Source organism: Hordeum vulgare, chromosome 5H (genome assembly GCF_904849725.1).
Source record: "Hordeum vulgare subsp. vulgare chromosome 5H, MorexV3_pseudomolecules_assembly, whole genome shotgun sequence".
In the NCBI taxonomy this organism is placed as follows: domain Eukaryota; kingdom Viridiplantae; phylum Streptophyta; class Magnoliopsida; order Poales; family Poaceae; genus Hordeum; species Hordeum vulgare.
Genome location: NC_058522.1, coordinates 157124767 through 157196855, shown reverse-complemented (window position 1 = coordinate 157196855; position 72089 = coordinate 157124767). Strand labels below are relative to the sequence as shown.

At 43.9% G+C, this 72089-nt stretch overlaps 1 protein-coding gene and 1 long non-coding RNA gene across 4 annotated transcripts; both read left to right on the top strand.

Moving 5' to 3' along the window:
* Positions 1 to 41796: 41796 nt before the first annotated feature.
* LOC123399021 (bZIP transcription factor 1-D) lies at positions 41797 to 55494 on the top strand. Its single transcript, XM_045093454.1, has 13 exons — positions 41797 to 42015; positions 43825 to 43951; positions 44042 to 44107; positions 44483 to 44569; positions 52515 to 52595; positions 52690 to 52749; positions 52821 to 53005; positions 53088 to 53142; positions 53333 to 53372; positions 53453 to 53685; positions 54632 to 54709; positions 54784 to 54909; positions 55011 to 55494. The coding sequence occupies exons 2-13, from the start codon at positions 43895 to 43897 to the stop codon at positions 55104 to 55106; spliced, it is 1164 nt and encodes a 387-aa protein (XP_044949389.1). The 5' UTR covers positions 41797 to 42015; positions 43825 to 43894; the 3' UTR covers positions 55107 to 55494.
* Positions 55495 to 59882: 4388 nt separating this feature from the next.
* Positions 59883 to 62107, top strand: LOC123399019. 3 transcript variants are annotated; one of them, XR_006610303.1, is made up of 7 exons: positions 59902 to 59943; positions 60036 to 60104; positions 61241 to 61369; positions 61495 to 61603; positions 61706 to 61776; positions 61877 to 61980; positions 62069 to 62107. It is a non-coding gene; the product is annotated as an uncharacterized LOC123399019 (long non-coding RNA). The 3 variants fall into 3 exon arrangements; XR_006610302.1 differs by having other exon boundaries at positions 59883 to 60104; XR_006610304.1 differs by lacking the exons at positions 59902 to 59943; positions 60036 to 60104 and adding an exon at positions 60730 to 60921.
* Positions 62108 to 72089: the final 9982 nt, after the last annotated feature.

The following is a 72089-nucleotide window of genomic DNA, read 5'->3' as shown; positions in this document are numbered from 1 at the left end:
AGTCACTTCGGTGGAACCAAAAGTGACAACTCGATCTCACCAAGTTCATTCTCAGAAACCCTAGATTCAAAATTGGTGGAACCAATTTTTCCATTTCGGTGTCACCGAGATGTATTTTGTGGACTGTTAACCCTAAAAGAAACTATGTTCGCTGATCTACGAGAACATCTGGTGGAAGGAGGGGTTTGCACATGGTGGCTTATAGAGAAAAGATTCCTAATGCGCATGATTCGGATCAAAGGTGTGCAAGAGGAGATCAGAACCATACCCTAGCTTGGTGGCGGTCCGACTATGACGGTGACAGCGGTGAAGAATCCGTCGACAGCGGTGAACCCCAACGGCGGAGGTGCCCGGGGAGGCAAAGGCGGCGACCAGGGGTCCTTCAGCGGCAGTTTAGGGTTTGGAACGAAACGTTTGAGGAGGTAGTTTCAAAATGTACGGTCCGCAGGGTTATATACCCATCGCTGTCGGTGTCACCGAGTTCCTTTGTTGTGAGCTGACAGGGAAACTCGGTGTAACCGAGTTGGTGATTTCGGTGGTACCGAGATTGAAAACCCAGATCAACTTTGAGAATTTGGTCGAACCGAGTTTGTGGGGTTGGTTTCACCGAGATTCACAAAGAGGTTTTGGAAGGCAGACTTTGATGATACGGAACTCCGAGTGCTCCTTCACACAGAGGGATCGACAAGTGCTTGTTCAAGTTTTGTGACGAAGCATGAATAGAACTTGAGATGATATAGCATAGATATCTTGAGGAGGGTCCTAGGCATTCTTGTCCATCCAATTGGCAAAAGATAAATCAAGAGCCAAATAACAACAATTGGATGTCCTCGAATGAGCAAAAATATGCACACCAACATGCTCACAATAAGATGATAGATCAAATATGGTGAACATGCACAAACATCCTAGCATCTATCAAGCACTTGGGCGATGACAAAGTCATCTATATATATGAGTATATTGACTTAGGAGCCAAGTAATAATACTTGATCATATGTCATACTCATCGTTAAGCACAAGTGGGGTTACACTTTTACATAAAGCATTAATGTGTTCATATCCTTAGGAGATGCTTATACTCAAGATTTAGAGTAAACCTCCCCCTTGATATGACACCCCCCTAAGAGGGATAAACTAACCTTGGTTTTTGTCATACAAGACTTCAAGTAGATGAAGTAGTCGTGGATGCTCAATGTGGATGAAGATCATCTTGAGTTGGGAGCAATACTTGTTGTTTCTTACTCTTCTCACCTACATGGGTTAGTCCCAAAGCACAAGGAACACATGCAAGAACATCTATGGACATGGAGTGAAATACATATGGGATGATGTCCAAAGATACATTAATTACCTTGTTCCTTGCTTACCTTTGAGGGAATGTGTGACTCCTTGAACTAATGCATATGGTTGAGGTTGATTGCATATAGTTCTTGCCAAAATGAATGAGAGTGAATTTCATTGGCAGAGTCACCCCTCAAGAATTTTCTAGTTCTTCCTCTTGGGGATCCACATCAACTTGATGAGAATCCTTGGAGTTGTGGTAACACTAGATGAGGTAGTGCTAGTAGTGTCCTTGGGAATCCACTTGACCTTGACTTGGGGTTCTTATTCAAATAAGTCAATATTCTCTTGAAGCTTTCCCTTGCCCTTGTGGTCTTGTGGTAGAAGGCCATCTTCTGAGCTTGTTCCTTTGGGAGGAGCACGATCATACTTATCCTCATAAGAGATAAACTTAGGAATGGGATATGGACCTTCTTCCCAATCATCTCCGTTGACGTTGAAGTAGACAAAACCTTGTTTCTTCCGATGTCCTCCTTGCTTGCGCACAATTTCCTCAAATTACTTACTTCCGGCAAGACTTTTGAAGACACCTCTCTCTATAATCCCTTTCAATAAATCGTTTTCTTGCTCAAGTGTAACTTGGCCAAGAGAATCAGTAGTGGACACATCATTAGATTTAGCTTTAGCATTGTTGTTACTAGATGAAGAAACATTCTTGCCTTTGTTACAAGTGTTCTTAGGTTTAACTTGTTGAACAAAAGTAGACAAGAGTAATCATTTGGCTAGATAAGAAGAACTCTTATTTTCAAGATCATAATTGATTGCTTTTAGGAACTCATGCTCTTGCTCCAAATTGAGCCTCTCGAAATGTAGGTTCTCATGAGTTCTTGCAAGCTCTCTATGATCTTCTAGAGTAGTTTCATGAGCTAACTTAAGAGTGTTTACTTCTCTAGTTAGTCATTCAATCTCTTTCTTATCATCATCACTCGATTTCTCTTGACTAGCATGATAATTAGCAAGTTCATTTTTAGTGCAATCACTAATTTTATCAAAGAGCAAGTCATGTTCTCCTAACAAGTCATCCTCATCACTATTAAAATCAAGATACTCGGGGTGTGATACCTTGGGGCCTTTAGCCATGAAGCAGCTTCCGAACCCCTCATTTGGTGAATTAAATAGGTCGTAGGAGTTGGAGGAAACAAATGCAATGCCAACAAGACTTTCATCTTGACTATAGTCGGAGTTGGAGTGGTAGCTTCTCTCAGATTGGTTGTCAAACTCGAAGCCAGAAACACATTCACCAACGCGAGCTTGATGTCTTCTTCTTGAACCTCTCTTGGTGTATTTGTCCTTCTTCTCTGATTCCTTGCCTCTCCGTGAGTGTCTTCATTCATAATGATCTTCTCTACTCCTCTCTCTACGAGGTGACTCATCTCTTGAGCTTCGTCTTCGAGGTGACTCTTCTCTTCTTTTGTAGGGAGCTGCTACTTCTCAAACAACAGTGCCAGAAATTGGCACGTTGACGGAGACTTGTTTGCGTTGGCTTTTCCCATGAAGAGGAAAGGGTGATGCAGCAGAGGAGCATTAAGTATTTCCCTCAGTTTGAGAACCAAGGTATCAATCCAGTAGGAGAATCTCGTCAAGTCCAGAGTACCTGCGCAAACACAAACGAGCTTGCACCCAATGCTATAAAGGGGTTGTCAATCCCTTCAAGATTGATTGCAAAGTGAGATCTGAAGGCGGAAAATGCAACGAAGTAAAAGAGTAAGGCTGAAAATATGGTGTGAAGTAGACCCGGGGGCCATAGTGTTCACTAGAGGCTTCTCTCAAAATAACAAATATTACGGTGGGTGAAAAATTACTATCGAGCAATTGATAGAACCGCGCAAAGTCATGACGATATCTAAGGCAATGATCATACATATAGGCATCACGTCCGAGACAAGTAGACCGATACTTTCTGCATCTACTACTATTACTCCACACATCGACCGCTATCCAGCATGCATCTAGTGTATTGAGTTCATGACGAACAAAGTAACGCCTTAAGCAAGATGGCATGATGTAGAGGGATAAACTCAAACCAATGATGAAAACCCCATATTTTTACCCTTGATGGCAACAACATGATGCGTGCCTCGCTACCCCTTCTGTCACTGGGTGAGGTCACGGCACGGTATGAACCCAAAACCAAGCACTGCTCCCATTGCAAGAATCATAGATCAAGCTGGCCAAACAAAACCCACAACTCGAAGAGAATTACAAGGATATGAAATCATGCATATAAGAGATCAGAAGAAACTCAAATAAGATTCATAGATAATCTGATCATAAATCCACAATTCATCGGATCTCAACAAACACACCGCAAAAGAAGATTACATCGGATAGATCTCCATGAAGATCATGGAGAACTTTGTATTGAAGATCCAAGAAAGAGAGAAAGCCATCTAGCTACTAGCTACAGACCCGTAGGTCTATGGTGAACTACTCACGCATCATCGAAGAGGTCATGGTGTTGATGAAGAAGCCCTCCGTATCTGAATCCCCCCTCCGGCAGGGCACCAGAACGTGCCCCAGATGGGATCTTGCGGAGACAGAAGATTGCGGCGGCGAAAAGTACTTTCGATGATCTCTTGATTTTTTCTGGAATTTTTGGGAATATATAGGCGAAAGACCTAGGGCAGAGGTGTCCCAGGGAGCCCACAAGCCTGTGAGGCGCGGCCCCCCTGGTCGCGGCTAGGGGGCTTGTGGGGTCCCTCGTGGCCCCCTGCCTTGGTTCTCAAGTCCCCCGATCGTCTTCTGTTTTGGAAAAAATCTTTTTGGAAGTTTTGTTCCGTTTGGACTCCGTTTAAAATCCTCCTCTAAAAAGGGTCAAAACACGGAAAAAGCAGGAACTGGCACTTGGCACTGAGTTGATAAGTTAGTCCCAAAAAAGATATAAAAGGCATACAGAACATCCAAAGTTTGATAAGATAATAGCATGAAACCATCAAAAATTATAGATACGTTGGAGACGTATCAAGCATCCCCAAGCTTAACTCTTGCTCGTCCTCGAGTAGGGAAGTGATAAAGAGTGAATTTTTGATGTGGAATGCTACCTAGCATAGTTGTCCTTTGTAACTTCTTTCATGTGACATTAATGTTCAGATCCGTAAGATTCAAAACAATAGTTTGCTATTGACATGAAAACAATAATACTTCAAGCAAACTAGCAAGGCAATCATGAACTTTCGGAATAACAAGGCCAAATGAGGTCATCCCTACAAAATCATATAGTGTGGCTATGCTCCATCATCCTCACACAACTAATTTAAATCATGCACAACCCCGGTATTGGCCAAGTAATTGTTTTCGCACTCTTACATTCTCAAACTTTTTATAACTATCATGCAATACATGAGCGTGAGCCATGGATATAGCACTATAGGTGGAATAGAGTGTGGTGGTGGTTGTGAGACAAAAAGGGAGGAGATGGTCACATTGACTCGGCGTATCAAAGGGCTATGGAGATGCCGATTAATAGATATCAATGTGAATGAGTACGGATTGCCATACAAAGGATGCACTAGAGCTATAAGTATGTGAAAGCTCAAAAGGAGAACTAGTGGGGTGCATCCAACTTGCTTGCTCACGAAGACTTAGGGCAATTTTGGGGAAGCCCATTGATACGTCTCCAACGTATCTATAATTTTTGATGGTTCCATGCTATTATCTTGTCAAACTTTGGATGTTTTGTATGCCTTTTATATCTTTTTTGGGACTAATTTATTAACTCAGTGCCAAGTGCCAGTTCCTGTTTTTCTCGTTTTTTTGAACCTTTTCACATGAGGATTTTAAACGGAGTCCAAACAGAACGAAACTTCCAAAAAGATTTTTTCCTAAATAGAAGAAGATAGGGAAGCTTGAGAACCAAGGCAGGGGGTCTCCAAGGACCCCACAAGCTCCCTAGCCGCGGCCAGGGGGCCCGCGCCTCCCAGGCTTGTGGGCTCCCTGGGCTTCTTCTGCCCTAGGTTTTCCGCCTATATATTCCCATAAATTCCAGAAAAAATCAAGAGATCATCGAAAGTACTTTTTCGCCGCCGCAAGCTTCTGTCTCCGCAAGATCCCATCCGGGGCACGTTCTGGTGCCCTGTCGGAGGGGGGATTCGGATACGGAGGGCTTCTTCATCAACACCATGACCTCTCTGATGATGCGTGAGTAGTTCACCATAGACCTACGGGTCCATAGCTAGTAGCTAGATGGCCTCTTCTCTCTCTTGGATCTTCAATACAAAGTTCTCCATGATCTTCATGGAGATCTATTCGATGTAATCTTCTTTTGCGGTGTGTTTGTCGAGATCCCATGAATTGTGGATTTATGATCAGATTATCTGTGAATCTTATTTGAGTTTCTTCTGATCTCTTATATGCATGATTTTATATCCTCGTAATTCTCTTCGAGTTGTGGGTTTTGTTTGGCCAGCTTGATCGATGATTCTTGCAATGGGAGAAGTGCTTGGTTTTGGGTTCATACCGTGTAGTGATCTCACCTAGTGACAGAAGGGGTAGCGAGGCATGTATCGTGTTGTTGCCATCAAGGGTAAAAAGATGGGGTTTTCATCATTGGTTTGAGTTTATCCCTTTACATGATGTCGTCTTTCTTAAGGTGTTACTATGTTCGTCATGAACTCAATACACTAGATGCATGCTGGATAGCGGTCGATGTGTGGAGTAATAGTAGTAGATGCAGAAAGTATCGGTCTACTTGTCTCGGACGTGATGCCTATATGTATGATCATTCCTTAGATATCGTCATGACTTTGCGCGGTTCTATCAATTTCTCGACACTAATTTGTTCACCCACCATAATATTTGCTATTTTGAGAGAAGCCTCTAGTGAACACTATGGCCCCGGGGTCTACTCCACACCATATTTTCAGCCTTACTCTTTTACTTCATTGCACTTTCCGCCTTCAGATCTCACTTTGCAATCAATCTTGAAGGGATTGACAACCCCTTTATAGCGTTGGGTGCAAGCTCATTTGTGTTTGCGCAGGTACTCTGAACTTGATGAGATTCTCCTACTGGATTGATACCTTGGTTCTCAAACTCGGGCAAATACTTACTGCTCCTGTGCTGCATCACCCTTTCCTCCTCAAGGGAAAAACCAACGCAAGAAGTCTCCGTCAACGTGTCAATTTTTGGCGCTGTTGTTTGAGAAGTAGCAAGAAGAATTTCTGGCGCCGTTGCCGGGGAGGATCAAGTCAAGAACTCATCCAAGTAAGTGTCGCAAACTCATCTCTTGCATTTACTTTTTTGCCTCTCGTTTTCCTCTCCCCCACTTGTGAAAAACAAAAGTTACAAAAAGATTTGCCCTTTTCTCCGTTTGCCTTTTTTGTTTGCCTTTTCGTTCGCCCTTTTATCTCCCTTGCTCTTTGTTCGCTTGTGTGCTTGCTTGCTTGCTGAAGTCACCATGACTGAAAACACCAAACTTTGTGACTTCTCGAATACTAATAATAATGATTTTATTAGTACTCCAATTGCTCCCGCCACTAGTGCGGAGTCATACGAAATCCTAGTGAAGATGTCGCATCCCATCTTAACACCTTCATTGAGCTTTGTGATATGCAAAAGAAGAAAGATGTGGATAATTATGTGATTAAATTGAAGCTTTTTCCTTTCTTGTTGCGAGATCGAGCAAAAACTTGGTTTTCGTCTTTGCCCAAAAATAGTATCGATCCTTGGGATAAGTGCAAAGATGCTTATATATCCAAGTATTTCTGCCGGCTAAGATTATCTCTCTCCGTAATGATATCATGAATTTTAAGCAACTTGATCATGAACATGTTGCACAATCTTGGGAGAGAATGAAATTGATGATTAGAAATTGTCCCGCTCATGGCTTGAGTCTTTGGATGATTATACAAATCTTCTACGCTGGCTTGAATTTCGCTTCTAGAAATATCTTCGACACTGCCTCAGGTGGAACGTTCATGGAAATCACGTTAGGGGAAGCCACAAAACTCCTAGACAATATCATGACGAACTACTCTCAGTGGCACACTGAAAGGTCACCAACTAGTAAGAAGGTACACGCTATAGAAGAAATTAACTCGTTGAGTGCTAAGATGTATGAGTTAATGAATTTGGTTGCTAGTAGAAGTGCTCCTTTAGATCCTAATGATATGCCCTTGTCTTCCTTGATTGATAGTAGCAATGCTAGCTTTGACGTTAATTTTGTTGGTAGGAATATTTTGGCAACAACAATGCTTTTAGAGGAAACTATGTTCCTAGGCCTTTTCCTAGTAACTCCTCTAATAACTTTGGCAACTCCTACAACAATACTCATGAAAATTACAATATATTACCCTGTGATCTAGAGAGTACTATCAAAGAGTTTATCAACTCGCAAAAGATTTTCAATGCGTCCATAGAGGAAAAACTACTCAAAATTGACGATTTGGCTAAGAGCGTTGATAGAATGTCTAGTGATATTGATGCTTTGAAAGTTAGATGTGCTCCTCCCAGGATCAATATGGACGAAACTTTGAAAGCTATGCGTGTTTCCATGATTAAGAGCAAAGAAAGAACCGCCCAAATTCGTGTTAGACATGAATGCCTTAAAAAAGGCGTGTTCTCATGATAAGAATCACGAAGATCTTCAAGTGCTTGGCGTGACTCCCATTGAATCTTTGTTTTCTTGTGTCAAACCCAATGATGATGGGGCTGGATATGAATCCACTTTGGTTGAAAAACGCCCCAATGATTCGGAGTCCATCTATCTTGATGCTAAAAACATTGAAAGTGGAGTAGAAGATATTAAAACTTTGAGTAGTAATGAAATTAATACTTTGGATTTCAAGGAATTCAATTATGATAGTTGCTCCTTGATTGAAAGCATTTCCTTGATGCAAGCCATGCTAAACTCTCCACACGCTTATAGCCAAAACAAGGCCTTTACCGATCATATCGTCGAAGCTATGATAAAATCTCTTGAAGAGAAACTTGAATTGGAAGTCTCTATCTCTAGAAAGCTTCATGATGAGTGGGAACCTACTATCAAAATCAAAATCAAAAACTATGAATCCAATGCTTTGTGTGATTTGGGTGCTAGTGTTTCCGCGATTCCAAAGTCTTTATGTGATGTTCTGGGTTTTAATGAGATTGAAGAGTGTTCTCTTAATTTGCATCTTGCGGATTCTACTGTCTAGAAACCCATGGGAAGTATCAGTGATGTTCTTATTATTGCAAATAGGAACTATGTACCCGTGGATTTCATTGTGCTTGACATTGATTGCAATCCTACATGCCCTATTATTCTTGGTAGACCTTTCCTAAGGACTATTGGTGCTATCATTGATATGAAGGAAGGGAATATTAGATTTCAATTTCCTTTAAAGAAGGGCATGGAGCACTTTCCTAGAAAGAAAATAAGATTGCCTTATGAATCCATGATGAGGTCCACTTATGGTTTGAGTACCAAAGACGACGATACGTGATTTTATCGTCTTATGCCTAGCTAAGGGCGTTAAACAATAGCGCTTGTTGGGAGGCAACTCAATGAATTTATCTTTTTCTTTCTGTTTTGTTGCGTCCACACTATCATAATTCTCTTATGATTGTGTCTTTTGTGTTTCTTTTTGTGTTTGAGCCCAGCAAAACCTTTATGACTAGTCTCGGTGATGGTTGTTTGATCCTGCTGGAAAAAGACAGAAACTCTTCGCTCACGAGATGATTTTTCATTTTTATTCAGAAAGAGCTTTTGAGTTGATTCTTTTTGCTGCTGGTTGATATGCCTTTTGCCCAGGCAGTCGCAATGTTTCAGAAGTTTTGAGGTACCAGAAGTATACGAAGTATACAGATTGCTACAGACTGGTCTGTTTTTGACAGATTATGTTTTTGTTGAGTTGGTTGCTTGTTTTGATGAAACTATGGATAGTATCGGGGGGTACTAGCCATGGAAAATGAGAATCTAGTATCCCAACACCAATATAAATAGAAATCAAGATTTCTACAGTACCTAAAGAGGTGGTAGTTTGTTTTCTTGTGCTAATGTTATCACGAGTTTGTGTTTAAGTTTTGTGTCGTGAAGTTTTCAAGTTTTGGGTGATGTTCTCATGGACAAAGAGATAAGGAGTGGAAAGATCTCAAGCTTGGGGATGCACAAGTCATCCCAAGCCAAATTCAAGGACACCAAAAAGCCTAAGCTTGGGAATGCCCCGGGAAGGCATCCCCTCTTTCGTCTTCAATCCATCGGTAACATTACTTGGAGCTATATTTTCATTCACCACATGATATGTGTTTTTCTTGGAGCATCTTGTATCGTAGGAGTCTTTTATTTTTGTTGTGTCACAATCATCCTTGTTGCACACCTTTTGAGAGAGACATGCACTCATCGTTATTTTGCTAGAATGCTCATCGTGCTTCACTTAGATCTTTTAGAGCACGGCGGTGCGTAACTTGGTAGTTGGCTTATGCTATGAAAGTTGTCCCAAACGTGATAGGTACCCAAAGAGGATACAATAACCTCCATCTTCATGTGCATTGAGTAGAAAGAGAAGTTTTGATTCCTCTCAATTAGTTTTGAGACGTGGATTTGGTAATATTAAGAGTTATGTTAGTAGGGTGTTGTGAATCTAGAAATACTTGTGTTGAAGTTAGTGATTCCCGTAGCATGCACGTATGGTGAACCGCTATGTTAGGAAGTTGGAGCATAATTGATCTATTGATTGTCATCCTTTGTGTTGAGGTCGGGATCGCGCGATGGTTAACACCTACCAACCCTTCCCCTAGGAGTATGCGTTTAGCACTTTGTTTCGATTACTAATAAAAACTTTCGCAACAAGTATGTGAGTTCTTCATGAATAATGTGAGTCCATGGTATAGATGCACTGTCACCTTCCACCATTGCTAGCCTCTCTAGTGCCGCGCAACTTTCGTGGGTGCACAAACCCACCACATGCCATCCTCAAAACAGCCACCATACCTACCTACTATGGCATTTTCATAGCCATTCCGAGATATATTGCCATGCAACTCCCACTGTTCCGTCTCATGACTTGTGCCGTCACTCTCATATTGCCATTGCATGATCGTAAGATAGCTAGCGAGATGTTTCAACGTCATACGCCAAGCTAGATCGTTGCACATCCCGGTACTCTACCGGAGGCATTTCCTATAGAGTCATCATCGTTCTAAGCTTTGAGCTATGAGTAAATAAAAGTGTTATTATCATCATTATTGGAGCATTGTCCCATGAGAGGAAATAAAAAAAAAGGCCAAAGAGCCCAAATAAAAAGAGAAAAAAAGAGAGGCCTAAGTGCCCAAATAAAAAAAAGAGAGAAAAAGAGAGAAGGGACAATGCTACTATCTTTTTCCACACTTGTGATTCATAATAGCACCATGTTCTTCATGATTGAGAGCCTCTTGCTTCGTCACCACCTTATGCTAGTGGGAATATTTACTGTATAACTTGGCTTGTATATTTACATGATGGGCTTCCTAAAATTGCCCTAGGTCTTCATGAGCAAGCAAGTTGGATGCACACCCACTAGTTCTCCTTTTGAGCTTTCACATACTTATAGCTCTAGTGCATCCTTTGTATGGCAATCCCTACTCGTCCACATTAATATCTATTAATGGGCATCTCCATAGCCCTTTGATACGCCGAGTCAGTGTGACCATCTCCTCCTTTTTGTCTCACAACCACCACCACACTCTATTCCACCTATAGTGCTATATCCATGGCTCACGCTCATGTATTGCGTGATAGTTATAAAAAGTTTGAGAAAGTAAGAGTGCGAAAACAATTACTTGGCCAATACCGGGGTTGTGCATTATTTACATTAGTTGTGTGAGGATGATGGAGCATATCCACACTATATGATTTTGTAGGGATAACTTTCCTTGGCCTTGTTATTTTGAAAGTTCATGATTACCTTGCTAGTTTGCTTGAAGTATTATTGTTTTCATGTCAATAGCAAACTATTGTTTCGAATCTTACGGATCTGAACATTCATGTCACACGAAAGAAGTTGCAAAGGACACTATGCTAGGTAGCATTCCACATCAAAAATTCAGTCTTTATCACTTCCCTACTCGAGGACGAGCAGGAGTTAAGCTTTGGGATGCTTGATACGTCTCCAACGTATCTATAATTTTTTATGGTTCCATGCTATTATCTTGTCAAACTTTGGATGTTCTGTATGCCATTTATATATTTTTGGGGACTAATTTATTAACTCAGTGCCAAGTGCCAGTTCCTTTTTTCCGTGTTTTTGACCCTTTTCAGAGGAGGATTTTAAATGGAGTCCAAACGGAACGAAACGTTCAAAAAGATTTTTTCCAAAACAGAAGAAGATTGGGAAGCTTGAGAACCAAGGCAGGGGGTCTCCAGGGACCCCACAAGCCCCCTAGCTGTGGCCAGGGGGTCGCGTCTCCCAGGCTTGTGGGCTCCCTGGGCCTCCTCTCCCTAGGTTTTCTGCCTATATATTCCCATAAATTCTTGAAAAAATCAAGAGATCATCGAAAGTACTTTTCCGCCGCCGCAAGCTTCTGTCTTCGCAAGATCCCATCTGGAGCACATTCTGGTGCCCTGCCGGAGGGGGGATTCGGATACGGAGGGCTTCTTCATCAACACCATGACCTCTCCGATGATGCGTGAGTAGTTCACCATAGACCTACGGGTCCATAGCTAGTAGCTAGATGGCTTCTTCTATCTCTTGGATCTTCAATACAAAGTTCTCCATGATCTTCATGGAGATCTATCCAATGTAATCTTCTTTTGCGGTGTGTTTGTCAAGATCCGATGAATTGTGGATTTATGATTAGATTATCTATGAATCTTATTTGAGTTTCTTCTGATCTCTTATATGCATGATTTCATATCCTTGTAATTCTCTTCGAGTTGTGGGTTTTGTTTGGCCAGCTTGATCTATGATTCTTGCAATGGGAGAAGTGCTTGGTTTTGGGTTCATACCGTGCGGTGACCTCACCCAGTGACAGAAGGGGTAGCGAGGCACGTATTGTGTTGTTGCCATCAAGGGTAAAAAGATGGGGGTTTCATCATTGGTTTGAGTTTATCCCTCTACATCATGTCATCTTGCTTAAGGTGTTACTCTGTTCATCATGAACTCAATACACTAGATGCATGCTGGATAGCGGTAGATGTGTGGAGTAATAGTAGTAGATGTAGAAAGTATTGGTCTACTTGTCTCGGACGTGATGCCTATAGGTATGATCATTGCCTTAGATATTGTCATGACTTTGTGCGGTTCTATCAATTCTCGACAGTAATTTGTTCACCCACCGTAATATTTGCTATTTTGATAGAAGCCTCTAGTGAACACTATGGCCCCTGGGTCTACTTCAAACCATATTTTCATCCTTACTCTTTTACTTCGTTGCACTTTCCGCCTTCAGATCTCACTTTGCAATCAATCTTGAAGGGATTGACAACCCCTTTATAGCGTTGGGTGCAAGCTCGTTTGTGTTTGCGCAGGTACTCTAGACTTGATGAGATTCTCCTCCTGGATTGATACCTTGGTTCTCAAACTGAGGGAAATACTTATTGCTCCTGTGTTGCATCGCCATTTCCTCTTCAAGGGAAAAACCGACGCAAGCAAGTCTCTGTCAACGTGTCAATTTTTTGCGTTGTTGTTTGAGAAGTAGCACCCAACATTGGAATATACAAGCCAAGTTATATAATAAAGATTCCCACTAGCATATGGTGGTGACAAAACGAGAGGCTCTCAATCATGAAGAACATGGTGCTATTATGAAGCACAAGTGTGGAAAAAGATAGTAGCATTGTCCCTTCTCTCTTTTTCTCTCTCTTTTTTTATTTGGGCTCTTGGGCCTCTTTTTCTACTCACATGGGACAATGCTCTAATAATGGAGATCGTCACACTTTTATTTACTCACAGCTCAAAGCTCAGAATGATGATGACTCTATAGGAAATGCCTCCGGCAGTGTACCGGGATGTGCAACGATCTAGCTTGGCGTATGACATTGAAACATCTCGTTAGCTATCTTACGATCATGCAATGGCAATATTAGAGTGACGGCACAAGTCATGAGACGGAACGGTGGGAGTTGCATGGCAATATATCTCGGAATGGCTATGAAAATGCCATAGTAGGTAGGTATGGTGGCTCTTTTGAGGAAGGCATATGGTGGGTTTGTGCACCGGCGAAAATTGGGCGGCACTAGAGAGGCTAGCAATGATGGAAGGTGATAGTGCATCTATCCCATGGACTCACATTAGTCATGAAGAACTCACATACTTGTTGCAAAAGTTTTTATTAGTAATCGAAACAAAGTGCTAAACGCATACTCCTAGGGGAAGGGTTGGTAGGTGTTAACCATCGCGCGATCCCGACCGCAACACAAAGGATGACAATCAATAGATCAATTATGCTCCGACTTCCTAACATAGCGGTTCACCATACGTGCATGCTACGGGAATCACTAACTTCAACACAAGTATTTCTAGATTCACAACACCCTACTAACATAACTCTTAATATTACCAAATCCACGTCTCAAAACTAATTGAGAGGAATCAAAACTTCTCTTTCTACTCAATGCACATGAAGATGGAGGTTTTTGTATCCTCTTTGGGTACCTATCACCTTTGGGACTACTTTCATAGCACAAGCCAACTACCAAGTCACGCACCGTCGTGCTCTAAAAGATCTAAGTGAAGCACCTAGAGCAAAATTATCTAGCTCAAAAGATATAAGTGAAGCACGATGAGAATTCTAGCAAAATCATGATGAGTGCATGTCTCTCTCAAAAGGTGTGCAGCAAGGATGATTGTGACACAACAAAAAGAAAAGACTCCTACGATACAAGACGCTCCAAGCAAAACACATATCATGTGGTGAATAAAAATATAGCTCCAAGTAATGTTACCGATGGATTGAAGACGAAAGAGGGGATGCCTTCTCGGGGCATCCCCAAGCTTAGGCTTTTTGGTATAATTGAATTTGGCTTGGGATGCCTTGGGCATCCCCAAGCTTGAGCTCTTTTCACTCCTTATCTCTTTGTCCTAAGAACCTCACCCAAAACTTGAAAACTTCACAACACAAAACTTAAACAGAAACTCGTGATATCATTAGCACAAGAAAACAAACTACCACCTCTTAGGTACTGCAGCAATCTTGATTTCTATTTATATTGGTGTTAGATTACTGTATTCTCACTTTTCCATGGCTAGTACCCCCCCCCCCCCCCCCCGCCGATACTATCCATAGTTTCATCAAAACAAGCAACCAACTCAACAAAAACATAATCTGTCAAAAACAGACTAGTCTGTAGCAGTATGTATACTTCGTATACTTTTGTTACCTCACAAATTCTGAACAATTATGACTGCCTGGGCAAAAGGCATATCAACCAGCAGCAAAAAGAATCAACTCAAAATCTCTTTCTGAATAAAAATGAAAAATAATCTCGTGAGCGAAAAGTTTCTATCTTTTTCCAGCAGGATCAAACAACCATCACCAAGACTAGTCATAAAGGTTTTGCTTGGCTCAAACACAAAAAGAAACACAAAAGATACTATCATAACAGAATTATGATGGTGTGGACGCAACAAAATAGAAAGAAAAATATAAATTCATTGGGTTGCCTCCCAACAAGCGCTATTGTTTAACGCCCTTAGCTAGGCATTGATAATTCAATGATGCTCACACAAAAGACAAGAATTGAAGCACAACGAGAGCATCATAAAGCATGTGAAAATCACATCTAAGTCTAACATACTTCCTATGCATAGGCATTTTATAGGAAAACAGATTGTCGAGACAACCAATAGTTACCATATGCAAGGAAGAAGAAAGAGACAATATCAATCTCAACATAACGAGAGGTGAATTGGTAACACGAAAGTTTCTACGACAATATTTTCCTCTCTCATAGCAATTACATGTGGGATCATAATCAAATTCAACAATATAGCTATCACAAAGGATATTCTTTTCATGATCCACATGCATGCAAAGTTGACGCTATTCAAAAATAGTGGGATTATCATCAACTAAAGTCATGACTTCTCAAACCCACTTTCAATATTATTGCAAATATCATAATCATCATGAGGCTTAAACAAAATTTCAAGATCATAAGAAAAATCATTACCCCAATCACGATCATTGCAACAAGTAGTGGACAAAGCAAAACTAGCATCCCCAAGCTTAGGGTTTTGCATATTTTAGCATGATTGGCACTAATAGAATTTATAGTGAAACCATTGCAATCATGCTTTTCATTCAAGGAGCCCTCGTGAATCACTTCATAAATTTCTTCATCACGATTTTCAGATTCACGCATCTCAAGAAAAACTCCATAGAGAAAGTCAAGTGCACTCAACTAACTAGCTTGGATCAACATAATTGGATCTCTTAAAGAGATTAGCAAGTGGATGAGGATCCATATCACTAGATTTTCTCTAGTGGAACATCAGGAAAAGGAGTATCTCTAGCAGTATCAAGCATAGCATCATCACGCAAAATAGCATCTCTAGCATCATCATGCAAAGCAGTATCAAGCATAGCATCTCTAGCAGTATCAGGCATAGTATCAAGCATAGTATCATTAGGCATAGTATCAAGCATAGCATCTCTAGCAGTATTAGGCATAGTATCAAGCATAGCATCTCTAGCAGTAGTATCACAAGCATCATCAAGCACAGGCAACATATCAAGATTTCTAGGAGGAGGTGATGTCGCAAACTTACTCATAACTGAAGGTGAATCAATTGCAAAGCTAGATGGAAATTCCTTACTTCCCCTGGTAGTTGAGGGCAAGACTTTGGTCTTTGGATCCTTCAGATTCTTCATAGTGATCAGCAGATATAAATCCCAAGTAACTCAGAGAATATAGAAATACCTCCCCGGCAACGGCGCCAGAAAAATGCTGATTGCAATCTCTCGCGATGGCTAGACGAATGCTGATGACAACAAACCTTCCCCGGCAACGGCACCAGAAGAATGCTGCTAGCACTCCCCGGCAACGGAACTAGAAGAATGTTGTTGATGGCCCACCGGCGCGTGGGTTCGTAGTAGTTTTCAAGGGTAGAGTATTCGACCCAAATTTGTTGGTACGCCAGGCAGGAGGTGAGAGAATACTCTCGAGTATTAGCAGCTGAATTTGTCAAATTCAACCACACCTGAAAGATTAGTATCTGCAAGCAAAATATGAGTAGCAAAGTAGTATGATAACAACGGTGTCAGAAACGGTCTGTTGACGGGAGACTATACTTAACGATTGTATCAATGGCGCCAATTTGCCTCGTTGACGGAAATTGTCAGTTCCCGTCAATGATCAGCGAATCAAGATTGTACCACGTAGCAGCAGTGTAATGAGCAATAGCAGCGGCAAGGAACAGCAGTAGTGACAGCAGTAGCAAATAACAATAGTAGCAAGCGACACTGATAGCAACAGTAGCAGCAGCAGCAGAGCAAAACAAGTAACAGTAGTAGCTGCAGCAGCAGAGCAAGACAAGTAACAGCAGTAGGACAAACTCGTAGGCAATGGGTCAGTGATTTGTTTGGATGATATTCATCATGCAACAGCTATGACACAGAGAGATATGTGGCTAGCTCCCGTTCGTCAATGTGATGTTGGCATGCATTCCGTGTGTCATCATACGTGCTTAGGGAAAAGAACGTGCATGACATCTATTGTCCATCCCTCCCGTGGCAGCGGGATCCAAAAGGAAACTACGTGATATTAAGGTTCTCATTTTAATAAAGAACCGGACCAACGCATTAGCACTTGGTGAACACATGAACTCCTCAAACTATGGTCATCACTGGGAGTTGTTCCGGTTATTGTCACTCCGGGGTTGCCGGATCATAACACATAGTAGGTAACTACAACTTGCAATATCGTATATAGAACACACATATATTGGTGACAACATAATAATTTCAGATTTGAAATCATGGCACTCAGGCCTAGTGACAAGCATTAAGCATGGCGAAGTAGTAGCAACATAAATCTCAGAACATAGTGGATACTAGGGATCAATCCCCATCAAAACTAACTCGATTACATGATAGATCTCATCCTACTCATCACCGCCCAGCGAGCCTACGAATAGATTACTCACGAACGACGAAGAGCTTCATGGAATTGGAGAGGGGAGAAGGTTGATGATGACGATGGCGACGATTTCCCCTCTCCGGAGCCCAAGGCGGACTCTAGCTCTGCCCTCCAGATGAAGAACAGGTGGTGCGGCACCTCCGTATCGAAAACGCGACGAAAAATTATCTTCTAATTTTTTCTGGGACGAAAGGGATCTTATAGAGCTGGAATTGGGGGCGCAGAGCCGTGTGGGCCCCACAAGCCTGCCCACCACCACCAGGGGGTGGAGGCGGAGCCAGGGCTTGTGTCCCACTAGCCCACCCCCTGAGGTGGAACTTGGCGCAGATATTTTTCTTATTTTCCAAAACTGCTCCTCGTAAATTTTCAGGATGTTTGGAGAACTTTGATTTCTGCACAAAAATAACACCAAGGCAATTCTGCTGAAAACAGCGTCAGTCCAAGTTAGTTCCATTCAAATCATGCAAATTAGAGTCCAAAACAAGGGCAAAAGAGTTTGGAAAAGTAGATACGATGGAGACGTATCAAAGCACAACGAGAGCATCATAAAGCATGTGAAAATCACATCTAAGTCTAACATACTTCCTATGCATAGGCATTTTATAGGAAAACAGATTGTCAAGACAACCAATAGTTGCCATATGCAAGGAAGAAGAAATAGACAATAGCAATCTCCACGTAACGAGAGTTGATTTGGTAACATGAAAGTTTCTACCACAATATTTTTCTCTCTCATAGCAAGTACATGTGGGATCATAATCAAATTCAACAATACAGATATCACAAAGGATATTCTTTTCATGATCCACATGCATGCAAAGTTGGCGCTCTTCAAAAATAGTGGGATTATCATCAACTAAAGTCATGACTTCTCCAAACCCAGTTTCAATCTTATTGCAAACATCATATTCATCATGAGGCTTAAACAAATTTTCAAGATCATAATAAAAATCATTACCCCAATCATGATCATTGCAACAAGTAGTGGACATAGCAAAACTAGCATCCCCAAGCTTAGGGTTTTGCATATTTTTAGCATGATTGTCACTAATAGGATTTATAGTGAAACCATTGCAATCATGCTTTTCATTCAAGGAGCCCTCGTGAATCACTTCATAAATTTCTTCATCATGATTTTCAGATTCACGCATCTCAAGCAAAACTCCATAAACATAGTCAAGTGCACTCAACTCACTAGCAATTGGATCAACATAATTGGATCTCTTAAAGAGATTAGCAAGTGGATGGGGATCCATATCATTAGATTTTCAGCAAGCGAAGATGCAAGCATATTGAAGGCACATAGCACACAAGCAAAGGGAAGGCAGACGAAAAAGGCAAACGAAGAAAAGGGCAAATATTTTTGTAAATTTTTGTTTTTCAGAAGTGGGGGAGAGGAAAACGAGAGGCAAAAAAGTTAGTTACTTTGATAGTTTGATATGTCATGGGAATTTCTGTCAAGCTAGTTTTCATCATGTTCATATGATTCGCGTTCGCTACTTTGATAGTTTGATATGTGGGTGGACCGGTGCTTGGGTGTTGTCCTTACTTGGACAAACATCCCACTTATGATTAACCCCTCTCGCAAGCATCCGCAACTACAAAAGAAGAATTAAGACAAAGTCTAACCATAACATTAAACTGGTGGATCGAAATCAGCCCCTTGCGAAGCAACGAATAAACTAGGGTTTAAGCTTCTGTCACTCTAGCAACCCATCATCTACTTATTACTTCCCAATGCCTTCCTCTAGGCCCAAATAACGGTGAAGTGTCATGTAGTCGACGTTCACATAACACAACTAGAGGAAAGACAACATACAACACATCAAAATATCGAACGAATACCAAAATTCACATGACTACTTATAGCAAGACTTAGCCCATGTCCTCGGGAACAAACGTCACTACTCACAAAGCATAATTGTGTTCATGATCAGAGAGGTATTGAATAGCATTAAGGATCTGAACATATGATCTTCCACCAATTAATCCAACTAGCATCAACTACAAGGAGTAATTAACACTACTCGCAACCTTACAAGTACCAATCGTAGTCGCGAGACGGAGATTGGGTACAAGAGATGAACTAGGGTTTGGAGATGAGATGGTGCTTATGAAGATGTTGATGGAGATGAGCCCCCTCCGATGAGAGGAGTGTTGGTGATGACGATGGCGATGATTTCCCCCTCTGGGAGGGAAGTTTCCCCGGCAGGACGGCCCTGCCGGAGCTCTAGATTGGTTCTGCTCAAGTTCCGCCTCGTGGCAGCGGCGTTTCTTCCCGAAAGCTCTCTCTTGATTTTTTTTTTCTGGGACGAAACCCTCCATATAGCAGAAGATGGGAGCTGGAGGGGTAAGAGGGGGCCCACGAGCCCCCAGACGCGCCCAGGGGGGTGGGGCACGCCTGGCAGGCTCGTGACCTCCTGGTGGCTCCCCTCGAGTATTTCTTCCGCCCAGTATTTTTCATATATTCCAAAATAATTCCTTGCTGATTTTCATGGCTTTTGGAGTTGTGCAGAATAGGTATCTCAAACTTGCTCCTTTTCCAGCCCAGAATTCCAGCTATCGGCATTCTCCCTCTTCATGTAAACCTTGTAAAATAAGAGAGAAAAGGCATAAGTATTGTACCATAGTGTGTAATAACAGCCCATAATGCAATAAATATCAATATAAAAGCATGATGCAAAATGGACGTATCAACTCCCCAAGCTTAGACCTCGCTTGTCCTCAAGCGGAAGCCGAGATCAATAAATATGCCCACATGTTTAGAGATAGAGGTGTCGATAAAATAAAATACAGACATGCAGGCATCATGATCATATTTAGAACAGCAATATCATCACATAATCTCTTATGCTAAAGTGACAATTCCTTCACAATGTAAAGTATGGATCAAGAACCTTATTAAGAATTAACAACCAATAGTCTTTAGTCATTGAAGCAATTGCAATTTATCATAACATCGGAAAGAGTCAACTAAGAGCTTGTAAAGAAAATCCACATACTCAATCATCTTTTAGTCCTCTACAATTGCTAAAACTCACGCGGTACTCATGAGATCAAAGTTTCATTTGGACACAGAGAAAGATAGGGGCTTATAGTTTCGCCTCCCAACTATTTACCTCAAGGGTAATGTCAACAATAATAATTCATATTACTTACTTCCAAGTTGATATATGAATATAGATCTTTCCCTATCACATGACGCTTGCCAAGATAATGGTGAAATAAGGACTTGATGTCGATCACCTTGACTCTTTTAAAGATAAAAAGTAAAGGTACAAGATAGGCCCTTCGTAGAGGGAAGCAGAGGTTGTCATTCGCTTTTGAGGTTTGGATGCGTGATCTCTTAGTGTGAAGGAACGTCACTTTATATTGCCTCCTGTGATAAAGAACTTTATCATGCAGTCTGTCGCTTTTATGTATTCCTCATCACAGGTTCGTACAAAGCTTATTTCCACACACTAATAGATCATACATATTTAGGGAGCAATTTTTATTGCTTGCATCGATGACAACTTACTTGAGGGATCTTATTCAATCCATAGGTAGGTATGGTGGACTCTCATGGCAAAACTAGGTTGAGGGTTTATGGATGCACAAGTAGTATCTCTACTTAGTGCGGAAGTTTTGGCTGATATGAGGTGGAAGCAATTGTCACATGCTAAGGGATCTCTAGTCATATAACATTATTCAGAACCAAGCAAACATAATTCATTATGTTGTCTTCCTTGTCCAACATCTACTTCTCAGCATGTAATAGTTTAATGAGTGTTCACAATAATAGACGGTGTCAAAGATGATATATTTATATGTGAACCTCTCTTTCTTTATTACTTCCTATTAATTGCAACAATGACCAAGGTCTACGTTTGTCCACCCACAACAAGTTTCAATCAACATTCTTTTTATATGTGAAGCCACCACTTCCCATAGGATCATCACATGATCTTTCATGCTTTTGTTCTATTATTATTATTTTCTTTAGATCATGGCATGAAGCAAAGCCCTTAACTAAAACACTCTTTATTATATAACTCACGAACTCGATTACATTGGGGGTAACACAAAGCAAAACTCAAAGCCTAGATCATACTAAGAACTTTATTCTACTAGATAAAGATATTACCAAAAAGGATCGAATTAAGATAAAGGTAAAGGCAAAAGATGTGATGGTGATACGATGTCGGGGCAACTCCCCCAAGCTTGGAACAAGCCAAGGGGAGTGCCCATACCCATGTGTTTAATTGTCTTCCTTCAGAGGTGATGGTGGTGGAGTTGGGGCAGAATGCTTAAGCTTGTTTACTTTCCTTTTTAGCACAAAATTCTGCGCTTTTAGATCGTTAACTTCCTCTTCAAGCCTCAACACCCTTTGACACAATTCTTGCTTACTCTCCTGCAAAAGACGAGAAGGGGTAAACAAAATCTTAGGCTTCTTCCTTGAGTTAGGGAGACTCGACTTCTTGAGCTCCACATGCATGTTCCCGGGTTGGGGTAGAGGAACTTCCTCTTCGTCGGAACTTTTTCCTTCCTTCCCCTTAGGATCATAATCTTCTTCCTCATATGTGGTCCAATCATAAGGATCTAAGTCTCCGTAGACATTGGGGTTAGCAAGGTAATTAGCCACATAGCTCTCCTCCTCTGAATCTTGAGAAGACATCTTTGCTCTAAATCTACTGCAGAAACAGGCTCGAAACAAAATCAGAGGATATTTGCGTGATACGAGGGTCAGGCCTTTCGGGAGATTATATAATGAATTTTTACCGACCATAAGGAGTATTCCACAAGAAAACGGAGTCCGGGAGACACACGAGGTGCTCACGAGCCCCCCATGCGCGCCCAGGGGGTGGGGCGCGCCTGGCAGGCTTGTCACCTCCTCGTGCGTTTTTCGGACTACTTTAAATTTGTCTATTTTTCTAAATATGCCAAATCGGAGAAAAAATGCTATTGGAAAAGTTTTGGAGTCAGTTTACTTACCGTATCACATACCTCTTCGTTTTTGGAGTCTCAAACAAGCTGGTAAATATCCCTTATGTACCCCTCGAGAGTTATGGTATTAATAATATTGCTTTCAATATTTATGGGAGTGCGTGAGATATAATGCTTGATTCTTTGCCCATTTACAACTCTCGGAAAATTACCTTCCGCATTGTTGATTTTTATGGCACCGGAACGATATACTTCCTCAACAATGTAAGGTCCTTCCCATTTAGAGAGAAGTTTGCCTGCAAAAACTCTTAAACGAGAATTGTATAGCAAGACATAATCACCTACATTGAACTCACATTTTTGTATCCTTTTATCATGCCACCTCTTAACTTTTGATTTAAACAACTTGGCATTTTCATATGCGTGAGTTCTCCATTCATCAAGTGAGCTAATATAAAATAACCTCTTCTCACCAGCAAGTTTGAAATCAAAGTTGAGCTCTTTGATTGCCCAATAAGCCTTATGCTCCAGCTCAAGAGGTAAATGACATGCTTTACCGTATACCATTTTATACGAAGACATGCCCATGGGATTCTTATAAGCAGTTCTATAAGCCCACAGTGCATCATCAAGTTTCTTAGACCAATTCTTTCTAGACCTATTAACAGTCTTTTGCAAAATTAATTTAATTTCTCTATTACTTAACTCTACTTGACCACTAGACTGAGGATGAAAAGGAGATGCAATTCTATGGTTGACATCATACTTAGCAAGCATTTTACGGAAAGCACCATGAATAAAATGTGAACCACCATCAGTCATTAAATATCTAGGGACTCCAAATCTAGGAAAAATAACTTCTTTAAGCATCTTAATAGAGGTGTTATGATCATCACTACTAGTTGGAATAGCTTCTACCCACTTAGTAACGTAATCAACAACAACTAGAATATGAGTATACCCGTTGGACTTTGGAAAAGGTCCCATATAATCAAAACCCCAAACATCAAATGGTTCAATAGCAAGTGAATAATTCATAGGCATTTCCTGACGTTTATTGATATTACCTATTCTTTGACATTCATCACAAGACAAGACAAACTTACGAGCATCCTTGAAGAGAGTAGGCCAATAAAAACGGATTGCAATACCTTGTGTGCAGTTCTATCTCCCGCATGGTGTCCTCCGTAAGCCTCGGAGTGACACTTCTGTAGGATTGGTCCGTGTTCATGCTCAGGTACACAACGTCTAATAACACCATCTACTCCTTCTTTATAAAGGTGAGGATCATCCCAAAAGTAATGTCTCAAATCATAAAAGAACTTTTTCTTTTGTTGGTATGTGAAACTAGGTGGTATATATTTAGCAACAATATAATTAGCATAATCAGCATACCATGGTGTACTGCGTGAAGCATTGATGACATTCAATTGTTCATCAAGAAAGCTATCATCAATAGGTTGTGTCATCAAGAACATTCTCTAACCTAGACAAGTTATCTGCTACGGGGTTCTCAGCACCCTTCCTATCAACAATATGCAAATCAAATTCTTATAGCAAGAGAACCATCTAATAAGTCTAGGTTTAGCATCTTTATTTTCCATGAGATATTTAATAGCAGCATGATCAGTGTGAATAGTAACTTTGGAATCAATAATATAAGATCTGAACTTATCACATGCAAACACAACTGCTAAAAATTCTTTTTCAGTAGTAGCATAGTTTCTTTGGGCACTATCTAGAGTTTTACTAGCATAATGAATAACATTTAATTTCTTATCAACTCTTTGTCCTAGAAAAGCACCAACATCATAATCACTAGCATCACACATAATTTCAAAAGTTAGGTTCTAATCAGGTGGTTGAATAATAGGTGTAGTTATCAAGGCCTTCTTGTGACAGCCCGATGCCGACGCCCAGAAGATTCCCCTTTATTTCCGTTTCCGTCGAGTGTTTAGTTTTATTCGTTGCATCGTCATGTAGTTGCATCATCGTATCATGCATGGCATCATGTCAGCTGTGTTATTTGTCGGTGTTGCTTGTTGCTCCGTGTTGTTAGGCGTTAGAGCTTTGTGAGTGTGACGTCGTTTGTTGGCGTGTTGAGAGTGTGTGCGTGAGGGCCACCGCTAAACCCTGTTGCACCGAGGACCTAAGACCTTTTCTCCCCTCCTCTCCTCTTTTATTTGTTTTTGCGGTTGCTAAGATTTCCCGTTTTAAACCTCTATTTCAAAAGGGTGCGTCTTCTTCTTTTCAAAAAAAAATCCTTTTATTAAATGTGGGGGCAACCCTTAGGTTTTTATTTTATTTCTCCGTTTGTTTTATTTTAAAAACCCTCCCATTTTATTTTTCTCTTTTAAAAGGCTTTTATTTATTCTTTAAATAAAGAGGTTTTATTTAATTCTTTTAAAAGGGGTTATTTTATCTTCTTGCTAAAAGAGTTTTATTTTAATTCTTCAAAAGGGTTGTGATTTTTAATTCTTTTAAAAAGGGTTTTGATTTTTTTAAATTCTTTTAAGAAGGGTTTTATTTTAATTCTTAAAAGGGGTTTCATTTTATTTGTTTAAAAATGCCCAAGCTATTTTAGAGTTGGGGTATAATTTTCAAAGGGGTGAAACATTTTTTTTTGTTAAAAGCCTTTCCTTATTTTTAAAATTTCTGTTTGAAGAAAAAAAAGGTTTTAAAAAAAGACTTAGAGGGAGGAGAGGCCTCTTGGGCCGCAGCCCAGCTGCCCCGTTACCCTAGCGAGCAGGGGGCCTCCCTCGCCTCGTCCCCGTGCATCTCCCTCCTCCCGCAGCGCCGCCTCCTTTCCCCTCGCGCAGCTTCTTCCCCGTCGGCCTCGCCCCTCCTCCCGCTATGCCCCGCGCCGCCTCGCCCCTCTCTCTCGCCGCTGCCTCGCCCCGACCGCCTCCACCTCGTCGAGCCGGCCCCGCCGACCTCGTCCGCCCTGCGCCCCGCGCCTCCCCGTCGCCGCATCGTGGCCTCGCTCGCCGTTCCCCGTGCGCCGGCACCGCCTCCATCTCTCGGCCGGCCCGAGGCACCGCCAGCGCCGCTGTGCCATGGCCTCTCCTGTGTTGTTGCTGCTGCAGGAGTTCTGCTTGAGGGGCCTAGCGCCGAGCCGCCCCGTGCCTCTCCCCTGCCACCCAAGGTCCTCCTCCCAACGCCTCTGCTTCCTCCCGCGCCAGCAACCGGTCGCCCCGCCGGCCTCCTCCTCCGCGTGGCCGTCTCCCGCGCCTCGCCGCGTGCCGAGCCGCCCTTCCAAGCCCGGTCCCCTACATGTGCTGCCTCGCTCGCCTCCTGTTGCTGTTGCTGCTGCAGGAACTGTGGCCGCCTTCCCTACAGAAGCCAAGCCCGGGCCGTCCTATGCCGAGCCGCCGCTGCGGTGTGTTGTGCTGCTAGATGTGCCTGCTTGCCGCTGTCGTTGTTGTTGCCGGTGTGCTGGCTAGCCGATGCGTATCGTTGACCTGCTGCTTGTGCTGCCGCAGCTAGCTAGCTTAGCTGCTGCTAGGAGTGCCTACCGCCGCTAGGTAGTTGCTGTGCTTGCGTTTGCTGTTGCCGTTCCTGTAGATGCTGCCGCTTTCTGTCGCTGTTGCTGCTATATGGCCGAAGCTGCTGTTGTTAGCAGTTGTTGTAGCTCGCTGCTGGTGCTTGCCGTTTTGCTACTAGTTGTTGCTGTTGCCGTGCTTGCTCAGCCGCTGTAGTTGCTAGGCTGCTTGCCTACCGGTGCGCGTTGATGTTGCTAGTTGCTAGGCTTGCTGTTAGATGCTAGCGATGTCGTAGCTGCTATAGTCGTGTCGCCGCTGTCGCTGGTTGCCGTCGCCGCGTGCACCATCCCCGCCGCCGTGGAATCGACAAGTTCGCGTGTTCCACGACTTCCTCAACGCCCTCGACGACCCCCGGAGACGAGTTTGACTTCCTCGACGTCGCCGAAGACCCGTGATCGACTACCGACGCCGAAGACCCTGTACCACGACGCCGAGTACGACTACCGTCGACGAGACCGAGTACCTCGACTTCCACGACGACCACGACGTCCGCTTCGACCGAACCCCTCCGGTTCGCACGCGTCGAAGGTATACCAATGGGACATGTCGTGTACCGTGAGCTAGTGATGTACGAATGTATGAGTTGTTTGAGTTGAATGCCTGTATGCACCGTATGTATGCACCGTTTGTTTGCCCGTGCATGTTGTCTTCCTTTTCGTCGTGCCCTCGACACATGGGAACCCGGTAGTCGGGATCACCCCATCTTTATTTAGCGTTCCCGCACGCGCTCCCTATTCGTTGTCACCGATACCCCGTTGAGTTATCGGGATAGGAACGTTGTCGTGGCATCGTTTCCGATTTGCCGCCATGGTTTCCTCTCGCTCGCCGTGGCGACACCTTGCTTCTTTCCCTCCTTGCCGTGGTGTGATGACTTGCATGCATGACGCATTCATGGCATATATATCGTGTGTTGAATGTTTCTTGTGCCGTAGCTCCGATCTTGTTCCGCGAGTTATACCGACTAGGATGCCATGTAGAATCATCGCTTCACCCCTTGCCATGATAACAACAATTTAATATTGCCGTGTAAATAATCGGGAGTGAATTAAATAATTAAACGTGGAGTCTCGTCGATATGCAACCCGTTGCATATCGAGCTTCATTTAATGTTTAGTGTTTGCGTGAAGTGTTTTGCCATGCCATCCCTTGCATCATTGAACTGATCATGCATCATAGTAGGTTATGCATCATGTTGTGCATCGTGTGGTGAATATTTGTGTTGATGTTTGTTTACGGTTGCCCGTCTCGATAGAGTTCCACAAGCGTGTCGGAATGTGAGGACCCGTTCGACTACGATGGTTTGCCGACTCCACTAAGTTGTTCTTCTTCCAAGCGGGATCTCAGGCAAGATGACCATTTCCCCAAATACCATTACTATCATTGCCATGCTAGTTTACCGCTTCTATCGATTATGTCTCGTTACCTACCACTTGTTAAATATCAGCCTCTCAACAATGCCATGATAACCTTCAACCTGTTCGACCTAGCAAACCACTGATTGGCTATGTTACTGCTTGCTTACCATGTTGTTAGCGTTGCTAGTTGCAGGTGCAGATGATTCCATGTGAAAACATGGGTTCCTTGTCATATCACCATATTTAGTGCTATTTAATTTAATGCACCTATATACTTGGTAAAAGGTGGAAGGCTCGGCCTTTCTAGCCTGGTGTTTTGTTCCACCTTTGCCCCCTTAGTTTCGGCTACCGGTGTTATGTTCCATAAACGAGCGCTCCTAACACGATCGGGGTTGTTATGGGGACCCCCTTGATAATTCGTTTTAGATTAAAGCTGGTCTGGCAAGGCCCAACATTGGTACTACATTTGCCCAACATAATAACTTGTTAATACTGAAAGCATAGGGCGTCATGAACCCGAGGAGTAATTTCACATAATACAGGGGGGCCAGTGCTGTTGGTGCTGGTCCAAAACTAGAGCCGTTTGCGGGGCTAACCCGGGGCAACTCGGGAGATCTCTATGAGGCCACCGTACGTTGTGCTTATCCGTCGTGTCCTGAGAACGAGATACGCGGCTCCTATCGGGATCGTCGACACGCCGGGCGGCCTTGCTGGATTAGTTTTACCTTTGACGAGATATCTTGTGCATCGGGATTCCGGTGATGCTTTGGGTAATCTCAGAGTTGAGGTTTTCCACTAGGGAATTCGACGAGACCGCGAGCTTCGTGATTGAGGATTTCTATGCGGCTTGTGGTAATTTGTGATGGACTAGTTGGAGCACCCCTGCAGGGTTAAATCTTTCGGAAAGCCGTGCCCGCGGTTACGTGGCAACGTGGAAACTTTGTTTAACACTGGTTCTAGATAACTTGAAGTTAACTTAATTAAAATATGCCAACTGTGTGCATAACCGTGACTGTCTCTTTCGTGAGTTCCTTCTCCGATCGAGGACACGGTGGGGTTATGTCTGACGTAGGTAGGTGTTCAGGATCATTCATTTGATCATTTGTAGATCACGTCCGCTATGCGTAGATCTTCCCCCCTCTTTATTCTTGTACTCGTAAGTTAGCCACCAAATATATGCTTAGTCGTTGCTGCAACCTCACCACTTAACCATGCCTCACCCATTAAGCTTTGCTAGTCTTGATACCTTTGGAAATGAGATTGCTGAGTCCCCTGTGGCTCACAGATTACTACAACACCAGTTGCAGATACATGTAAAGGTTACCTGACGTGAGCGCGTTGATTGTTCATTTGGAGTTGCTTCTTCTTCTTCTTCTTCTTCTTCGATCTAGGATGGGTTCCAGGCCGGCAGCCTGGGATAGCAAGGATGGACGTCGTTCTTCTTTTGCCGTTTGTTTTCGTCCGTAGTCGGACCCTGCTCTTACTCTTGATGAATATGTAATGTACTGATGTGACTCTGATGTAGCTTGTGGCGAGTGTAAGCCAACTCTTTATATATCTCTTCTTTTCAGTACATGTACTTGTAACGATATCCATTCTTGCGACACGACGAGATGCGCTTCTATCCCTGACGAGGCCTTCGTGCCAAATTGAGGATAGGGTCGCATCTTGGGCATGACAAGTTGGTATCAGAGCAAGGACCGACCTAGGATCCCCCTTGATTGATCGAACATGGCCGAGTCGAGTCTAGTGAAAAACTACTTTGAGTCTAGTTACATGTCAGAGAGTAGGATTCTTTTTTCTCCTCTTCTATGCTCTGGTGAGGAATCTTGACGTAATAATTTACTCTACTCCTCTTCCCACTCAAATTTTTTTAGGATCACGTGGATATTGTTGGAATCTATATGATGCCGATGTGACGGAGTTCTGTCTTGGTGCCTCCTGTCTGACTTGATCTTCTTCGGGGAGTTGAGCTCCAGGGGATTCTCGAGCACATCGTTATCATTCAGATTTCTTAGTATCTCAGAACGAAGGATGTTCGTAATTGCTTCAATACTAGTAGTGGCGAGATAACCCCGTTGTCCCCAGTACTGGTGCAGATTGTTCGGGAGTACTGCCATACTTTGTATCGTTGTGATCACGAGGGTCTGTTGTAGATGAAGGTCCGAGATTCTGGTCGTGTGTTGACGGATGTGATACAAGTGACGGGTTAGTATAGGAGTTGTGTGATGTTACTCCTTGTATCCGTGTACCAGATTGCATGACCAGATATTTTGGAAATTCATAGGTGGGAATTCAAGTAGTTGCTTATAGGACAATCTTCCAACAAATGCATGATGTTAGGTTGGCGTTCGACATTTAGTGGATTCGTTTGTTCACGGTCGACTTACAGCGGTACACGTTGTGTCTTAAAGAGTCCTTGTAGCTTGCTATGACTCGGGGACGCTTCGTATGTCAGGTGCACTGCCTTGCACTTGATGGATTCTGTAAATCGAGCCCGTGCGATCCTGTCCACGAAAATATCGAACGGAAATCTTTCTCATGAGTTTGTTCTGGCTTGTTTCATAAGCCGCACCCTTTGTTTTGTTGAAATATGGTAATTCAGTTGCTTCGATGTCAAGTGGTGATTTCAGATATTTTTAAGAGGTGTTCTCATATTTTTATGTGAGAATTCAAATCCTTTTGCTTAATCAGTTGTCTTAGCAATTCCTTTCAACCGGAGTCATCGTATCAAGTCTTTTCAACCGATGTGTTTCTCTCCAAGTGGATTCAACCCTCTCCAATTTGCAAGATCTTTCTCTCGTTTATTCCGGAGTTCATCTCATCTAGCCCAAGTTGTCTTTGTTTTTCCCCACCCTCCCGCCCTTTTCTCAGTGATTCAATTTCCATCCAAGAGTTTCTTTTCATTGTGCTTCCGCTATGTGTTCTTTTCTCTCTTATCCGGTGATTCGTTGTGAAGATTCTCAGGAGCTTCGTGTTCATCTTTGTTCATTCTTGTCATCCTTACCGGTGAATTTAATTCGGCTATCTGTGTTCATCATATCCTAATTATCCTTGTAATTCTTTTTCTTGATGGAGATTCTTTCAGGCTATCTTGGTTATTCATTCCTCTCTTTTCATCCGGTGTGTTGAAGATATCTCGGAAGTTTCGTGTTTTCAATTCTTTTAGTTCTTTCGAGGTGCTCAACCTCATCTAGTTTTCTTTTTACCGGTGCAATATCTCCCGTTCTAGTAATCTCTTCAACGGTGGTTTCTTTGAGTGGGCCCATAACCCACAGGTTCTTTCCCAGGATCTTTCCTGGCTCTTTTAATTTCTTTCCGGAGATCTTTAATTCTTTTCAACTATGACGTAAGTATGAATTTCATCAGTCATATCCCTTCTTCAAGGCCTATTTGAATTAATTCTCTTATGGCTTAACCTTTCGTTCTTTCTTATTCCGGAGTGTCTCAGTTATTCGTGGGTTGTTTCTCGTCATCATTCTCAATCTTGCTCCATTCTTGTGAAGATTATCATCTCAGCTTCATGTTTTCCTCTCAATTGTTTCTATCGTGAGTAATCCCTTTCGTGCTATCCGGTGCATTTCTGAGTTGTTTTTATTTCTCGTTCCTCCGAAGGCCATCATTTCAGAAGACTTCTTCGTTCTCAGCTTTCAGCTTTCATCCTCAATTCTTCTCAAATGTTGTCTCTTCGTTCGTCTCTCAATTATTCTGGTGCCTTGTTCTAGTTTTCTTTCAGGTGGCTCATGCTCTCTTCGTTATCTTGCATCTCCATTAATTCGTGGTGTTCCCATTCAATTGTGAATTCTATCCGGTGTTGCCTTCAATTGTGCCTCAAATGGTGTTTATCTCTCTGTCTCTCCAAGATCATTTCAAGAAGAATAAGTTGTATGCTAAATCCGTTGATTGTCGTCAATTTAACTTGATGAAGGATTAGCTTAACATAATTCTTATTCTTGTTCTTCCTTCTTCCAAGAGATTTAAATTCTTCTTCCGGAGTGGCATGATATCAATTCGTTTCTCAAGTGTTCTTATCTTTTCTTTTCCGGAGTTGTAAGTTTTGTCAAGTTTCTCTCCGTGAGGCTTCATCTAAATGTTGGCAAGGTCATAATCTTATTCTTTTCTACGTTCATATCGTTGCATTGTTCATTTGTATACGGAGGTCCTTCTTCGTGGTTCATCAAGGATGTGATTCATTCTTAAGTGTTCTTCAAGATTCTTATTGGAGTACCTCAAGTATTCTTTCTCTTGCATTTCCAGCGCGTTTGTTCTTCCTTTATTCTTTGAGGTGATATTATAGCATTCTTGTTAGTGAAGGAGCCTCGAAGAGTTTTCCTCTCAAGAATGAGATAATTAAACCCACCAATTCTATGATCATGAGATATTTCAACCCATGATTTCTTCATCCAGCTACCTTGGTTTGGATTTCACCTAAAGCCTTTCCTATGGATTATTGCTATCATGGTGCTTGTCATCAATCCAAGTTCTCGATGTATCCTCTTGGTGTTGGAGTTGTTCATATCTTGTTTCTCCCAATCAATCCTTGTTTCTTTTAGTGGTTGATTGTCACCTTATATTTGTTGAGATGATTTTCATAAGCCCACTACTATCTTGTTCTTTTCGTTGTTGGTTTTCCAACTACTCCATCTATTCTTCTACCCGGAGGCTCTTCAATTCTATTGTGATGGTAGTTGTCATTCCTTTCTTCATTCTCTTCTTCCGCTTGAGCTAGTTCCTATTCTATTGTTCCGGAGGCTTTGTGTTATTGCTCTTTTGGGTCAATCTTGTTGTTCTACCAAGATCATGGTGTTCCCTTGCTCTATTTAGTTGTTTGTTATGAATGTTGTCTAATTCTCCTACCTTTTCGAATTTTTTGTCCCATTTTCCTACCGAAGTGCTGCCGAAGTTTTTCGTGAATTCTGGCTTCTTTCTCATGTCATTCCTCATCTCCTTGCAACCTTCAAGGATCGTTGGTTTCACTCGTTTGTCAAAGAAGCGACTAAGTTTTTACCTCTTGTTCTTTCTCATCCTCTCCTCCTTTCATTCTTGGATCTCGGGGCGAGATCTTCTTGTAGTGTAGGAGAGTTGTGACAGCCCGATGCCGACGCCCAGAAGATTCCCCTTTATTTCCGTTTCCGTCGAGTGTTTAGTTTTATTCGTTGCATCGTCATGTAGTTGCATCATCGTATCATGCATGGCATCATGTCAACTGTGTTATTTGTCGGTGTTGCTTGTTGCTCCGTGTTGTTAGGCGTTAGAGCTTTGTGAGTGTGACGTCGTTTGTTGGCGTGTTGAGAGTGCGTGCGTGAGGGCCACCGCTAAACCCTGTTGCACCGAGGACCTAAGACCTTTTCTCCCCTCCTCTCCTCTCTTATTTGTTTTTGCGGTTGCTAAGATTTCCCGTTTTAAACCTCTATTTCAAAAGGGTGCGTCTTCTTCTTTTCAAAAAAATCCTTTTATTAAATGTGGGGGCAACCCTTAGGTTTTTATTTTATTTCTCCGTTTGTTTTATTTTAAAAACCCTCCCATTTTATTTTTCTCTTTTAAAAGGCTTTTATTTATTCTTTAAATAAAGAGGTTTTATTTAATTCTTTTAAAAGGGGTTATTTTTATCTTCTTGCTAAAAGAGTTTTATTTTAATTCTTCAAAAGGGTTGTGATTTTTAATTCTTTTAAAAAGGGTTTTGATTTTTTTAAATTCTTTTAAGAAGGGTTTTATTTTAATTCTTAAAAGGGGTTTCATTTTATTTGTTTAAAAATGCCCAAGCTATTTTAGAGTTGGGGTATAATTTTCAAAGGGGTGAAACATTTTTTTTGTTAAAAGCCTCTCCTTATTTTTAAAATTTCTGTTTGAAGAAAAAAAAGGTTTTAAAAAAAAGACTTAGAGGGAGGAGAGGCCTCTTTGGCCGCAGCCCAGCTGCCCCGTTACCCTAGCGAGCAGGGGGCCTCCCTCGCCTCGTCCCCGTGCATCTCCCTCCTCCCGCAGCGCCGCCTCCTTTCCCCTCGCGCAGCTTCTTCCCCGTCGGCCTCTCCCCTCCTCCTGATGTGCCCCGCGCCGCCTCGCCCCTCTCTCTCGCCGTTGCCTCGCCCCGACCGCCTCCACCTCGTCGAGTCGGCCCCGCCGACCTCGTCCGCCCTGCGCCCCGCGCCTCCCCGTCGCCGCGCCGTGGCCTCGCTCGCCGTTCCCCGTGCGCCGGCACCGCCTCCATCTCTCGGCCGGCCCGAGGCCCCGCCAGCGCCGCTGTGCCATGGCCTCTCCTGTGTTGTTGCTGCTGTAGGAGTTCTGCTCGAGGGGCCTAGCCCCGAGCCGCCCCGTGCCTCTCCCCTGCCACCGAAGGTCCTCCTCCCAATGCCCGTGCTTCCTCCCGCGCCAGCAACCGGTCGCCCCGCCGGCCGCCTCCTCCACTTGGCCGTCTCCCACGCCTCGCCGCGTGCCGAGCCGCCCTTCCAAGCCCGGTCCCCTGCTTGCGCTGCCTCGCTCGCCTCCTGTTGCTGTTGCTGCTGCAGGAACTGTGGCCGCCTTCCCTACAGAAGCCAAGCCCGAGCCGTCCTATGCCGAGCCGCCGCTGCGGTGTGTTGTGCTGCTAGATGTGCCTGCTTACCGCTGTCGTTGTTGTTGCCGGCGTGCTGGCTAGCCGATGCGTATCGTTGACCTGCTGCTTGTGCTGCCGCAGCTAGCTAGCTTAGCTGTTGCTAGGAGTGCCTACCGCTGCTAGGTAGTTGTTGTGCTTGCGTTTGCTGTTGCCGTTCCTGTAGATGCTGCCGCTTTCTGTTGCTGTTGCTGCGATGTGGCCGAAGCTGCTGTTGTTAGCAGTTGTTGTAGCTCGCTGCTGGTGCTTGCCGTTTTGCTACTAGTTGCTGCTGTTGCCGTGCTTGCTCAGCCGCTGTAGTTGCTAGGCTGCTTGCCTACCGGTGCGCGTTGATGTTGCTAGTTGCTAGGCTTTCTATTAGATGCTAGCGATGTCGTAGCTGTTGTAGTCGTGTCTCCGCTGTCGCTGGTAGCCATCGCCGCGTGCACCATCCCCGCCGCCGTGGAATCGACAAGTTCGCGTGTTCCACGACTTCCTCAACGCCCTCGACGACCCCCGGAGACGAGTTTGACTTCCTCGACGTCGCCGAAGACCCGTGATCGACTACCGACGCCGAAGACCCTGTACCACGACGCCGAGTACGACTACCGTCGACGAGACCGAGTACCTCGACTTCCACGACGACCACGACGTCCGCTTCGACCGAACCCCTCCGGTTCGCACGCGTCGAAGGTATACCAATGGGACATGTCGTGTACCGTGAGCTAGTGATGTACGAATGTATGAGTTGTTTGAGTTGAATGCCTGTATGCACCGTATGTATGCACCGTTTGTTTGCCCGTGCATGTTGTCTTCCTTTTCGTCGTGCCCTCGACACATGGGAACCCGGTAGTCGGGATCACCCCATCTTTATTTAGCGTTCCCGCACGCGCTCCCTATTCGTTGTCACCGATACCCCGTTGAGTTATCGGGATAGGAACGTTGTCGTGGCATCGTTTCCGATTTGCCGCCATGGTTTCCTCTCGCTCGCCGTGGCGACACCTTGCTTCTTTCCCTCCTTGCCGTGGTGTGATGACTTGCATGCATGACGCATTCATGGCATATATATCGTGTGTTGAATGTTTCTTGTGCCGTAGCTCCGATCTTGTTCCGCGAGTTATACCGACTAGGATGCCATGTAGAATCATCGCTTCACCCCTTGCCATGATAACAACAATTTAATATTGCCGTGTAAATAATCGGGAGTGAATTAAATAATTAAACGTGGAGTCTCGTCGATATGCAACCCGTTGCATATCGAGCTTCATTTAATGTTTAGTGTTTGCGTGAAGTGTTTTGCCATGCCATCCCTTGCATCATTGAACTGATCATGCATCATAGTAGGTTATGCATCATGTTGTGCATCGTGTGGTGAATATTTGTGTTGATGTTTGTTTACGGTTGCCCGTCTCGATAGAGTTCCACAAGCGTGTCGGAATGTGAGGACCCGTTCGACTACGATGGTTTGCCGACTCCACTAAGTTGTTCTTCTTCCAAGCGGGATCTCAGGCAAGATGACCATTTCCCCAAATACCATTACTATCATTGCCATGCTAGTTTACCGCTTCTATCGATTATGTCTCGTTACCTACCACTTGTTAAATATCAGCCTCTCAACAATGCCATGATAACCTTCAACCTGTTCGACCTAGCAAACCACTGATTGGCTATGTTACTGCTTGCTTACCATGTTGTTAGCGTTGCTAGTTGCAGGTGCAGATGATTCCATGTGAAAACATGGGTTCCTTGTCATATCACCATATTTAGTGCTATTTAATTTAATGCACCTATATACTTGGTAAAAGGTGGAAGGCTCGGCCTTTCTAGCCTGGTGTTTTGTTCCACCTTTGCCCCCTTAGTTTCGGCTACCGGTGTTATGTTCCATAAACGAGCGCTCCTAACACGATCGGGGTTGTTATGGGGACCCCCTTGATAATTCGTTTTAGATTAAAGCTGGTCTGGCAAGGCCCAACATTGGTACTACATTTGCCCAACATAATAACTTGTTAATACTGAAAGCATAGGGCGTCATGAACCCGAGGAGTAATTTCACATAATACAGGGGGGCCAGTGCTGTTGGTGCTGGTCCAAAACTAGAGCCGTTTGCGGGGCTAACCCGGGGCAACTCGGGAGATCTCTATGAGGCCACCGTACGTTGTGCTTATCCGTCGTGTCCTGAGAACGAGATACGCGGCTCCTATCGGGATCGTCGACACGCCGGGCGGCCTTGCTGGATTAGTTTTACCTTTGACGAGATATCTTGTGCATCGGGATTCCGGTGATGCTTTGGGTAATCTCAGAGTTGAGGTTTTCCACTAGGGAATCCGACGAGACCGCGAGCTTCGTGATTGAGGATTTCTATGCGGCTTGTGGTAATTTGTGATGGACTAGTTGGAGCACCCCTGCAGGGTTAAATCTTTCGGAAAGCCGTGCCCGCGGTTACGTGGCAACGTGGAAACTTTGTTTAACACTGGTTCTAGATAACTTGAAGTTAACTTAATTAAAATATGCCAACTGTGTGCATAACCGTGACTGTCTCTTTCGTGAGTTCCTTCTCCGATCGAGGACACGGTGGGGTTATGTCTGACGTAGGTAGGTGTTCAGGATCATTCATTTGATCATTTGTAGATCACGTCCGCTATGCGTAGATCTTCCCCCCCTCTTTATTCTTGTACTCGTAAGTTAGCCACCAAATATATGCTTAGTCGTTGCTGCAACCTCACCACTTAACCATGCCTCACCCATTAAGCTTTGCTAGTCTTGATACCTTTGGAAATGAGATTGCTGAGTCCCCTGTGGCTCACAGATTACTACAACACCAGTTGCAGATACATGTAAAGGTTACCTGACGTGAGCGCGTTGATTGTTCATTTGGAGTTGCTTCTTCTTCTTCTTCTTCTTCTTCTTCGATCTAGGATGGGTTCCAGGCCGGCAGCCTGGGATAGCAAGGATGGACGTCGTTCTTCTTTTGCCGTTTGTTTTCGTCCGTAGTCGGACCCTGCTCTTACTCTTGATGAATATGTAATGTACTGATGTGACTCTGATGTAGCTTGTGGCGAGTGTAAGCCAACTCTTTATATATCTCTTCTTTTCAGTACATGTACTTGTAACGATATCCATTCTTGCGACACGACGAGATGCGCTTCTATCCCTGACGAGGCCTTCGTGCCAAATTGAGGATAGGGTCGCATCTTGGGCGTGACACTTCTTAAGTAATTCAAATGCTTCTTCACAATCATCATAAAAAACAAATGGAATATCTTTTTGCAAGATATTGGTGAGAGGCCTAGAAATCTTAGAGAAGTCTTTAATAAACCTTTTATAGAAACCAGCATGACCAAGGAAACTTCTTATACCTTTAATGTCTGTAGGGCATGGCATTTTCTCGATCGCATCAACTTTAGCCTTATCGACTTCAATACCTCTTTCAGAAATTTTATGTCCCAAGACAATGCCTTGATTAACCATAAAGTGGCACTTCTCCCAATTCAAGACAAGGTTAGTATCTTTACATCTCTGCAAAACTTGATCAAGGTTGCTCAAGCAATCATCAAAAGAAGATTCGTAAACGGAGAAATCATCCATGAAAACCTCAACAATATTTTCACAAAAGTCAGAGAATATAGCCATCATATATCTTTGAAAGGTAGCAGGTGCATTACATAAACCAAAAGGCATACGTCTATAAGCAAAGGTACCGAAAGGGCAAGTAAAAGTGGTTTTCTCCTGATCATATTGTGCAACAGGTATTTGGGAGAAACCAGAATAACCATCTAGAAAGCAAAAGCGTGTATGTTTAGACAATCTTTCTAGCATTTGATCAATAAAAGGTAAAGGGTAATGATCTTTCTTAGTAGCTTTATTTAATTTCCTAAAATCAGTTACCATCTTATAGCCAGTAACAATTCTTTGTGGGATCAATTCATCTTTATCATTAGGGAAAACGGTAATACCTCCCTTCTTAGGGACACAATGCACCGGACTTACCCAATCACTATGAGCAACAGGATAAATAATACCTGCTTCCAGGAGCTTTAGTATTTCTTTTCTTACCACCTCTTTCATCTTAGGATTTAATTTTTGTTGGTGATCGACAACTGGTTTGGAATCAGGATCAGTTTTAGTTTTATGCTGGCATAGAGTGGGACTAATGCCCTTAAGATCATCAAGAGTATATCCAATAGCAGCACGGTGCTTCCTCAGAGTTTTCAATAATTTCTTTTCTTCATGCTCTGAAAGGTTAGCACTAATAATAACAGGATATATCTGATTTTCATCAAGATAAGCATACTTAAGAGTATCAGGTAATTGTTTAAGCTCAAACACAGGATCACCCTTTGGTGGAGGTGGATCTCCAAGTAATTCAACATGCAAATTATTCTTAAGGATAGGACGTTGTTCAAAGATAACTCTATCTATCTCATTCCTTTCATCCATATGCATATCATTTTCATGTTCAAGCAAGTATTGCTCTAAAGGATCAGTAGGAGGCACAACAATAGAAGCAAGAGCAATAATTTCATCCTTACTAGACAATTATTTTTCATGAGGTTGTCTACCAAACTTAGAAAAATTAAATTCATGTGACACACCTCCAAAGCCAACAGTAAAAGTTTGTTTCTCACAATCAATTTGAGCATTAACAATATCGAGGAAATGTGTACCAAATATGACGGGACAAAAGCTATCTTGTGTGGTAGCAAGAACGAGAAAATCAGTAGGATACTTAGTTTTACCACACAAGACTTCAACATCTCTAACAATTTCCACAGGGCAGATAGTATCTCTATTAACAAGTTTAATAGTAACATCAATAAATTCCATCTCGACAGGTGCAATCTCATCTTTAATTTCATTATATAAAGATTGACGTATTGCACTAACACTAGCACCCACGTCACATAAACCATGATAACAATGATCTCCTATCTTAATAGAAACAACAGCCATGCCAACAACAGGTTTATGTTTGTCTCTAGCATGAGGTTTAGCAATTCTAGCAGCAGCTTCACAAAATTGAATAACATGCCCATCAACATTATCAGCCAAGAGATCTTTAATAATAGCAATACTAGGTTCAACTTTAATTTGCTCAGGGGGTGTGGGTGTTCTAATGTAGCCCTTACGTATGACAATTGAAGCTTTAGCATGATCCTTTATTCTAACAGGGAAATGTGGTTTCTAAATGTAAGCACTAGGAACAATAGAATTATTATAAGCAATAACTTTCTCTTCAACTGGATTGGGTTTTACTACATTAACTTCTATTGGAGGATGATATTTAAACCACTTCTCCTTAGGGAGATTAATATGAGTAGCAAATGATTCACATAAAGAAGCTACCATCTCAGAGACAAATCCATGTTTAGCGCTAAAATCACGAAAAGTATTTGTTTCAACGAAGGATTAACGCAATAGAACTTAAGATTCATAGCTGACTCCTTACCTTCATCAAACTCCCAATCTTCAGAGTTGCGTTTAATTCTTTCCAACAAATCTCATTTGAAATCAATATCTCTCTTCATAAAAGAACTGGTACAAGAAGTGTCAAGCATGGTGCGATTGTCATGAGAAAGCCGAGCATAAAAGTTCATAATAATAATTTCTCTAGGGAGCTCATGGTTGGGGCATGAATATAGCATTGACTTAAGCCTCCCCCAAGCTTGAGCAATACTTTCTCTACCACGAGGCCAAAAATTATAGATATAATTCCGATCACGATGTACCAAATGCATAGGATAAAACTTTTGATGAAATTCCAATTTCAGTCGGTTGTAGTTTCATGATCCAGAATCATCACATAGCCTATACCATGTCAATGCTTTATCCCTCAAAGATAAGGTAAAGACCTTCTTCTTGACCTCATCCTCGGGCAAACCTGCAAGCTTAAATAAACCACAAACTTCATCTACATAGATTAGATGCAAGTCGGGATGTGATGTTCCATCTCCTGTAAAAGGATTAGCCAACAGTTTCTCTAGCATACCCGAAGGAATTTCATAATAAATATTTTTAGTAGGTGAAGTAGGTTGAGAGCAACTCTTTGTGCTTCCGGTCGAGGTGAAGATACCCCGAACAAGCCCCTCAAAGGTTTAGTTTCCATAGTGACAAGTGACAATACATTTCAGCACACTATATAAATGTTTCCTTACGAAATTCCACTCATCAAAGGCGCTTCACTCCCCGACAACGGCGCCAGAAAAGAGTCTTGATGACCCACAAGTATAGGGGATCTATCGTAGTCCTTTCGATAAGTAAGAGTGTCGAACCCAACGAGGAGCAAATACCAAATTCACATGACTACTTATAGCAAGACTTATCCCATGTCCTCAGAAACAAACGTAACTACTCACAAAGCATAATTATGTTCATGACCAGAGAGGTATTCAATGGCATTAAGGATCTGAACATATGATCTTCCACCAAATAATCCAACTAGCATCAACTACAAGGAGTAATTAACACTACTCGCAACCTTACAAGTATCAATCGAAGTCGTGAGACGAAGATTGGGTACAAGAGATGAACTAGGGTTTGGAGATGAGATGGTGCTGATGAATATGTTGATGGAGATGAGCCCCTCCGATGAGAGGAGTGTTGGTGATGATGACAACGATGATTTCCCCCTCCGGGAGGGAAGTTTCCCCGGCAGGACGGCCGTAGTGGAGCTCTAGATTGGTTCTGCTCAAGTTCCGCCTCGTGACGGCGGCGTTTCTTCCCGAAAGCTCTCTCTTGATTTTTTCTGGGAGGAAACCCTCCATATAGCAGAAGATGGGAGCCGGAGGGGTAACAGGGGGCCCACGAGCCCCCAGGCGCGCCCAGGGGGGTGGGGCACGCCTCACAGGCTCGTGACCTCCTAGTGGCTCCTCTCAAGTATTTCTTCCGCCTAGTATTTTTTTTATATTTTTCCAAAATAATTCCTCGTTGATTTTCACGACTTTTGGAGCTGTGCAGAATAGGTATCTCAAACTTGCTCTTTTGCCAGCCCAGAATTCCAGTTGCGGCATTCTCCCTCTTCATGTAAACCTTATAAAATAAGAGAGAAAAGGCATACGTATTGTACCATAATGTATAATAACAGTTCATAATGCGATAAATATCAATATAAAAGCATTGATGCAAAATGGACGTATCAAGCCTTGCGGTGACGCTGACGCGAGACGAGTGGTCGGTTCTGGCGCTGGCTCGACGCAGGTCTAGCGCTTATTATCCTACAATGCTCGTGGACATAATCGGAGCTGCCTGGTCGCCGACGCGTGTGGTGGACTGTCTGGCGTTAATCGACGCATGCCTCTACGCTCGTCTGCGGTGGAGGCTACATCGGTGGTCGTTGATGGTGAAATCGGAGTCGCCCTCGCAGAGGTGTGATGACGATGACGCCAAATTGCAACCTCGACGACGCTCTTCTACTTGACGTCGTGTACGCGTTCTTGTGTAGGTTGCTAGGGCGCCTTGTGTGCCTTGTTTTGACGGGTGTATTGTAACAGTTTTAATTCGTTTTTTCGTTTTTTAACGGACAATTTTCTTCGACCTTTTTTAATGAATCGGGTCCTAAAAACGCATTTAAAAAAAGTTTTATAGAAGTCGGTGGCGACATAAGATACTTGAATGTCATCTAGCAAAAATAATATCTAGCAAACCAATTCGTGGTTGGATGGTTAGGAGGATTGCGGTACTGCCCATCAGAGTTCAAGTCTCATACTTGACATTGGTGCTTGTATTTTACTGAATTTATTTCAGGTCTTTCGACGATGTGCTTTCAGTGGGAGGAAACGTTTCCGTCGACAATGAAGGCGTGAGTGACGACTTCGTCAATCTTAAGATGATTTGCCAGCTTAGTCTTTTAAATGTGCTTATAGGGATAGGGTGTGCGTGCGTGCGTTCATAGGGCGAGTGTACGCCGTGTGTGTGAGCGGCTTCGATTGTACTTTGCTAAAAAAATAAAAATAAAAATAATATCTGATCTGAAGCGGCAACGAAACAGACAGCGACGCGAACAAGAATGAACGCTCAGACTGACCGAGCTGGCCACGCCTGCCTGCCTAGCTAGCTCACAACCGAAGCCTAGTCGCTGGTCGCAGCTGCTGCGCGGCGTCCATCGTGTCCTCGTCGTCTTCCTCTCTCCAAACAGGAGGACGTCTCGCGCCACGCCACCACTCTATTACTTTACCCTCTCTCCTGCCGCTCTACTCCAGATCTCGAGGTCCACCGCGCGCATCCCGCGCGGCGGATCCGCTTGCTGTCCGAGAGGTACCCGACGTTCGAATCGCTCGCCTCGCCGGATCTGGCCGCTGGCCGTTTGAAATTATATTACGTAGCGGGTGGTGATTCCCTCTGGGTGATTTTTGTTGGTCGTTTGGAGTCGGGGTTTCCCGAGTTTGGGCCTCTGATTTTGGTCGGAGCGAGGGGTGCTAGGGTTTAGGTGTAATTCGCGGCGAGATAGTGTCTACCTGATGCGAGACTTGTGAGACCTGGCGCATAGCCCCTTTGGTACAGGTTTCGAGTTTAGGCGTTGGATTTTGAATCTAGTGTCTAGGTTTTGGTAGGTATAGTTTGTGCTTTGGAATTGGCCTTCTTTAGTAGGAAACGTGCCAGTTTTTGTCATACAATGTATCCAGATTTTGGATTCGGTTAGGTTAGTTTCCACTTTTCTTCTGAAAGAAAGATGATGTAACTTGCCGGAACTGGAAGAATGTGGCGTGGTAAGTACTTTTATTAGTTCAAAAAAAGCGCTAGGCGTTAATTGTGCGTTTTGCCACTGCCTTGCGCTTTTCTGACCAAAGCGCATCTTTTCTGACCAAAGCACATGCTTATGCGCAGATTAAGCGCAGTTATGCGCTAGGCGTTTTGCTATCGCCTAGAGCCTAGGCGCACTTAAGCGCTTGCTTAGGCGCGCCTTTTTTAACTAGTTTTATTAGAGGTTGCTTCAAGCCTTCAAGATTCTTTGTATGTAGTTTATGTTAATGCTTCACTCTTCGCTCTGTTTCACATCGTCATGTTGGGATTTTGAGGTGTTTTGTGTTTCTTAAGTGGGCTTTTGGAGCGATTGTGATGCAGGTTTTGAAGATTTGGATGGTTCATGGGTCTATATTTTTCACAATTCTATTTTGGGGTTCTAGGGTTTTGTTGGTGCTTTATCGAGTATGCATATGTGGTTGGTAGCACTTGGAACTAGTTTTTAAACACCACATGTTGCTGTTTTTCTAGATTTTGTGTAGCATAATGCAGCACTGTAGTAGAATTGTAGTTGGGTTTATGGCAAATTTGCTATTTCTAAAACAAGGTTTAAATTCTATGGTCCTTGGGATTTTCTTGTGTTCTTTTGAGAGAGCATTGGTTTGTTCTGTTCTATAAAGGACATGAACCACAAACTGTGTAATCTGAAGGTAACTCAACCAATACTTTGTGATAAAAGGATAATCTAAGTTAACTGTGTTGCAATTGTGCTGTGGTCACCTTGACGAAAATCAAGCTAATGCTTTTCACGAAGGAGCTTTATAGTTATTTTGAGCAGTTAAGTTGGCCTTCATTATTGTAATTTGTTAACCTAAGTTAGTTTTGTACACTACTATTTCGTGGAGCCTTTTATACTCCTTACCAACTGTTGGAAGAATTTGAGATCATGAAATAGATGGGATCTTGAGAAAGTGGTTGACGTAATCAAGGTTTTAAAAAACGCTAGGCATAAGTAGTTTGCCTTTGCCTAGTACCTAGGTGGTGCTTAAGCGCCCTAGGCGCAGCCTAGGTGGTCATACAGTTTTGACTAGCAGGGTTGTATTTGGGGTATTATATGCGTTTAGTCATTAATTTAGAGCATGAAAATGAGTAAACTACCAGCTATTGTCCATCTGAAAATGGCCCATTTGGCCTGTCAGTGTGATATGGCATGATTTCTTGCTGGAGCGAACAATTTCTTACTTGCCCTGCCTAGACTCCCACTTATGCTCTAGGCGAGGCACTTGTTCGTCACCTAGCGTGCGTAGCACCTTTTCCAATCGAGGATGTAATACAGTTTTGCTAGATTTTAGCTTACTTGTGTTCTTTGTATGGCCAATTCAGGTTTCACTTTATGCCACTTTGTGTCACTGTGGACAATGGAGTGATTGCTGCCATCTTTCTGTGAGTCACCATGAGAAGCAGTGAAGCAGAGACACCTGCTAAGGCAAACAAGGCATCCACACCTCAGGTTTCAATGCGGAATTGTGGCATTATCTCTGTAGTCTATACCAAAAGTAGTGAGTGTGTCTTCCTAAAAACTTCTCCTTCCCTGTAACAGGAGCAGCAACCACCTACTTCGAGTACAACAACGCCCACAGTTTACCCAGATTGGACCAACTTTCAGGTGAGGAAGTTCTCTTCCCTGTTTTGGAGATGGATGACTCAAAACATGTATGCCCTCTCGTGTGGAAACACAAGGAAAGTGGGAAATAAGTTTGTAGCCAGCGACATCTTTTTGATAATAAATGCAAATACAACTACTCACCCTCAATTTTAAGGACCGTTGCTGATTTGGTTGCAGTGTGGTCGTTCTATTTTTCTTCCTTTTGTTAATTCTTGTTACGATTGGCAAAATAGCTTTCTCATGTGTCATATTATTTTCTCATTGCACTTGTTTCCCTTCTTGATTTACACATATCAATATATCTGTCATTAATAAAGTGATCACATGAACTATCTGCCCTAGGCTGCTCATCATGTTCTCCACTGGTTTTTCCAGGGATATCCTCCAATTCCACCACATGGGTTCTTTCCCTCTCCTGTGGTGTCAAACCCACAGGGTCATCCATACATGTGGGGGCCTCAGGTAAGGTTTTATGTTTAATGGCAGTTAACTACTCTACATTTTTGCTCCCCTATTCTCTGTCGATATTATCTCAGAAGACGGCACAAAGCGTCTAAAGATATATAATACTTCGTCATAGGGAAAGATGAAGTGTGTGTCAAACTAGCCAGCGCAACCAAAAGTCTGAACTGATGGAAAGGGCTGGGCAATCCACATATACACTTCAACACCCCCTCTCATGTGTGACGTGGAAAGTCAATACGTGAATAGACTCGGAGCTATGGCTCAAGAAGCCTATACGTGGACAACAAAGGGGGACAGGAGTAATTTTTTAATAAATTACGAAAGCCAGGACTTGAACTCAAGACCTTAGGCTTTGATACCATGTTAAGCTTCATACGCTAGCCAACGCAACCAAAAGTCCGATTTGATGGAAAGGGCTAGGTAATCCACATATACACTTCAAAATATTTTCTATCAACGTTACTAGGGAAATAGCTGTGAGAACAGTCGACATCCGGCTCGTGATTCGAACTGTTAGCTGGGTTCCTTCTCCATCCCATTTGGTGAATTATTGGAGATTAGGGGTGGATTAACAAGCTGCTTGGCTCGTTAAGCTCGTGCTCGTTAAGGCTCGACAAGTGTAACGAGCAAAAAACTCTGATTGACTCGGTTCATTAAAAGCTCGTTAAGCTCACGAGTACTCGTTAAGAGACATTTCCCCCTTTTGCTTCAGTTCTAATGTGTTCTTCATGGAGGAAGAAAGTGATCAGATAAGGAGGTACATTAGTGATTGTCTCATCTGAGCTGGGTTTTATCAATTAGAGGGAATAGATGGGTTGAGGTGCCAGGAAATGTCGCCACTTAACATAAAAATATGTGTTGTGTTGTATTAATAAGCTTAATGAGTTGCTCGGGAAACTCGTTAGCTCTCTCAGTAAGCTCGTTATGTTTAACGAGCTGAAATCAATGATTGGCGATTGGCTTTGTTAATTAAGAAGCTAGCTACGAGCTTAACTACCGAGCGTTCATTAAGCTCGCGAGCTACGAGCTTTTGGTCCAAGCCCTATTGGAGATAGATGTCAGACCACATACTCAGTGGCAGAGTTTGAGCCGAAAACATGGGGGGGGGGGGCAAACCTTATTATTTTCAAACGATTTTTACTAAAAAATTGACCTAATATGAATAGATATAGGCTTGTTTCTTTTGAGCTGGGGGGCATGGCCCAGGTTGCCCCCCACCAAGCTCCGCCACTGCACATACTGACAGCTTTTGGCCTTAGGTGCTGATAGAAACCTGCGTCAAGTGGCCACAGTCCACGCGTTTGTTTGAATCGCTGTCACGAACTTGTCTAGAATAGGTTTCACATTTTCAAAATGCAGGCGTGCATGTTCTGCACCGTATGGAACACATTACGTCCCTGTTTTTACTCATGTAGTACATGACGGCCCACAAATAACAACTCAGTCCAGCTAAGACGGCGGATCCAGACGCTCAATCCAATTGAACCTATAGCTACTAGGTGTAGAACCTCTTTGTTTTGGTCTTGGGCCACCTCTTTGCCTTGTGCTAGAACTCCCTGTATGAAGCGATTCAACACACATTCAGAGGTGAGAAGTTACACATGGATGGACAAGAAGTCGGTTCTTGAATTCCATACATACATAGGTTGATATAGGACCAAGTCCTAATTGATGCCCAATCTTCACAATTTTGAGGTGACCAAGGGGAAAACACAAATGACTCAAGAAACACAAGAGGATAAACTAGATGAACAAGTTTCCATCACACATGTTCTCTCAAAACATCCAAAACAAGAGACACATATAGATCCACAATCAACAAAGGAAAAGGTAAAAGGATAGAGATCTCCCCAAATCTTTAAGAGAGATGGTGCCTTGAGAGATGTTCTTCTCCAAACCCTAGATGTTCTTGATCCTATGGAGAGTCCTTCTCCCTTAAGGTCTTGATCCTCTAGGAGGTGACAAGATGAGCAAAGCTCCCTTAAGGTATATGCTTTGCTAACTCTAGTTTGGGTCCATGGTGTTTATATATATGGTGAAAGGGTATGTGAGAGAGAGGATCTATGGTGTCCAGATTTGCATCCATGCAGTGGCCGGACAGTCCGGGTTGTTGGCCGGACAGGCAGATAGTCCCGGTTGGTGGTCGGACAATCCAGGTTGTTAGTTGGACAGTCCGGCTGCTAACGCATGCTTGGCTCTGGGCTGGCATAGTCTTCAGGAGCAGAGCAATCTCCAAGGGCAGGACAGTCTTTGTTGCTACACAGATAGTCTGGTTGATGGCCAGATGAAGAGTTGGACGAAAGGTTAGAGGACTTTGCCCGGCTTTGATTTGTGGGTATTGGTGTTCCTGGCGCTTTATGTGGGACAATTTGGGTTGGTAGCCGGATGGTCCGGTCGCTGAAGCTGTGCATCATTTCTTCCTCTTCTCCTCCATGGTGTGGCCTTCTTTCGTCCGTCCTTCATGGAAGGATCCTTGGTACTTGAGTATGCATAGGGTCTTGGATTGAAGTAGTAGCCTTGTCTTGAGTGAATGCATAGGAAGTTTGAAGAGGAGTTCACCTCGTATTCAATGGTACGGGCATGGGCTCCAGTCATTGGTTCAATTGGCGCTTGGGGTGTTGTTGTAGTATCCACTGTGATGTCCATGGGCTGCTCCACACCATCCCCTCCCTCCTCCCGTTGGGGAAGATCCGTCCTCGGATCCAAAACCTCGTCACCATGGAATGGAACCAAGTCGAAGACATGGAGGGTGTCGCTCACCGAATACTTATTGAGTGGGTTGTCTATCTTGTAATCGTTGTTGTTGATCCTTTGTAGCACTTTGAAGGGTTCATCGACTCCTAGAAGCAATTTGGATTTGTGCTCTTTCGGAAAGTCTTTTGAAAGGTGGAGTCAAACAGGATCTCCGAGTTGGAACACCATGGGCTTCTTGTTGGTGTTGACCTAGGAGGCATGCCTTTGGACTTGCCGCTCCATGACGGTCCTTTTATCTGCATGCATCTTTCTCATGAACTCGGCTTGGTCATTGGCGTCTATGTTGACACGCTCGCTCTTGTAGAGGAAGTGGAAGTATGTCTAGTGGTGACAAAGGGTTGAAGCCATAGACAACTTCGAATGAATAACCTGCTGTGAGTTTAACACACAAACACGACCATAGGCTTATACTATGATCATTGTCCCACGTTCTGAACATGGCACATTCATGGCTATCCAACGCCATGGCATGCAAACATGCATAGATCATCCAAGATGAACAGAATACAAACTAGTACTGTGTACGGCCAGCGCCAACCACACAAATAAGAGTGATTAACAAGTGTGGACTTGTTAATCATGAACATAAATATACAGTGCTTATAGGAAAGGAGTATGAAGTATGTACAATACTTTATATGGAAAGTAGTATGGAGATAATCATTTGTAGTGGAATACATCTAGTTGAGATATTTGATATAAACTACACGACATAACATGTGCATGCGCCATACATATGTGATAGCATGCTTTCATCCACACACATTGAGGCAGGCACCCTTGCAGCAGCAAATGGCCTCTCATGTCCACCACTATAGCCTAGGTGGTCACTGTTAGGAAAGCAACTTATCTGTATTGAAGGCCCAAGGGGCATATATATATTACACATGACTTGAGGTGCAAGGAAAGTAAACATAGACTAATAAGGACTCCTAGACTAATACTAATAGACTAATAAGGACTCCTAGACTAATACTAATACTTCCTAACACCCCCCCTCAAATGCAAAGCGTATGCAATAGCATTGCATTTGAAGAAGTGTAATACTAAAAAAAAATGATAATCCAAATCCGCGTCTTGAGAGTGTCGTCATAGCATGAAGAGTCTTCAAAACTTGTTGAGTCGCCGAAGGAGATAACGAAGAGATGGCACATCATAGGTAGACACCGCATCACTTGAAGATACAAGATAAGTATCAACAGAAGATGGGTTGTCAAAAGAAGATTGCACATCAAGAGGAAGACACCGAAGAGATGGCACATCAGAGGAAGACACCGCATCACTTGAAGATACAACATAAGTATCAAGAGAAGATGGGTTGTCAAAAAAAAGATGGCACATCAAGAGAATAAAGCATTGTGCAGAAAATCATAGTCCACGACAACCGTCGGCGAAAGAAGCTCGGCGGATAAGACACGATGGATGTAGATCGACAATGCAAAAGAAGTCCAGAAAATCCTATAGAAAACAACAAGGGCAAATAGGCCACAAAAGTTGCATAGAAAGGATCAGGACCAAAGAAAGGCTGACGGACAAAGGTATGGTGGACTCTCATGACGTGATAACACAAAACATCGACGGATTTGGTGGACGCAGCAGAAAAATATAGAAAGCTAGAAGCATAGACTAAACTCAAGACTAGATGCAATAGCAGAGGAAAAAAAAATCAGAGACCAAACCAGAGTAGCAGCAGGCCAAGCGATGGTAAACGGCCATGGGGAGCACGAGATGCAGCACACAGCCGGCCATGTAGAAAGGCAGCAGCTAATCGAACGCAGCACCACGCAGCAAGATTGCAAACAGCACATGGAAGAAGCAGCAGCGGACAAGCATGCAGGAACAGAGCAGCAGCCAGCCAGGAGGAGCACATGCGGGTGGGGCAGCACCACGTAGCAGCAGGAACTGCTGCCCATGCCGAAGGCAGATGCATGAGCAGTCACGAGAGCCGGATGAGGCAGACAGAGAGTTAGCCACTCGGCCCGTTCTAGAGACGTGGAGGCCGGCGTTGACCATCGACAAGATCCAAGCCGCCTCGAGCTGGAGCCCGATCTGGCGGCGGACAGCAGCAAGATTGGCGGCCCCGTGGTGCGCGAAAGTCGCGGGCTCGTACGGGAGCGCGAGCAGGAGGACGCCGACGAGGGGGATTGCAGAGCCGGCGCTGATCTGCGCGACGATGATGCGGCCCGAGTTCCGGAGCCTCCTGGTGAGGACGTCCCCCATCTTGCCGCCGAAGAGCCCGCCCAGCGACGTGGCGACCTTGAACAGTGCGGACCAGGGGAACAAGCCCGTGAGTCCCTGCGCGACGATCACCTGAAACGACGGGATCCGTAGCACGGCCTTCGCCTCCCTCGCGAAGTCCTGCAGCTCTTGCCGCACGGGCTTGGCCGCCCGGACTGGGGGCTTGCCGGCGGCCGCGAACGCGCGGATAGGCGCGACGGCGGATGGGACTGCAGCAAATCCAGCAGTGATAGCCGGCGGGAGAGGACCTAGCGGCAGGAGAGGAGATCGAGCAGGGAGGCCCGCGGGGATCGATCGAGATGGAGAGATTGGATCGGGAGGGCGAGTTGCGGCGCCCGAAAAAAATAACCTAAGCTCTAATACCATGTTAGGAAAGCAACTTATCTGTATTGAAGGCCCAAGGGGCATATATATATTACACATGACTTGAGGTGCAAGGAAAGTAAACATAGACTAATAAGGACTCCTAGACTAATACTAATAGACTAATAAGGACTCCTAGACTAATACTAATACTTCCTAACAGTCACAAGATCACGGTGGACAAAGCCTGCCGATGAGGGACGAGTTCAACATCGGAGTATATGTGTAGACACCACTATAGTGTCATGATTCCACCACTGCTGAGGATCTATCGCGGATGAGGTGAAATGTTTTCGCTTCAGCGTGGGTGCTCCTCGTATCTCATTGCACCTGCACTGCTTCACCTTGGGATCCCGGCGACCATTGTCGTGCAGTTGATGGCATGGCACACGGCTGCAGATTTGCAAAAAGCAAATGAGTGTGATAAGACATCAATTAGCAAGCTGCACGTCCTGTTTTAATCGACCAGTGTCTTTCAAACACGGAGATCGGCGTTCATCTAGCACACAGCCAATGGTATATTTTCCGGGAGACGCGCCAGGGTGTTCATCTAAAATTAAGAAGACAATTAGCAAGGCACATGTATGGAAATGAATCACATAAATTCATACTACCTCTTGTGTTGCTCTCATCGTTCACTATCCAATTGTTTTGTCGGCACTGGTTTTGGTTCATGGGAGAGAGAGGAGAGAAACAGAAATACAGAGCGCTGAGAGATAGAATTGTTTAGATTGCATGCAGATCCGGTTAATTTTACACTTAGATAGGAAGGATCGGAATGGCCAAGAAAGTAGGGACTAGGGAGACCCATGGACAAACTAATCAGGCGAAGAGAGATCACTTTTCCTGTGCCCGCGACCTGTTTAAAAACATTCAAGATCTGAATAAGATCGGGGAGGGGGGGTAACCCGGACACCTCTTTTGTACTCTTAGGAGTACATACTCCCACCCAGATAGTTTGAGTTGGGTATATCCAATAACAAACTAACCGACAGAAAAAGAAGTCAACCTGCTGACAAACTAACCGACAGAAAAAAGAAGTCAACTTGCTGTATGTGGATGGCGGCATGCACCTACTGGATCTTATTATCAAGGAAGTATTATACTACGTAACAAACACCTACTCTCCTTTTTAAATATGGTGACGGGGAATATATATTGAATTATATGTGATATATTGAGCATCACCATACAAATTTCAGTATGTGTATTGCCATGGGGGTATATACTGGTTTTCTAAGTAGTATATACTACTCCCTCCGTTGATCCGTTCACAAATATAAGATGTTCTAACTTTTTTGTGAATCGGATGTATAACATCTTATATTTGTGAACGGCGGGAGTACTTTTAAAGGAGCATATAGTAAACCTTTTCAAAGAAGTATATACTTTTCATCATTGTAATTACTATCTACTAGTTTCTGTAAAGTAGCATATAATGCTTTTTCTTCTCAAAGGAGTATATGCTGATTTTTTCCTGAAGGAGTATATACCGAAAAATTGCGTAATGGAGTGTAGAATATTTCTGTTGGAAGGAGTATGTACCGGTGTTTTGTAAGGAGTATATATGAGAACAAGTACTGGTAGTATATTCAACCATGGAGGCATGGAGATGTATATTCATCCCCAAGATAGAGTACATATGTGCATCAGGAGGAGTATATATTCTCGATTGTACAAGTGCAAATGAAACACCATGTACGTACTAGCCACATGGATTTAAGTTTGGACTCTGAAATAACCTGAAGTTGACTAAATATGGGACGTGTCATTTCATACATCCAACAACAGCAACAAACAAGATTCCAATTGATATGAGTATGTGTGTATGTGAGACAACAACTCAAGTTCACAGGCCGCACATAAGATATGTGTCAGAGTCATGCGTCGTGCAGTCCATCACGAGCGCACCGCACCATCCGGCCAAACAAGCCACTGTCATTGAACACCACCGGAGCCGCAACAATCCATCATGCTGATCCATGGACTGGCACCATGTGGGAGGAGTTCAATTGACACGCTAGGCACGGAAAAGAAGCACATGTGGCTGTCAAAGACTGATGTATCTTGGGCCGAAGATGCTTGATGTGCTTCACCCTGGTAGTGCTGTTATCTTAGTCACCACCCAGGTTGGGCAATCCTGCGTGCATGCATATATTAATTAGTAGGAGCAATAAAGCTATTCCTTATGATTACCAGGGATGCAAAAGTTTTACATTGACAAGAGTTGGGCGGTGCTCTTGTTCCGTCCATGGAGTTGGCTGTTGCCGTGGCTGGATATGAGACACATCTGCTCATTGCCCACCGGCACAGAGTGTATGCCGGTCTCTAACCGTGGCGAAAGCAAGGGATGAGGTGCTGGCTGCTGGTCGTCGTTGTCGCCGCTGCTATGTCCACCGTGATTGTGTTACCGGAGTATGAGATAATTAACCATCTAACAAAATTCCTGGGACTTCTCTGCAATCGGTTCACCAAAATGAAGGAGACCGTTAAAATGGTCCAAGACTAATGTGTAGTTGATGTAATACTCTGCATGTACCTTAAATAGTGTTTTTTTTCTCATGAGTTTCTTGTTGCCTTTTGTCAGCCTATGATGCCACCATATGGGACTCCACCATATGTCATATACCCTCCTGGAGGAGTTTATGCTCACCCATCAATGCGCCCGGTATGCTTCAGCACGTTGCTTTAATTTTCAGTATATACCTACAATGGTACTGCTTAGAGGCTGACATTTGCTGAGTCATTGCATAATCCTGCAGGGTGCACACCCATTTGCTCCCTATGCAATGTCATCTTCAAATGGCAATCCTGATGCTACTGTAAGACGAGGCATCCTTAGATTGACTGATTTTCTCTTTCATTGTGGAGTCTAATGGACCTAATATTTCAGGGAACTACCACCACTCCTGCTACTGCTGGTGGTGAAACAAATGGCAAATCCTCTGATGGAATAGAAAAAAGTCCCATTAAAAGATCCAAAGGAAGTTTGGGTAGCTTGAACATGATTACAGGGAAAAACTGTGTCGAACATGGTAAGACCTCAGGGGCTTCAGCCAATGGAACCATCTCTCAAAGGTTAGTGTGTGGTCAATTTCAATAATAACGGTACTTCCTCCTTGTCTGCAAAATTCAGTTTGTATTACCTCGTTTCTTGCAGTGGGGAAAGTGGAAGTGAAAGTTCAAGTGAGGGAAGTGAAGCGAATTCTCAGAATGTAAGCTATGATCCTGCAGCACTAAAACTTTTCTGACCAGATGTGCATACTTGCTTGTACATTTTTAGGCAGCATATGCACCTTGAGTTTAAATGTGCGGTGTTTATGATTCCCAGATATGCTATATCATTTCGTGTTTATTTCTTGCGAGAAGTCTTAATATCTTTGCATTTTTGAGTAATCTTTACAGGATTTACAACACAAGGAAAGTGGACAAGAACAAGATGGAGGTATGCTGATAAAAATTCTTATGTTTGCTTTCTTGTTTGTACTTTATGAAGCTTCTGAACTTTGTTGTGGGTGCTATCAGATGTCCGAAGTTCCCAGAATGGTGTATCACCTTCACCATCCCAGGCGCAGTTGAAGCAAACTTCGGCAATTATGCAAATGCCATCAAGTGGTCCAGTGCCTGGTCCAACAACAAACTTGAAAATAGGAATGGACTACTGGGCAAATACAGCAAGCTCCTCTCCTGCATTGCATGGTAAAGTGACCCCAACTGCAATTCCAGGGGATTTGGCCCCAACAGAGCCGTGGATGCAGGTTTCTTCTAAGACCTTATCTTGGGAATCATAGATTATACCCTTCCCTATTTTTGTAGCCTCTACTTATCTGCTTCATAAATACTTTTGTATTGCTTGTTTTGTAGCCAATATACCAATTTTTTGGCTATGACCAAAACTTTGGTCTTGTTTTGGATGGTTGCCAACTTTTTGGCCATGCCAGTGCTCGTTTCCAACTCCTCTTCATTTTTTAGTCAAAGTTGGCCAACTCTTGGGACACACATAACCTTGACCAAAATTTTGGCTAGCCAAGTATTTGGTGGGGCAACCGTAGACTCAAACCATACACACCCTTTGTTCCCAACCTTGTATATATATGTCAGACCAAGAAATAGATCTTTTGCGATACAGGTATCTATCCTAAAGATCTCTGTGTTTAGGATAACTTCATACATCCAACTGAAGTCAACTTCTGTACTAGGAATATAATTGGACATAGGCTGCGTTTAGCATTGCGGTGGATTACCATAATCGCATTTGCCCCACCCGCTTTTGCCTATTTTAGTGTTTGTTTCACCCACTTTTGCCTACTTTTGTGGCGATTTTTCAACAGCAGATTTAAAAAATATGCACAGCTCATCACAGTGCAGCAAGCGCAAACTGAGCCATAACTACTTTACTCATCATGCATTTTGTTTACTTTCCCCATCTTGCATACCATGCACTGTAGGAGGTTTATCACCCCTTTTTCTTGTCTAGTAAATACTAAAAGTAATGATAATTATTTGCCATATTGCAGTTACCCAAAATATAAACCATTGTTACTTTATTGAAATATGCTAATAAACAAATTATAAATCCCATAAGTCAGTTTTAAGACTAGTGAAGAGGCACGTCAATATCAGTAGTTCCGTGGATAAAAATCTGAAATCTTAACAAGTTTGGCAAATGGAGAAACTAAATATTTTGACTACCTGATTATCCAGGATGAACGTGAACTGAAAAGGCAGAAAAGAAAGCAGTCAAACAGGGATTCTGCTCGCAGATCTAGGCTGCGCAAGCAGGTATTTTGCTTGTTCATCTCGGGACATACACTTTTGTCCCCTTCAGTCGATGAGGCAACTGTGTATTTTTGCAGGCTGAATGTGAGGAGTTGGCTCAGCGCGCTGAAGTATTGAAACAGGAAAATGCTTCACTTAAAGATGAAGTGAGCCGGATCAGGAAGGAGTACGATGAACTTCTGTCAAAGAATAGCTCACTGAAGGTTTGTCTTCCACTTTTTTCCTAGTTTGATATTCTGAAGCATGTTTGTTAACATTTGAGTTTTGTTTTATTTTCTTCTTCTTTTTGTTTGCTGCTCTGTAGGATAACATTGGAGACAAACAACACAAAACTGACGAGGCAGGACTTCACAATAAGCTGCAACGTTCTGGTGATGACAACCAGAAGGACACTAATTGAGCTATCATGCAACGCTATCAATCATAGCCCTAACTAGATTGTTGCTGGCGCAGTTGTAGTATGCATATTGACTCCATACTTATTGCATTTAATCATTACCAGGTCGTGGTAAATCTTAATGCCAGCCTCGTGTGCTGGTTCCTGTTTCACATATATTCTTGGCTTATCTTTTAGAAGTCAAGATGTGACTGAAAATGTAGGCTGTGAACCAGTTCACTGTATCTGTTAGAAATAGTTGGCAATTTCAACTTTACAGATCTGTATTGCTGATTGTTATTATTATGTATACCTGAAGAAATATCAGTCTTCTAATAGTCAGGTTGCCATTTGGCTAGGCTTGACTGGTGCGTAGGTTATGTTAAATATGAATGCATCAATCTTTCCCACACATTTGATATTGCTGACTGTCTCAAGCACTGTAACCATCAGACTATCTTTTTTTCTTTCAATTTTCCAGTTTTGCTTCTTTCAATTCGCCTGAGTTGTGCTGTGCGTATGCTAAATTTCAGAGTGGTGATCAGAATATTCGTTTCAAAATGTGCTGTGGGTATGCTAGATTTTGCAGTGGTGATCAGAATATTCGGTTCAAGCTCATAAACTGCTTTGCCATATGCACCGTTGGTAAAAAAAATGCGTTCTTAATTCTCACTGATAACAATTTGTTTTGACCTTTATGTGTTGGCTGGTGCAGTAGACATGTACTAGTATTTAGCTTTCATTTTGTAAGCTGATAAACTGCTTTGCCATATGCACTGTTGGTAAAAAAATGCGTTCTTAATTCTCACTGATAACAATTTGTTTTGACCTTTATGTGTTGGTAGGTGCAGTAGACATGTGCTAGTATTTAGCTTTCATTTTGTGATGGCCATGATCCAAATAAAATGTTTACCATTCGGTACCTCTCCTTAACAGTCTTATTCAGTTTGTGTGCAGGAATGAAGTTCTAGGAATATAATGGAAATTTCTGTCATGGGATAAGCTGTGCTTAGCATAGGTATGTCTGCCCTACAAGGAAATAGTTTATTTTGGAGTTCTGTTTGTATAAGTTGTCAATTATGATCTCTTGACTAATGTTTTATTGCAAGTGTCTCGTATAGTACTCCAGAAAGAGGTCTTTTATCCATAACAATTAACAAGCCAAAACAGTACTAAGTTGAACTACTAGTTGAGGAACAGAGACAGAGCATGAATCTGCCCCTGGATCCTAGAAAATGGAGAACATCAAACTATCATCAAGGTTGTACAAGATGATCGAGGTTGTAATGCCCAACTATCTTGAGTTCTGTGGGCATTCTGCTGATTCCAGAGCAGGACTTGTGGCAGAACCCCCATGCTGTGAGATGTTTGCAGCAGAAGCTGGCTCTAGTGCTATAGTTGTTGGAGCTGTGTAGGAGGGGCATGCTGAACTATTCCTCGTTGTGTCGCTCTTGGCCTTAAAAGTCCATCTATATTCTGTGGCACCCGAAGTTCCTCTGGCAGATTCCTGGACTGGTGAGCTCAATGTTGTTCAAGTAAGTGCTCCCTGTTGGTTACTGTGATCATCTGGCTTGCGTGGTGTGTGGGAAGTATCATTCCATTGGGAAGCCGGATGAGGTCATTGAACATGAGAAGCGCTGGGATGGAGTGCTGCAGCTGGAGTGTAGGCAGTGTCGGAAGGTATGGTCTCTGATATTTGCTCCTCTACAATCCACGTTACTATGGGTGTTGAACGGGATGAGTGTACTGCCCATGCATACTTATTTCCTGCTTGAATTACTACTGCGACACACCTTTGCACATGCTTGAGAGGGTGCACCGTCAGCCGTTAAAGGTGGCGCTAACCGTTCTAGTGTGCAGGCTGAAACTTCATGCAATTGATTTCATCAATTAGTCTAACTAATGATAACTCAGCAAATGAAGGTGGCCGCCCGCTGTAGCTTGGCAAATGGAGTTCGGTTGAATGAATTGAGTTTGGTTGTGAACAATGTTTCCACGTACTGTTTGGGTGCTCTTGGCGGCGGCTCCAACCAAACAGACGCCCACTTGTTTGGAGGAGCAACTAGTTTAGGGGTACGCCTAGTGAGCGAACCAACATGAGCGTGGCTGTTGGTGTTAAGCCAACTTTAGTTGGAAATTTGAATTGTGGCATGGAATCTTACAGTTAAGACCTTTTACTCCACCAATTTGTTGATTTCTACTGTTTTTTTCCTTCTAAGGATGTTAAGGAAGTTTGTTCCCCACTCCCCTAGTTTCCTTTTAGAGCAATTCAAACGCAGGTTGGACCCATTTTGTCTGTTCGTGTAGACAAAAAACTTTGCCCAACGCATGGATACATATTCATTTGTTGTTTGTTTTGTGTCCGTTTAGACCCATTTCAATCGCATATTTGGGTTGGAGGCGGACACAAACCGGATGTGTGTATATGTTTGGTAAATGCCCCGTCTGGCTCACTTGCCATGCATCTAGCCATCCCACCTTTTTCTTTTCACTCGATGCCCGTGCTCACGTCCCCTTGCTTTGGATTGAGGCTGTGGGTGAGCTAGCACGCAGTGCGGCGACACCCCCTCTGGCAGCCTCAGCGGCGTGGCTGTGCTCCCATCGATGGTTTCCAGTGGCCCGACGTCGCTTCCTCATGGAGGTAGGTGGCTGAAACAGATCCAGCTGCTACTACTCCTCCTACTCCTCTCTTGGTCGGTCGGTAAGAGCATCTCCACTCGCCCCCCAACAGCCCCCAATGTGCCTTTTTTAGCATCGGTGGTGCACAATCGGCCAAGTCGCGTTCCCAACACCTTGTTTAGTGCCAATTTGGGTTAAAATAACAGCCGATGAACCCGAACCGAACCCAGCTCCTCGGGGGGCGTCTAGGAGCGTTGGTCGAAGCGAAAAGCCAAGCGGGCCCGCTCTGTTGGTGGCTGTCGGGCCTATTCCTATCATTTTCTGCCCCTTCGTCCTCCCTTTCCCTTCATTTCATCTCCTCCTCCCGTCGTTCTTCTCTCGCTCCCGCCATCTGACCGTCATGTCGTCGAAGTACACCTTCCCTCACCCCGCCACCGCTGCCGATTCCAGCCATCCGAAGCAGAGGAAGCTGTTGCCTAGGCTGACGGTCGTTTCAGACGTCGAGTGGAGGGCGGATGTCCAGCGCCGGGAGGCGGTCACAATAGACCGGCGAAGGAGGCTCGACGCCAAGAGGACCAGGGACGTGACGGAGGCGGCGGGCGCGGACGATCAGGAAGTGGAGGGAAGTTCGGCTCGCTCTCACAAGGCCAAGGAGACCTAAAACCTGGACGTGCCTGCCCTGCCTGAGGCAGAAGGGCGCCCAGATGGCACCAAAAAATCCAGGGTGGCGAGTGACGCGGCTCCCGTTGCCGAACGACTGCAAGCTTCGATCGAGCAATTCATCGTCGACGCCAAGAGCAGCGCTGCCAAGAGGGAGGAGAAATCCGACGCGCGATGGTCGGTGTTGATGGTGAACTAGCACGTCAAGCTCGACCTTCTCAGGGCCAACGTTGCCGCGAAGAAGAGGAACACCGACCTGACGTTCTTGATGGGGGCAGACACGTCGACGATGGACGAGCATGTGAAGGCGTGGTACTTCACGGAGCTCGGCCTGACCTTAAACCAGATGTCGGTGCCGGCAGCGACTGCAGTGGCGACCGCGACGACGACGACCCTGACAGAAACCACGCCGATGACCCCAACAGAAACCATGCCGCCAACGAGCCTGACAACTCAGGCCAGTCCCGTGGCAGAGGAGCCGCACTGTGCCGAACCGATCGTTTGATTCGTTTCTTGTCTATCATTTCCTTTTGATCGCTGAACTATGGCATATGCCGATCGTCGACTTGTGGCATGATGATCGCCGAACTTGTGGCTTCTTTTTGGCAGCGGGCAGCGGAAAAGACAAATTTGAAAACGTTGGCGTCTGGGTGTCGAAACCTGAAGGCGCGGCTGAAAACTTGCTCGCCCCCCGGACAAAAAAGCGTCGGCGCAACACTAAAAAGACTTTTGTCGGGTGCGTTGGGCCAAAACGAGTGGAGATGCTCTAAGTCCATCTCGAGCTGGAGGGAGCATTGATGCCCGCATTGTGTGATGCTGCTATTTGGAGGGAGCATTGATGCCCGCATTGTGTGATGCTGCTATTTCTGTTGTTGCTACGAGCGATATGTGAGTTGTGTGTTGTGCTGCAGAACGCCGTGCTGGAGTTCATGCAGCCCATGGAGCAGACGGTGGCCAGCTCACGCTCGAGGCCAACACTAGAAAAAGAGGCTTTCGTCCGGAGCAGCATTAGCCCCGGGTTGAAATAAACCTGAGACCAATGCCAGACATTGGTCCGGTTCGAGCTGTCAGGGTCTCGCGGGGCAATAGTTCCGGTTTGGTTCGACGCATTAGTCCCGGTTCGTGTCAAAAACCGGGACTAAAGATCCAGCGACTGATATTGGCGTGCCGTGGAGCATTAGTCCCGGTTGGGGGCTGGAACCGGGACTAGATGGTAGGCTATTAGACCCGGTTTTAGACAAAAACTGAGTTTAAAGTTTTGCCTATATATACCCTCGCCCCTCCCATCCTCTCCTATGTTTTTTGGTGTGCATGCCATGCTCTTGCCACCCTTCTGTGCATGCACATGAAGTGTTTGATGAAATGCCCGAGCCACACTACTTAAGCTATTCTGTGAGGTATGCATGCCATGCCATTCTGTAAGGTGTGCATGTCATGCTCTTGCCACCCTTCTATGCATGCACATGAAATGTTCGATGAAATGCCCGAGCCACACTATTTAAGCTTTCTCCTCTCCAAGCTCCATTTTTCTTAATGTTTGTCTAGGTTTGGCGGTGCACTAACTGCACAAGTGTTCTAAAAGGTTAGCTATTTCATCATTTCATCTCACTGTTATTTTAATTTAGATGCAAAATTTGAGCTCAAATTAACTTCTTAGAGTCTGCACATGTGTAGGGTGCCGTTCCGTGCCCGTTCTCACCGTTGTCGACCGCCCGCGCCGATCTCGTCGGGAGCACCATCGTGGTGAGGCTCTTGTTCTTATCTTCTTTTTAAAACAAAAAATTCTTAGTTGTATGATTTAGATAGATACTTGTATAAATTACTTATTTTTATTATTTTTTGTTATTATATAGTGCGATGGTTTTGGTATCCGCCTACGTCGGTCCTCGTTCTGTCTTTCTGTGTATGATTCAGATGTGGTATATATTATCTTTTATAATTATTTGTTTTATTTAGTGTTTATGACAATCATGACGACCAATGTGACATATTTTTTAATCTAGGAGGTATGTGAACCGAAAATTCCAACCCACATAGAAATTCTTGTGGAGAAGGATATGGAGAAGAGACCTTGGGACTATACTGTAGAGGACAATATTAAGAGGGCACACGCCCAGCATCAACAGTGGATGGTTGACAAGGCTAATAAGAAGAAGCTGTAAGAGCCAGAGTTTCCGGTCACCCAGAAGATCACGCCGCGTGCGTGAAAATGCTAAAAAGCCTTGCAGATCCCCCCCCCACTATTGCCATCAGACTATGAATGCTCTATTCTCAAGTCGGCTCATGCAAAAAAGCAGCGGTTGAAGAGTAGTACGTCCAGCGAGAAATCAGTTGCCTAGCTCGGACAACAGAAAACCCAATTGTGCCCCTCGCTCAAAGTGTATTCCGATATAAAGGTGTGCTCGAGCGGAGTTGCGGTCGAGCAGAGGAATGATGAAACAGCTGGTATCGATCCGGAGTTTGTTGCATTATACGGAGAAGCGGCTAAAGCTCATGAAATGTCTATTGATGAGTACTTAAACCATATGCAGGAATTCGCTGACATAACATACGTGTACCGGTACGAGGCTCCTCTCATCAAACCTGAGTTAGTCAACGAGCTACCAAAAAAATGCGAATATTGCATGACTGGTATATGCGAGCATGTGCTGAACAGCAAAACTAGATTTACTGTGCATATAAAGACGAGCATTACGGGCATGGAGAATGCGTGCTAATGATTGAATTCGACGAATTATTTTAGTTATAGAAACAAGACGCCCTCGACAAATCTATCATGAGTGCCTATTATTCGTAACTATTATTAATTTATGTTATTAAGTCTTACTCAGCTTGTTCTTGCATGTATAATCTTACTCATCACTATATTAATTTTGCAGAATGGAGATTCTTGAATGTATAAGAGGACGAATCTATGACATTGGGTTCATTGACCCATATTTTATTCATCACCAAAGTCTCGCATTGAATCCCCGCGAGACAAAAAATAACTTGGCACAACTGTTAAGGTTTTTCGCTACCAAAAGGGAAATACTATTTCCTTACAACTTCAAATGAGTGTTACTACACATATTCTATTTTCGCTTACTCGATGTTATTATAAGTGTATAATTGACTCGTTATGCGTGCGTAGGTTCCATTATATTCTGTTAATCATTGTACCTGACGAGGGACTAGTAAAAGTCAGACCCGAAACGCACACCCCTCGCTGAACGGGCGAACATGCAGGAATGCTTCCAGAGGTAATTTCAATCATTATGGCACTATATCGATAACTTTTTGTTCATTTCCTGATAGCAAACAATTAATAAAGAACTCCGTTATTCATCTCGTTTTCTTGACAGGGCTTGGAAACGGTTCATCGTGAAGTGTCGGGGTGTTTGAAACCAGAGAGCTTACATTTAGACAAATGGATGTAAGTAACTACTAGTTAGGTCCGCGCATCTCTTTATTCTAATTTCAATACCATTATCATTCTTAATTATGTTTTTTTATTAAACTCTGTTCTCGTAAAGTGCTTGAGACGGGAACATGGGAACAATTTATGTGGATACTATGTTTGCGAGTTCATTCACTAGACGGCTCATGAGACGGGCACAAAGTGGGACAAAAAAATGAAGTACGATAAACAATACTCACAATTTTATTTTAATAATGTCAATTGTGTTCGGTTTCATTGATATATATTGGCCTCTTCTTTAAATTAGATCGAACGGTTGCGGGACGGTCTTCTACCACAGGAACGTGTACGAGCAATTCAAAACAAAATTGCCGGATTCTTAGATGCATAGGTCCTAGATGTGAAGGGAGAATATTATTGCCCGTCGATGCAATTCAGATGAAATGTTAAAGTGTAAAAGAGATGCATATGTGCATGTGTAACTCGTGTCTACATTTTATAATATGTTCGACAAAGCACGACGGATGAGATGGTGTAATATATTCGTGACGATGATGTGCAATATAGTTGTTCCTTTATTGCTGTGTATGTACCATCCAATTTAGTGCAAAACAAAAATTTAAAAGTGCCCAAAACAAATAAACGGGAAAATAGGGGACATCAAAATAGCCCCATCTAATTTAGACCAAAATCCTAAACACTAAAAAGTACTAAAAAAGACAATGAAGCAATAGACCCGGTTTGTAATAAAAACCGGGACTAATATCCCCTTGCCCAGACCCGCCATGTGGAAGAATATTAGCCCTGGTTCGGGACCGAACCGGGGCTAAAGGCTCAACCGAACCGGGGCTACAACCCCTTTTTCTACTAGTGCAAGGAGCTATATTTTGCGTGTACACGAGCTCCTTGACATGAAGCTGCACACGGAGCCCCTTGACCTGAAGCTGCTCGAGCTCTGCGTGTACACGCGCTCATCCGCGTCCGCCATGGCAACCTGCTCGGGTCCGGCAGCTACATGGGACACGGTGCTCCTTGCTGACGAAATGCTAGAGGGTCTCTAGTAGAGGCGGACATCTCACCAGATGGGGATGCGGCATCACGGTCAGGTACACAAATGTTGTCCGGCTGTGTTTGGTTGTCCGTTGTCCGTTTTGTTGACCCAGAGATAAAAAAGAACAAAAACGAACACAATTTGGATCGGCGAGATAAAGAGCGATTGGTGGAATCGATGTTTATTGCGTAAGCCTCATGGACATATATATATAGAAGTATATGATGAATTTGGAGTACAACCCAAACCAACATAATTTCTAGTCTATCTTATGTTTCCTAATAACTAATCACGATACTCAACATCTCTTCACGATGGTAGGTACTCAAGATGTAGTGACGTAAACGGTGAGAGTGGAGAGGAATCAGTAGGTAAGCTGACGGACATCCTTCCCCCAGTTGTAACGGTCGATGCATCGTGGAAGTTGTGGCTGGAGTGAAAACCGACGAGGTTGCTCAAGCAAGGCGGTAGCCCTTTGTGTCGATGCTAAAGTAGCTGAGAGCGTAGGATGGTGGAGCCGCCATTGAGGTAGCCGTGTGAAGAACGTTGTGGTTGATGTCTAGTTGGGGTAGCCGATATCGAAGAAGTCGCCATGAAGCCGCGGATGCAAGGAGGCGCCGAGTTAGTCATAGGCACAATGGTGTTGATGGAGTGGTGCGCCGGGAGGAAGACGTTGACGACGCGTCGCATCGGGATTGCCAAGCCCGGTGAGACATCGTGAACAAAGGCACGCATCGATGTTGTCAGCATGGAACATGCGTAGACGGATAAAGTCGATGTTGACGACGTGCCGTTCTAGGCTTGCCAGACATGGGAACACATCGGGAACAAAGGCATGCGTCGATGTTGCTAGCACTGGGCATGTGTAGACGGGGACCTGCACATAACTTGTACGCCATGTTGAGGGGGCTAGCAGGAAAATACTCGACGACGGTTGCGGTGCAAATCGGTAGGGGCCGATGTTGCCCATGATGGTCGAAGTAGACGAAGTGGTCGGGAAAGATGACGACAATGACGACGATGAGCTCTTGCTAGACGAAGATGAAAGGGGTGGACGGGTAGAGCGGCTCGGGTGGGCAAGCTGCAACGACGTTGAAGAAAAGGGGTGGCGTGGCTTAGGTGGGCGAGCCATAGCGGCATGGAAGAAGAGCGACGGTCACAGCCTGACGGCGGCGGTTGGTTAGGAGTGCGAACGACGATGCTTGAAGTAGACGGCGAAGAACTCGACAACGTGACGGATACTGGTGCGGATGGTGGCGCTCCCGCGCCAAGGGAGGCCACGCGGAGCGTGCCATGTAGAGTCGACGCACGGAGACGATGGAGGGACCACAAGCCATGGCGCTATGTCTCAAAGGGGCGACACAATGACAATAGACGGGTTAGAGTGACACTAGGAAGACCTCGAGGGAGCGGCGTGGACTGCGTGACACGACGCTACGGCCCGAAGGAGCAATACAACGACGGTGCACGGGAAAGTGCACCCACGGGGACAACCTCGGGAGGCGACGGGGATCACGTGTCGCGGCGCTACAACCCGAAGGTACAACCCTCGGGTGTCATGTTCAAGCATTCTCTAATCGAATCATGCTCTCTTTGTTCCCGTGTAGCCCATTTCATTTGTATTATCCGCTTTCATTCCAAATTCTTACCGATGTTTCTTCCAAGACATTTTTAAGTTTGTGCTCATATCTCTCCTCAGTCTTTTCAAGAAGAATAAGTGGTATGCTAAATCTGTTGTTTGTCATCGGTTTAACTTGATGAAGGATATGCACTACATAATTCTTATTCGTGTTTTATCGAGGTGATCTCAATTCTTGTCCGGAGTTCTTCATGATATCAATTCTAGATTCTAAGTGCTCATCTTTTTTTGTGGAGTTCCAAATTTTCTCAGTATCTCTACGTGAAGTCCCATCTAAATTGTTGCAAGGCCATAATCTTATCTTTCGAGGCTTCATTTCTTTTCATCATTCCTTTGTATATGGAGGTTCTTCCTGGTGGTTCATCAAGGATTTTGTTCATTCTCTGTGACAGCCCGAAACCGACGCTCCAGAAGATTCCCCTTTATTCCGTTGCTGCCGTGTGATTATTTTTAATTGTCGCCTCATCATCGCATCATGCGCATCATCTGCATTGCATCGGCATCCCGTTGCCGCCAGCTTTCAAAACGTGCATCCGTTATTAGTTGCCGATTCTCTCCGTGTTCGTCGTTGCCCGTTCTAAGTCCAACCACACTCGCACGTGCCCGCGACATCATTAAAACCTTGTTTTTAAAAGTGTGTATAAAACTTTCTCTGATTGGGTTGAAACTTGGCGTGCGGTCTTATTTAGACATAGGTAGTCCGCCTACCAATTTTCGTCGCAATCGGAGTCCGTCTGGTACCCAAACGGCCGACCGTAGCGGCACCGTATCTGGTCTATCGTCGGACGTTTTTTGGTGTTTTAAATCGCGTTGTCGGGTGCCCGTTTTCCCTCTCATCTCCGGCTAGCCTACTCTACACGACCACTTAGCCCGTCCCCGCGTCGAGATCGTCTGATTTAGGTCGCGCGGTTGAAACCGGGGCAAAAAACTGCTAACACTAGCCCCCTTTCCTATTTAAGCCACTCCCACCTACCCAAAACTACCTCCTCCCACCTCTGCCTCGATTTCCGCGCTAACACTAGCCTCCTCTCTCCTCCCTACAGCAGCTGCCCAGATCAGGCCCGCCCCGGGCCAAAACGGGGCCCGAAGGCCCGCACCAGCCATCCGCCGCCATCCACTCTAGCTCCGTGCCCGAGCCCCGTCGAGCAGCGGCTCCAGCCCCGCCGAGCCGTCCCTTGCCCCGCGCCTCGTGGCGCCGGCCGCACCACCTCGCGGGAGCAGGCCAGTCCCGACGCCGGCGACCTCCAGGCCGGAGCCCCGCGCCCCTGCTCCTTCTTCCTTTCCTCGTTTCTCCCTCTCATCTCCCTGCGTTCTCTCTCTCTATGTGCAGGAAGCCGCTGGCTCGATCTCCTCGCCCCGGTGCCGCCTCGAGCCGCCGTCGCCGGGAATGGAACCCCGACGGCCGGATCCGTCCAGCCCGCCGGTTTCCCGTCGCCCCGCCGCCTGTGGCGCCGCCCTCGCCGGTCCGATGAGCCGACGCCCTGCACGTGTGCGTGTGCGGGAGGGTGAAGCCCCGAGCGTCCGCCTCGCTGCTTTGGGCCATGATGCCCCGGCCCAGCCGAGCGCCTCCCCACGCTTCGGCCTGTAGCCTCCCTCCAGATCTGGGTCGCAGCCCACTAGGGTGAGCAACCCCTTGCCTGCCTATTTTGCGCTCTAGGCGCTAGTTAGTGTTTGGCGCCCATGAGATTCGATCCATAGAAATTTTAGGTTTTTTCCGCGAATTAGAGTTTTCAGAAATATGCTAGATTTTCAAACGTCCGTAACTTTTATTTCGTGTATCGGATCAGAACGTTTTAAAAATGTAACTTGATTAGTTTTTCGCGTAGATTAATATTTTGCAACTTGCATGCATGCTCGGAGTGGTTTGACCCGCTGTTTACCTAGTTTTGCGTGCTGTCTTAATAGGGGATTATCCCGTATTTATTTTTGTGCGTGTCCGGATTGCTCAAAACCCATAGATGAAATGTTCGTGTTGTTAGGGACCCTTTGCCATGTATTTTAGAGTAGTTGTTTGCATGTTTGCATGTAGGTTCCGTCGCTAGTATGCTATACCGTGTCTAGGACATATTCTCGCATATACGTGTGGCGTCATTTTTATTTTGCAACCCCACATGTTATATATGTTTTCGGGGTAGAAAATTCATAGAATTTAACTGTGCATTTAGTTTTAGCTTTGGAGCAAGTTAGTGCGCATGATATTTTGCCATGTTGCCCTTTTGTTTATTTTGTGGGATTTATTCCGTGAATGATAGGATGAGTTGTTAACTAGAGATATGCCCTTGGATGTGTAGGCTAGCCTCTGGTAATTTTGGTTGCAATAGAAATCCATGTTTAGGTGTTGTTTGCTTGTTGTCAACATGCTAGAAAATAGTGCTGATTTGGAGATGCTAAAATATTTCTAAGTCTGAAATCTGTTATATTTTGTTGCTGTCTTGTCATGAGTTTATCTGGTGATCTATAGCTCTTTTGAGGTTGGTGCAATGGAGTTAGTTGTAGCCATTAAGATTCTATAGCATGCTGTGAATTTTCATGTCATTTGGTGCCCTGTAGCATGTAGTTTTGCTGCTGTCAATATGCCTTCAGATTGAACACTGCACTGTCAAAAGCTGATATTTCACTAAGTCTGAAACTGTGTGTGAGATGCCATGTTATGAGTTCTTTTCCTAGTGATTCATGCTGCCATGCTAGATGTTATTAGTAGGGTGTTGAAGTGCATCTTGCCCTCTACTGTCTCATGTCTTGTTCGAGCATTTTGGATTTATGTAGCTTGTTGTTTGGGGGTGTAGAAAATACCATGTTGCTCTTTTGGGCGGATTGTAGTGATTTCTTGTTTAGCTTGTAGTTGTTGAACCGTTGCTCCGTTTTGATCATGTCCTACATGAAACTTGCTTAGAATCTCGTGTAGTTTCATATTGTCTTGCTAGTTGTATGTTTTGAAATGCTTGTGACTGTCGTTGCACACATATTGCATTCATGCCATCATATCTTGCGGTGTTTGTATCTTTTGAATCGTAGCTCCGCTGGAGATGTTCTCTATGTGTAAATTGATTGGAACAACGCGTAGAATCACGTGAACCTATTTATTTTTCTATTTAACAAATATTTAAACGTGTTAATTCACATCTGGACAGAATTATAAATTAATATATGGGGTCAGTTCGGAGATGCTATATGTTGTTTCCGACCTCATTTAAAATGCCTAGATAGTTATCTTAATTACGCTTCACCTCTTACCATATTTAACCATATTTAATATTGCCGTGTACCTAATCATATAGAACTAAATAATTCGAATGTGGAGTTTCGTCAATATGCAACTCGTTGCATATTGAACTTCACTTAATGTGTTGTGTTTGATTGTTGTGAATTGCCATGCCATGTCTTGCATATATTCATTTGTTCATGCATCATATGTGTTGTGCATCGTGTGGTGAATATTCCGTGTTGATGCTTGTTTCCGGTTTGCTTCGTCTCGATAGAGTTCCGCAAGCGTGTTGGAAAGTGAGGACCCGTTCGACTACATCGGTTCGACTGTTTCTCGGAGTCGTTCTTCTTCCAAGCGGGATCTCAGGCAAGATGACCATTTCCCCATATACCATTACTATCATTGTCATGCTAGTTTTACCGTTTCTACCGCTATGTCTCGCTGCCTACCACCCGTTAAATATCAACCTCTGAACATTGCCATGAAAACCTTCAACCTGTTCACAACCTAGCAAACCACTGATTGGCTATGTTACCGCTTTCTTAACCATGTGTTAGCGTTGCTAGTTGCAGGTGTAGTTGCTTCCATGTGAAAACATGAGTTCCTTGTTATATCACCATATTATTGCTAATTAATTTAATGCACCTATATACTTGGTAAAAGGTGGAAGGCTCGGCCTTTCTAGCCTGCTGTTTTGTTCCACCTTTGCCCCCTTAGTTTCGGCTACCGGTATTAAGTTTCATATTGAGCGCTCCTAACATGCTTGGGGTTGTTATGGAGTCCCCCTTGACTTTCATTTTTGGATAAAACTCTTCTGACAAGGCCCAACATTGGTATTATATTTGCCCAACATAATACTACTGAAAAACATAGGGCGTCATGAACCTGATGAGTAATTCAACATAATACAGGGAGGGATAGTCCTGATGGTGTTGGTCCTAAAGAGAGCACTGTGCGGGGCCAACCCAGGGCAACTTGGCTGATGTCTATCAGGCACCCGTACGTGTAGCTTATCCATCGTGTCCCGAGAACGAGATACGTAGCTCCTATGAGGATTGTCGACACGTCGGGCGGCCTTGTTGGATTTGTTTTACCTTTCTCGAACGTCTTCTGCGAGGGTTTCCGAGGATGCTTTGGGCTATCTCGAGGTTGAGGTTTCCCACCAGGAATCCGAGGAGATCACGGTTTTTCACGGTCGAGGTTTCCGACATAGCATGTGGTAGTTTGTGATGGACTAGTTGGAACAGCCTTGCGGGGTTAAATCTTTCGAAAAGTCGTGCCCGCGGTTATGTGGCAAACTTGGAAACTTTGTTTAAGATCCGATTCTAGATAACTTGAAGTACACTTAATTAAAACTTGCCAACTGTGTGCATAACTGTGATTGTCTCTTCTCATGAGTTCTACATCCTTAAGAGGACACAATGGGGTTATGTTTGACGTAAGTAGGTTTTCAAGATCACTTCGTGATCATTATTAGTACTCGTTCGTTATGCATAGATCACCCCCTCTTATTCTTGTACTCGTAAGTTAGCCACTCAAATAAATGCTTAGTTACTTGATGCAGCCTCATCACTTAACCATACCTCACCCATTAAGCTTTGCTAATCTTGATACCTTTGGGAATGAAATTGTTGAGCCCCTGTGGCTCACAAATTACTATAACAACATTTGCAGGTACAGGTAAAGTGATATTTTGACGCGAGCGTGATGATTGTGCCATTTGGAATTTGTTCTTCTTCCTCTTCATCGATCTAGGATGGGTTCCAGGCCGACAACCCGGGATAGCAAGGATGGACGTCGTTCTTTTACCGTTTGTTTTCGTCCGAAATCGGACCCTGCTTTTCTACATGGTGATATAATATATTGTTGTATTGTGTTGTTCATGTTGTAGCTTGTGGCGAATATAAACCAATTCTTTATACCCATCTCTTCTGTACATGTACTTGTAACGATATCCATTCTTGCAAAACGACGAGATGCGCTTCTATCTGTGTCGAGGCCGTCATGCCAAAATAAGGATAGTATTGCATCTTGGGTGTTACAGTGACGGATTTTTCGAATTGGTTGGGCATGAAGTTTTTATATGCGCCAATTATGAGGAAGATCCACGCGTAGGTACTTCACCGTACGACAAGTCTCGGGTATGCTTTAGCCATCAAGAATAGACACGTTGTTTCTATTATTGTTGATTTGATATTTAAATTTCTATTTTCTTGTAGTCCCCTCCGCCTCTATGCATGTACTATCGTTGGATTGACACGAAGATGTCGGATGGGGCGGTGAATGAGATTGGTGAAAGAGGTCGTCATGCATGGGAAGTTTGTACGTGGAAGAGCACCCCGAAAAGGCGGAAGCAGAGGAGATATCAAAGCAAGAGAGAGAGAGTTAAAAGAGTACTATGCCGAGCAGAGGTGTTTCTTTGTTGAGATGCTAAAGAAAAATGGAGAAGAGGGACGTCGACTGGAGAAGGCGCAACGACAGCGATAGGAGGCCCATGAGGCGGAGAGGCACAAAAAGAAAGAAAGGGCTCGTGCGGCCAAGGTGAGAGAAGAAGGTGCTGATGGAAAAGGAAAATATCCACGTTGGACTCAGTAGATTTATATTAGTGTATTTTAAAATTCGCAGCAAGTTGTATCTTAAAATTCACAACAAGTTGTATCTTAATTTTAGCAAGTTGTATCTTAATTTCAACATGTTAATGTATCTTAATTTCAACATGTTAAATTTTCCCGCCAATTTTTTCATGCCATTTTTTGCCGCCAATTTTTTTCCGTCTGTTTTTTCTGCCGTTCTTTGGGGCCACTTTTTTCCTGCAATTTTCCCGCCATATTTTCCCGCTTCTGAGTTCCCGCCTATTATGCTCTTTGGTACCTATAAAACCCCTTGCACACTAAGATGGGTAAGCAGTGCAGTCTAGTATCTTACTCTCGTCAAGATGTCCCATTATCCATTCGATTATAGTTTTCACTCTGGTATGTCCCAATGTCTTCTGGGTTTAGCTAGAAATTTCAAGACACACAATAGAATAGTTCAATGGGACATACTCATCAGTAGTGACACCCTACTGAATGAGCTTGTTCACGCATTAGCTAGGAGTGGTTGGCCTCCAAGGACCTTTGAGGAGATACGGAAATAACTTCTTAGGTTGAATGGAAGATGGAAGAAGAAAGGCCAACACCTACACGGTGGAGTAAAACATCCTTTTTGTGGATGGACGAGAGCAAGGACGAAGACAGTATCTTCATGCCGAGTACCAAGGCCAAGAATACCGCATCGTTGAAGGACAAGAGCTATGCATCGACGAAGGCCAAGACTACCGCATCGTCGAAGGGCGAGAGCTCTGCATTGTCGAAGGATGACAATGACTTTAAGTAGTTTCTGTATGACCATGCATTGTAATTTCAACAATTTAGTGTACTATTTTATGTATGTTAATTTCAGTTGAAAAAATGCCTCAAAATAAAACGGGACCTTTTATTTCCTCATACTACATAGGTGTCTCGTATATACATCTGAAAGTTGGAAACTCACATAGATAGATACAATAGTTCATACACATAGGTAGATGAATCACCCTACACGATGACGGCCAGCTCGCCTTTCCCGACGATTGGAAGGCGAGAAGCGATTAGGGGGTCGATGTTCACGAAGACCACGACTGTACTACCCCTTGTCTTCGTGTGTCTGCGACTCCTGCATAGGCGATGGAGTCTGCAATCCATATTGAGATGTTGATTCAAAAATATAGATGTTTGGTTGTGACTCTGGAGGGATATAAGATGGGCCAATACCGTTCTCCTGGAAAAAGTCTACAATTAATCCTGGAATCCTGTATCGAGGATCAATGGATTCTGTGAGGAGGTTTTGGTTTATGCCATGCTGATTTTCTTCATCTTTCCATGTTGGATCATCACTTTCCTGCACAGAAAAAACGTATGTAAATAAAAGCCGTGAAAATGTTGTATGCTTGTAATTGCTTATTATGGTTGAGCATACTTGAGCTGTGTTGTAGCTTTGTGACCCCTCGCCTCTAGTGTACTGGTTTATCTCTGGCAAACGAGTTTCCTCGGGCATTCCGATCCCTTGCATGGAGGGATACGGCTGAGATCTGTCGCCTTGGGTGTATGCGCCATATCTTGTTTACGCCTTTGGGTCCACGAAATGAGTTTGCTCGGGCAACGAATCCAAGCCCGCACCATGTACATGGGATGCCTGCCTGTGATGAAGCTGCGCATGTAGTGGCAGAGACGAGTCATGCCGTGGAAATGTCGTCGTAGTATTTGGACCCTCTCTGCACCACCTGGACGACGACAGCGCCGCACTCGTTCTGGCTGACCTCGGTTGCAGCACGTTGTATGCTCAAGTGTCAACATCATTGTCTCTACCACATCTTATCTTTGTGGTGACGTAGTTTGTAAAAAAAATTGAAGTAT

Bases quoted from the DNA above. Each gene is read 5' to 3' on its own strand.
- LOC123399021 (XM_045093454.1), top strand. From the start codon at position 43,895: ATGAGAAGCAGTGAAGCAGAGACACCTGCTAAGGCAAACAAGGCATCC. The intron at 44,570-52,514 runs GTAAGGTTTTAT...GCCTTTTGTCAG, and splicing joins CATACATGTGGGGGCCTCAG to CCTATGATGCCACCATATGG. The intron at 54,910-55,010 runs GTTTGTCTTCCA...GCTGCTCTGTAG, and splicing joins CAAAGAATAGCTCACTGAAG to GATAACATTGGAGACAAACA.